The 72,089-nt window shown below is 40.4% G+C and overlaps 1 protein-coding gene across 1 annotated transcript; it reads left to right on the top strand.

Moving 5' to 3' along the window:
• The first annotated feature begins 23,991 nt into the window (after window positions 1-23,991).
• LOC116628816 (rho-related GTP-binding protein RhoD-like) lies at window positions 23,992-69,625 on the top strand. The gene is made up of 5 exons (XM_032399147.1): window positions 23,992-24,123; window positions 31,008-31,157; window positions 31,830-31,955; window positions 67,005-67,053; window positions 69,025-69,625. The coding sequence occupies exons 1-5, from the start codon at window positions 23,992-23,994 to the stop codon at window positions 69,525-69,527; spliced, it is 960 nt and encodes a 319-aa protein (XP_032255038.1). The 3' UTR covers window positions 69,528-69,625.
• Window positions 69,626-72,089: the final 2,464 nt, after the last annotated feature.

Raw genomic sequence — 72,089 nt, 5'->3', positions numbered from 1 at the left:
CTGGGAAAAGCATGATTTCCAGCAGTCTTTCTCTCTGAGTTCACAGTGCCCCTGAAGTGCACCTTTGGCTGTTGCATTCTCTCATAAAATCCACATTTTTTGGATTGCCCTGTGGCAATGAGAGAGGGCACATTGCTAGGGAGAGTCCTTATAAAGATCTGGAATTCTGAACTAAAAAACAGATTTCCTGGTGTCTGGGTGGCTCAGTCGGTTAAGCGCTGCCTTCTGCTTGGGTCCTGATCCTGGGGTTCTGGGATCGAGTCCCACATTGGGTTCCCTGCTCTACAGGGAGCCTGCTTCTCCCTCTGCCTCTGCCTCTCTCTCTCTTTCTCTGTCTGTCTCTCATGAATAAATAAATAAAGTCTTTAAAAAAATAAAGAAGGGGCGCCTGGGTGGCTCAGTCGTTAAGCATCTGCCTTCAGCTCAGGTCATGATCCCAGAGTCCTGGGATCGAGCCCCACATCGGGCTCCCTCCTCTGTGGGGAGCCTGCTTCTCCCTCACCCTCTGCTTGCCTCTCTGCCTACTTGTGCTCTCCCTCTCTCTCTCTTTGTCAAATAAATAAAGAAAATCTTTAAAAAAATAAAAATAAATAAAAATAAAAATAAAAATAAAAAAATAAAGATTTCCTCAACATGCAGAAACATTGATTTCTATTTCCTGTGCAAAACATTTCACTCTCTATTGCAGAATTAGCTCAGCTGTACTGAGGAAGGTAGCACCACGTTATCCTGGAGATCATAAAGGAATGGATCACGCTGCATTCCAATCGTGTGTTTCCTTATAGGATTACACCATCAGGCTTACAGCTCCTTAAAGGATACAGTGTCTTTGAATCCCCAGAACCCCTGGTATACATAGTAGGTGCTCTTGAATGCAGTTTGAAAGACAGCATAGCATGAATGTTCAAGGAATAGAATGTAGTTTACACAAAGGGATAATAAATTCTCTTTGATGTGGCTGCTTCAAAACTACATTTTTCCCCCTAAACTGTTTGGGTCTTGTTTTCGGTCCATAGCTTCCCACAGAAAGCTTACAGCAGCCTTGCCAAATAATAACTACACACATTCATTGGTCCAAGGGGATATTATTTCTGATTAAGAATTAATACACTTTGGCATGAAGCTGTCAATGTCAATCGGTTTAAATCAAACTGAAATGTCAAATCGCTTAGCATATGGCTCATCTATATCGAATGCTGAAAGCATGGGTGACATTCTCCTAAAGAGGAGACAATCCTGTCTACAGTGAGCTACAGGATCTTTGAAGGGCCAAACCCCATCTGAAAGCCTGTACCTAAAGTCTTCTAATACATGCCCTTTAAATTCTTCAATACATGTCCTTTCATAAGTATGTAAATGTAAATTATAAGGGGCCAGTCCTCCCTGTTCCATTCCCCGAGACTATAATAGTGCCAGGTACAAGGTGAGCACGCAGTAAATACTGGCTAAATGAAGAGATACGGGAGTGAGTTGCCAGAAAAAAACACATCAATTCTGCCCACCACCACAGATCCCATTAGCACTCATGTACTTGTGCTTATGTTTTTAAATGCAGTTAAGAGTACTTGAAGGACAAGACTTGAAATTTTGATAGCAAAGAAGGAGGAGATTTAAATGATAATTGGTGAGAAAATCATGAGTACTGCCTGTGCAGATGCGATCATCAGAACCACTACCGCTAACTTGCATGGTTCTCTTGTGAAGCCAAATTTCATACCAATGTATTCACATGAGCTCATGCACAGTGTCACTTTGGACTTACAAATAACCTCGGAAGAGCCTTGTAGAAACTGGACGCTCACAAGTAAAGGAGCTTCTCTGCCAGGACTTCAGATACAAAAAATTACAACATCTATTGAAAGTTCACATTATGCCAGACAATGTTTTCAGTTACCATTATCTATTCATACCCTTGTTATTCACAAGAAACCTATCAGGTTGGTACTCCCATTATCCCCATTTTACAGATGAGGAAGTGGAGGCTGGAAAAAGTTAAGCAACTTTACCCAAAGTCACACACCTTTGTGGTAGAAATGAGTGGTTGGTAGGGATCCGAAGGGGTACGTGCACCCCGAGGTTTATAGCAGCAATGTCCACAATAGCCAAACTGTGGAAAGAGCCAAGATGTCCATCGACAGATGAATGGATAAAGAAGATATGGTGTATATATATACAATGGAATATTATGCAGCCATCAAAAGGAATGAAATCTTGCCATTTGCAACGACGTGGATGGAACTGGAGGGTATTATGCTGAGCAAAATCAGTCAATCAGAGAAAGACGTGTATCATATGATCTCACTGATATGAGGAATTCTTAATCTCAGGAAACAAACCAAGGGTTGCTGGAGTGGTGGGGGGTGGGAGGGATGGGGCGGCTGGGTGATAGACATTGGGGAGGGTATGTGCTATGGTGAGCGCTGTGAATTGTGTAAGACTGATGAATCACAGACCTGTACCTCTGAAACAAATAATACATTATATGTAAAAAAAGAAGAGAGCAGGAAGGGAAAAATGAAGGGGGGGAAATTGGAGGGGGAGAGGAACCATGAGAGACGATGGACTCTGAGAAACAAACTGAGGGTTCTAGAGGGGAGGGGGGTGGGAGGTTGGGTTAGCCTGGTGATGGGTATTAAAGAGGGCACGTTCTGCATGGAGCACTGGGTATTACAAACAATGAAGCATGGAACACTACATCAAAAACTAATGATGTAATGTATGATGATTAACATAACATAATAAAAAAAAAGTTGGAAGAAAAAAAATGAGTGGTTGATTTGTGTACCCAAGCAAAATGCAGAAATGTTTTTAATACAATGTTATCACAGTGAAAAACAAGCTGATAAATCTCTGGGCAAGTTTAAAGGAAAATAGGTAAGTATGATGAGTCTGTTGCTGAGATGGTCTCTCTAAATTGGAGAATTGATTATTTATTAAGAACAGAACTAACCACAGGAGTGCATTGCTTGTGCTTGTCATTGTTTTAGGGGATAGGAATGCAGTAAACTTAAGTCAGAGAATGCCCTGCTCTCATGGAGCTTAAATTCTAACAGGAAAAGATACATAGTATGCATGAAAATATATAAAGGTATTATTTTCAGATTCTCGCAAGTGCTATGAAGAAAAGAGAGTAGGGTAATGTAATAGAAAGTGACTTCCAAGTTACTTTAAAGTTGGGGAGTTCAGAGATTTCTCAGAAATGGTGACATGTGCGCTGAGATCTGTGTTGACAGGAAGAAGCATCACCTGAAGAGCTAGGAAAAGAGAAATTCCACATAAGGAAGAGCAGGTGCAAACCTTCTGAGCCTGGGGAGAGCTTGGAGCTCAAAGAGCAGAAATTCTGCCACTGTGGGACGAAGGAAAGAAAAGGGAGGGAAAGGGAGGGGAGGGCGGGGTTGGGAAGGAGAGAGGAGGAAGCAATTCCATGGGGGGTTTTGCTGTAATTGCACCGAGTGTATAAAATCATTTGTGAATAATTAACTACACTTCAGTACTGTGTATTCCCAGGCATTAAAATGGAAAGCTTCTTATTTATTCCAGGCCCCTTTCATTTCCTTCAGTAAATTCTCATGGCTTGCTTTATATAGGTCTTATGCAATTCTTAAATTTATTACCATGCATCAAAATTTTTGTTATTATAAATGGGGTCTTTATTTTTTTTTAACCAATGCATATGTTCTAATTGTTTTTTCTCATATACATCAAAGAGGTTGTAACGACATGGCCAACCTGATGAAAAGTTCTTGTCCCCAAATGATAGATGCTTCTGTAGTGATTGAAATTCTCTTTTCTTCCTTAGAGCTGAATAAAAACTAACCCACTTTTGTTCTCTATTAAGCTCCAATTTGACCACCTGTCTTACAAATATTCTTCCCTCCTCTCTCGTTTCCTTCCTTCTTTCCATTTATCCAGCCATTTAATAAAGATTGATTTCAGAAACCTATTATATGCCAGACACCACACTTGAAACACAGAAATATAACCTTAAATTGCTTATGGCCCACTTAGGTCAGACAATTAATAAGCAGTTAAAGTGCATTATGGTGAGTTCTCATGTGGAAATAAGAGCAGAATGTTATGGGAGTCCAGGGGAGGTCCCTCACCCAGCCCCAGGTGGGCAGAAAACCCCTGCGAGAGACAAGGGGGCCTGGGCAGAGACTGTTGGAAGAGCCCAAGACAAATGGGTATTTCATCAGCCATGAAACAACTACCCAACTCGACTGATCTGTACAAAAATATATTTTCATTATATAAGTAACTCACAAATACATGTTTGATATTAAAGTCCAATCCAAAAATAGAAATACAGGGGCGCCTGGGTGGCTCAGTCGGTTAAGCGTCTGCCTTCGGCTCAGGTCATGATCCAGGGTCCTGGGATGGAGCCCCACATCGGGCTCCCTGCTCAGCGGGGAGCCTGCTTCTCCCTCTCTCTCTGCTGCTCCCCCTGCTTGTGCTCTATACCTCTCTCTCTCAAATAAATAATAAAATCTTAAAAATAAATAAATAAATAAATAAAAATAAAATAAAAATAGAAATACGGAAGAAAAAAATTTTCGTATACCTTTTCTCCACCTGAAAACCTTCCGGATAATAATTTTTAAATATATGGTTGTAATGCCTGTACATATAGAACTCCATTATTCTTTTTAATATGTACATGATTTTTTTTAAAAGATTTTATTTATTTATTTGACAGAGAGAGACACAGCAAGAGAGGGAACACAAGCAGAGGGAGTGGGAGAGGGAGAAGCAGGCTTCCTGCAGAGCAGGGAGCCCGATGCGGGGCTCGATCCCAGGATCCTGGGATCATGACCTGGGCCGAAGGCAGATGCTTAACGACTGAGCCATCCAGGCGCCCCAACATGATTTTTTTTATACAGAAGTGATATGCACTCAGGTGATCATAGTAAGAAAAACAGCATTAAACCTGAAAAGTGGAAATGGAAGTGGCCTAATCTTCCTACAGCTATCCATTCACATTCTCATTCCTCAGGCTCAATTCTTTTGGCTTTTTAAAGATTTATTTATTTATTTGAGAGAGAGGGAGAGAGAGAGAGAGAGAGAGAGAGAGCAGGGGGGAGGAGCAGAGGGAGAGGGAGAGAGAATCTGAAGCAGACTCTGGTGCTGTGCGCAGAGCCCAATGCGGGGCTCGATCTCATGACCCTGAGATCACGACCTGAACAGAAACCAAGAGTTGGTCGCTCAACCGACTGCGCCACCCAGGCGCCCCCAGGAGGCTCAACTCCTTTAAGTCTTAGTGTATTCTCCCAGAAATCATGTGTGTGAAGGAGAAGAGGGTGTTGTGTACATGTGTAAACGTTTTCTCTCCATTCTCTTAAAGCCCAGCTGCTCTCAGGCCCAGCAGGACACAGACACCCCGCTTCAGCAGTGCTGATCCTCCTCTCTGGGAGGAGCTGTGAGTGACATCTGCACAGGTGGGTTGGCGGTTCATCATACTAGACCCAAGGAAAGTTCTACTCAATGTAATGTGACCTCAGTAAATGCCAGTCAGAAAAGAATTGCATTTTCTGATGTGAAACATTCTTTTAAGGGAGGAATGGGCTAAAGGAAAATAGAACATGCTCTTATTACTAATGCTGGAAGGAGGAGGGAGACTTTTCTTCGTAAATTATTCACTCTCTTAATCCAAGTTATTCAGCAAACCCATTTGGATAGGGGCACTGGAAAGCCAACAGGATCCGCAGGTACAGAACCCATTCTAATTGCCACCTGCCACAAAGAAACTAATACTGTATTCTCCAGTTAAAGACATTCAATTTTATATGCTTCGGGGCTGTGGGTGATGCTGGCTTCTGGCTCCACGATAATTTATAGTAAATGAGGCATGAATTCGTAGGGATTATTTATTTACTTTGAAGTGATTCGGTGATCTGTGAATGACCCTATTGCTAGTTAGTAGGAGGAAAGAAGTACTTGTCACTGGAATAAAAGGCAAGGTATATAACACATTCCACATACAGTCTTCACAATTTCTCCCCAAAAGGCTCATGTCAATAACATTTGCAAGGAGATAAGCGCAAAAACTATTACCCACAAACGAGGGATAAGAAAATGGAGGCCCTCAAACCTAGACACCTGACTTGCCCAATTTTACCTAAAATGTTAGTGAGCAAGTTGAAACCAGGGGGACTTTTCACCACAAGGGCTCTTGAGGTTATATTCAAATATGTAATAATTAGGCAAGCTAAGATTAGCACTGCATTCCACATTTTATAATGCAATTTTACAAGAAACAATCCATACAATTAACTCAGTTCAAAGTATTTGGGGTACTGTTCACAGCACTTCTTCAGAACAAAATATGGACTCAGGAAATTAAAAAACTTGGTTCAGCTTATGCCCCTAAATAAAGTGACAGTGTTCAAGCCACAGTGTTTCCGCAGGCAAATTCCACTTTGCTCCCATACATTTTATTAGACCATCCCATCTAGAATCTCAAGGCATTTAAAGCCTGCATTACTCTATTTCCCTGACCCCATGTAAGAGTGAATTTTCACCTCTACTTCCCAGAGCAGGAACCTCAAAGTACCAGTGGTTTAAAACTACAATCATACTATTGGGAGAATTAGCAGCTAGCTCCAAAATCAAGTACACGCAGCCTCCCTACACAAGTTAATTAGCTGTTCTATCTAAACAATGACAGTAGCTCCTCCTAGGAAACCAACACAGCTGTAGAGTTGAGAGCTCAGGGCCTCCGTCCATGGATGGTAAGTTTTACCTGCGCTGAAGGATTTGGGAGAGATTTTCAAAATTTGACCACATGGGGGCAGTATTACCATGGCATTGAAATGCTTCCCCACTCCGCAGTTCAGGATGAGAGCGTGCCAATTAACTCGGGGGGGGGGGGGGGGGGGGGACCACCATCCTTTTGTGTCTTCTTTGACTTAGAGATATGCAAAAAAGATAGCAAGCTGTGCAGTGTGTGAATAGAGAGCCCTGCTTGTTCCATCCAGCTTCACTGGAGGGATGTGGGTGTAGGATGAGGAGCAACACAGCAGCCTAATGAGCCAATTATTCTGAGTGGCTCAAATACACCTAGGGACCTGGAGGAAGGTGCTTCCAGATGAAGAGGGAAGCAGAGGAGGACTATAATTTTAGGCAAATCACGGGCTTAAAACGTGTTCTTGGGCTTAAAATTTCTTCTCTTTTCTTTCTGACTTTCCGACAAAGAAACAGGAAGGAGATGTTTACATTGGCATTTTCCCTTTTTGTTGGTGACTTCTAATTTGTACAAGTCACATCTTCCTAGCAATAAATCTACAGTGCAACCAGCTTCCAAATCCACGCATTCAAAATACTGCATCCTGTTACTCTGGCATACGATTTATTATGGAGGAAAATCTCTCTCTCTCTCTCTCATGTATGTGTATGTGTGTGTCTAGGTATACGTGTGAGTATGTATATCACCACCCCCCTCTCCCGTACTGAAAGGATAATCTAATCCTCAGGGTGATTCTATAGCAAAGGTGCCAATATTTCCATTTTGCAGATAGGAAAAGCAAAGTCAGGAGAAAACAACTGGACCGACTCAAGTTCCCACCAATAGTAAATGAGCAGAACCTGATCTAGCTGTGCACAGACCCACAATTTTCCTCCTCAGCACACTTATTTCAGATTAAGATAATATCCTCTTCTCTTTTAATTAACCTTTGTGTGTGTGTTTTTTATTTTTGTTATTATCCAAATTTAAAGTTTTTAAATAGAAAAGTCTCGAAAAGGAAACATTCCAAATTCTTTGAATTTATAAGGCACAGCTTCTCAACAACAACAAAAGACTGAATATGGTCAAAGAGTGGAATTGATAAAATGAAAAGAAACATTCTTTTTACGGTTTAGAAAACTATTGTTGCCAGTCACCTTGAGGCTGCAGCAAGCAACACTGGCCAAAGACAGAGGCCACTGACATGCAGGTCAAATTATTCTGTCCCCCGGACCCCTGGGCATTGAAAACCTTTTTAATGAGAGACACTCTCTGTCAGGCATTTACATGAAATAAAATGATCCTCAAGCTTTGGGCCCATGGCCATAGGATTATCCACATACTTCTTTCCACCAGCAACTTTTCCCTTATTCTTCAATCATGTTTCTTCCAACCAAGCTATCTGCCACTCCTTAAGAATGAATAAATATATATATCTGTACCTAGGGCTGTTTCTCCCTTCACACCAAGCTGATGACGAGATGTGTGAAGCTCTGCCCAACGCAAGGATTTCCCTTCACTATTGTCCTTCAGTGCCACCCAAGTGGTGCTATAATAGGGCAGTGGTCCATTTTCAGCTAGCACCCACATATCATGCCAACCCATTTGGGAACCAGCCTGGGTCCTTTCCTCCTTTGTCAGTTGGTCATGGGAAATACCCCAACACAGATGTGTGTTGAGAGTCTAGGTAGCCATACATTATAAAATATGGGAACGAATCTAGGCTATCGAGTTATGTAATTTACATATGCCTTTTGGATCTGTCTGCGCCCATCCCAAATACAACATTTCCATACATTTCCATCATATAATGAATTGCTGCTTTGCCCATCCAACCTTATGTGACTTGGTGTATTTGCTAATACTCAGAGTATGATAGGCAATCTGGGAGTGTGATGGCATCAGTAGAGTGGACAGCATGAAGGTCTAGACCATGTCAAGTTGGCTGAGATCTCTCGTAGGCAGTGTTACAACAGAGTGTGGGAGAATTAACATAGCCTCCAGGGAATACAGCGAATGGTGGATGCTGTCCTGCCCTATGAAGGTGATCTCCTCACCCCCAACTAATGAGGTCAAAAAAGAATGTATTTACCAACCTAATATACATTCCAATGCTAGAAACTGCTTTGATCTCCTCCAAAAAATACCATATCCAGCCCAGCAGCTGTGGTATAATGCCATCTAGTTAAGCTTTAGGTAGCCCCTTGTAATTCTCTACTCTCTATTGGTGTTTGCAGAGCCCATGCTGGTGAAAGGTGCAATGAGAAAACCACCACCTCTGTATCCCTAAATCTTTGATAGTAGCAGTTTCATTTCTGATCAACTCTCTTGGCCACGGATGGGGGAGGTCAGTTTCAGGAGTTTCTAGTCTTAGAATTCTAAGTTAATAATCTTTATTCCACAGTCTGGAGATCCACTGTGAGCATCCCACCAGATGCTAAGTCTTTCTATCCCATTTGAGTCCTGGATAATCACCACAAAAATAAGGAATTGGGCCCAAAATCCACTTAGTCCTATGCTTCCATTGGCTCCCACCCCAGCTGGAGGACTCTCGTATTAGTACCAGCTCAAACCCTTTAACAGCTGAAATCTATCAAAAGCCTAAGGTTTCCTCCTTCCCCATGCAATTACCCCACTGAATGGCTGCAGGTCATTTTAGGGAAGGATCAGAGAGAGGTATGTTTACTATATAAAACTATTCTTTCAGAGATCATCAAGGAGATCCAGCATCTTGTTCTATTAGTAGGTTCTGGGTCTGTGAACTGATATATCTGGAGACTGAACGAGGGAGCATGATTTCCTATTGTGCCAATGGATGTCAGCCTTTGCCCACGAGCTCTCAATCTTTTTTTTTTTTTAAAGATTTTATTTATTTATTTGAGAGAGAGAATGAGAGAGAGAGAGCACATGAGGGGGGGGGTCAGAGGGAGAAGAAGACTCCCTGTTGAGCAGGGAGCCCGATGTGGGACTCGATCCCGGGACTCCAGGATCATGACCTGAGCTGAAGGCAGTCGCTTAACCAACTGAGCCACCCAGGTGCCCCACGAGCGCTCAATCTTCTTTGACATTACAACTTGAGAAAACACCTGAATTGACTTTCCATTTCTCTCTCTACCCCCTCCTCCCTCCCTCTCCCTTCTCCCCCAAGATATGTCATAATAGTTACCACTCATATTCCTGTTGGACAAAACACCCCAATTATCACTCTGGCCTCGATGCCAATTATGATCACAATTCCTATCTTGCATCTGGTGTTTAGATGCAGCCATGTGGCTTCTGCCATTCCTAAAATCCATCATTTATATGTGAAAGGGCTCAGTTTTATGGCAACATCTCCTACTGTCTAACCATAAAACAGCCACCACTGGGCTATTGAAAAATCCAGTACACCCCTCACCAACAAATTCCGTACTCTCTTAGTGAAGGGTGTATTCCCTGGGTTCTCCTGGGAAACACAGCCAGCTGGTGCACTCTCAAGGTTGGACACAGTAGGGCCATTCAAACATTTCCACCTACCGAGCCTTCTGAACCATGCCTTAAAACGCTTCCAAGGAGTTTCTGGCATCAGCACCCCGTTCACTGTAGTTCATCTTTATATTTAAGCTTCAAGGTGCCTTCCCAGAAGACCCAGATATCTTTTCCAGACCCCAAATCCAGAGTCATGAGTAAGTGCCCTGACATAAAAAATTCTCCCCTATCCAGCCTTATCATCACCTCCGCCTGCTCCAATACCTTCTAATTCCATTCTCACAAATGTTTCTCCAGTTCTTACCAGTATGCATGAGTCAATTACTGAAATTCCTTTGGGGTGTAAGCTATTCTCCCCTGGGGCCCATACAGTACTTCTCCACTCAGACAATGAGTGCTAGGATCCGACCCTGGATATTGTTCTAGAGGAAGTGAGGCATTATGGAGGCTGATCTTGAGGAGAACAAGGTAGCACTGTGAGGCCCTGTCTCAGGGCAGAGCCTCAGACAGTATCCAAGCAAGGAAAGAATGCTTTCCTCTAGCAAGAGGAAGGTAGCTGCTCCTTCCTATGTTGGACACGCAAGGGAGTTTGAAGGCTCAACATCCTCATGCTCATCCACCCAAATGTCCCTGGGCCAGTTCTCAGGCTCCCCCTCTTTGTCTATCAAGGTCCTAACTAAAGAAACAGGCCGTGGCTGTGCAACTGGTCTACTTTGCAGCTCTGCCCTCTGATTTTCTAGAGTCTGCTCCAGATCTAGAACAGGTATCATCACTCTTTGAAACAACCATGAAGCCCTTCTGGCTTTCATGGCACGCTTCAAGTTGGCAGGTTATTGCCCTGAGTCTATTGTTTTCTTTTGCCAAGAACTGCAATGTAGTTAATCCACTCCAGTAATCTCATCATTATCATTTTCCCCAAACTGTTTATTTAGCAAAGCCTCTGCATAAAATTATGTCTTGCCTACTCTTTTCATCCCATCCCAATTAATCACAGGTGCAAACATCAGTAATTCTAAGGCCACTGCATCCAGGGGTTGTCACCCAACTATTTCCCACCAGTATGGGTCCCATGTTGCCATCGGACCACGAGTCATCCAGCTCCAAAACAGATTCCTGGAGTCTGCTTTCTAGGACTTTTCCTGATTCCAATTGCCATAGCCTAGAGTTCCCCAAAGGCAGAGTCTGCACTATTATTGACAGGAAATAGATATGGGGGCAAGAGATAAGGTGGTATAAAAAGAGACATTTAAATAGATAATTACAAGATAACAACAAATTCTATAATAAAGATATGAACAATATCTACAACTCATCTGAGAAGGTAGTTAACTCAAAGAATCCGGAATACCTTTGTGGAGAACTAAGACAATGACATTTATTCAGCATTCACTCTGTGTCAGAATCTATGGAAAGTCCTTTATATTTAATACTTTTAAGAATCCTATGATGTAGGTAGTTCTGCTGGCTACAGTTTAGATATGAGAATACTAACTAAAGTTTAATGAATTCCCACAAATGCTAAGTGACAGAGCCAGAGGCCATGCTTTTAAACACTATGCTAAACGTTTTTTCTAGAAAACTTGATGTTGGCCTGATTTTTTTAAAAGATAAGGTGCTTTTTAATCAACTGTACAAGGAGGAAGGATACCCTAAGCAAAAAGGACAGGAGATGCATAGCAAAGAAATGTGAAAGGGACTATCATGCTTTAGGATAAGAAATTCAGTATAAACTGTGAGCCATTTGAAGGAGGTCTTAATCTATTTGAGCTGCTGAACAGAATATCACAGAATGGGTAGCCTATAAACAACAGAAATGTATTCCTCACAGTTCAGGAGGCTGGGAAATCCAAGATCAGGGTGCTGGCAGATTCACTGTCTGGGGAAGTCCCTCTCCCTGGTTCACAGATGCCTGTCTTCTTACTATGCCTGACATGGTAGAAGAGGCCAGGAAGCTTTCTGGGTCTCTTTTATGAGGGTACTATTCTCATTCATGAGGGCTCTACCCTCATGACTTAATCACCTCCCAGAAAAAGGCCTCTAATACTATCACCCCTCCTAAAACGATCGCACTAGAGAATAGGTTCAAACATAGGAATTTGGGGAGAACACAAACGGTCTATAGCAGAGGGTGAGCAAGATGGGGAAGAATGAATGCTACAGAATGGGTGAGTGAATTTACCATGAGGAGGTCATAAAACTGAAAATGATGTATGGCCCTGAAGATGGGCCAAGGGACCCAAAGAAGCTTGTACCCCTTCATTTCTGTTATGTTCCCCTCTCTCCTCCTTGGGTGTAAGTGCCAGATATCCACCTTGTCTCCATATCACTTTGGGCAAGTCTCTCAACCTCACTATCCTATTTCTCTATATAACCTGGAAATAAGAGCTGTTTCCTACCTACCTTTAAAGATGGTTATACAGGGGCGCCTGGGTGGCTCAGTCATTAAGTGTCTGCCTTCAGCTCAGGTCATGATCCCAGAGTTCTGGGATCGAGCCCCACATCAGGCTCCCTGCTCAGCGGGGAGTCCGCTTCTCCCTCTGCCCCTCACCCTGCTCATGTTCTCTCTCACTCTCTCTGTCTCTCTCTCAAATAAATAAAATTATAAAAATAAATAAAGATGGTTACACAGATGAAATGATTTCATGCAAATACAGTATCCAACACCCACATTTAACTTACATCGACTTAAGCATAAGCTCTTGTCCAGAGATAGAAATACAAAGAAAGCAAGAGAAGAAATAACGGTTCACCAGCATGTGAAATCCCACTTTCAATAACTGGTAGCTCTCCCTCGGTGAGAAGGCAGGTGTGAATCTGCCGTTCCCATATTAGTCCCAGTCCCCCTGCCTCTCAGGGTATGAGCATCTCACAGGCAAGAAGTCATTTGTACTTGAAGCTAGAGCTTAGCACAGTGAATGAAACAAAGTACAGATTCAATGAATGTTCAACAAATGTTTGTTTATATCTTTGTTATTATTTGTATTCTCCTCCACCCTCTCCACCTTGCTAGCAGGCTGCAATCTCTGACACCAACTGATTTGTCAAATTTGCTGTCTTGCAGAGACAGTTGTCCTGCACTGGGGACTTAGCCCACCTTGGCTTATAGAGGAGTTACTAATCTACCATTAGTTATTTCCTCTGTGACTACTTAGAAGCAGCTCCTTGATAAGTAGAAGTATCTGTTCCAACCAGAATCTGTCCCTGACTTCTTGCTTAATTCCCCCCACACATATCACCCAGAATCAATGTCCATCTCCATAAATTCAACTCTAGGTCGACCTGATCACCAAGCCCCCTTGAAAAGCCCCACAGAGAAAGAGAATAAAGAGTGCATTAATCCTTGGGGTGCCCGGGTGGCTCAGTCGTTAAGCATCTGCCTTCGCCTCAGGTCATGATCCCAGGGTCCTGGGATCGAGCCCCGCATCGGGCTCCCTGCTCTGCGGGAAGCCTGCTTCTCCCACTCCCCCTGCTTGTGTTCCCTCTCTCGCTGTGTCTCTCTCTGTCAAATAAATAAATAAATAAAAACCTTAAAAAAAAAAAAAAGAATGCATTAATCCCAACTTCTCTACCTCTTATTTAAGTCCCACCTCATATCCTCGTCTAGAACTACGCTCTTCCTACAACTATCAGCAGGGAAGCTATCCTTTCCCATCCCTGGAAATTCCATCCCCCCACAAGGTGTGATCCGATCCCAGAGTCCTGGCAATCAACATGATCTGACAGTCCATTCCTAAAATGCTCGTTTATTTAAGGTCAGTCAACTCTGGATGTCAGACATCAGTGGTTCTGCCAGGAATATATCGTGCGATCCCAAGCTGATCCCAACTCTTTTCCCAGTCTTTCCTTCAACACTGAGTGAGAAGAAAACCAAGCCAACACATCCCTCACATGTGATCTGCCCTCCACTCCCCATCTCCTGGGAGCAAATGCTTAGATGAGAAGACATGCAAACATTTCCAAACATTTCCGTAAAACAAAAAATGTTTAGACATAGAGAAATTTAGAACAAAATTTAGGGGAAAAAAATACCTTGCACAGTTTTCAGGGACACAAAATAGATGTCTAATGTAAACTGCTATACAAACGACTTAATATTGTCATCAGCAGCATCTACATCTGGGTATTTCCACTGTCAACTGAGTCCCTGCCAAGGACCCAATGTGGATTCTTGGGTTTGTCTTGGGATGTGGGTTTGTCTATGTCAATGAAATTAAAAGATCCACCAAAATCCTCTCCCAGAAAAGGAGACCTATGACCTAAAGACCAAAAGCAAGTCAAGTCTCCATGCTAAAAGGCAGATTCCATCAATACTGACTGGCACAATGCCTGGAACACAGTCCCAAGCCTTCAGCTGATGTTAGTTTTTTTATCATTGTAACTGTCCTCTTTTTATCACCTCGCTGCATGTCCAAGTCCAAAAAGAGATCCTTGTTCTCTTTTGACTTGCAGAGTCAGAGGAAACAAAATAGATCACCCTCTCCATCCCTAATCTGGGCAGGGATTTGAATCTGACATGCTCTGACTATGTCCCACTTTGCACGAAAGTTCAAGTTCCAGGGTCAAAGTGGTTTGCAAGCCAGTTCACTTTGCCAAGTGCCCTTCGTGGAAGAGTTAGCACTCTCATGGACTGGGCCAGTTCACACCCAATGCCCAGTGGAATGTAAAAGGATCTCTAGTGCAGAGAATTTGTGGATATTTGCATGAAAGAGAAAAACAATACTAAGAAAGCTAACTGAGCCCTGTTTCATGAGATTTAAACAGCAATGCTTCAACTGAAATCATGAGCTTATTCCAATGATCTTTTCATTTTAGCCTGCATGGCTCTCATTTTATAATCTCTGAAAAAGTGGGGACATGTGCTATGCACATTTAATATTTTGTTGGAAACCTAGAATCTCTGAATATTAGAGTTGGCGTGCGTGTGCGGGCGCACACACACACACACACACACACACACACACACACACACTAACAGATCATCTTCCCCACCATGTTCAGTTTAGGGCTTGGCAACTGGTGGGGAAACTAATTGTGTTGGGGAAGGTGAATGGATTTTGGACCCAGAATTGCCAAATACAAGTCAGCACCTCATCTTACTGGCTCTGGGATTCCGGTTGAGTTACTTCTCCTCTCTCAATTTTATTTTATCAGCCATAAAATGGAAATGATAATAACACCCACCTCATGGAAATATAGTGAGGCCTGAGGAAGACAGCATACATATGGAAAGCTCTTAACATTCTGTCAGGTGTTACACGATCACATGGAGTCACACTGATGTGACATGGGAGCCTGTGATTTAAATGCAGAGGACCTCAAGCTTCATCCTCCTTCTATCACCTGACCTTTACAAGTATCACAGTCTTCATCTATAAAATGGAATATGCACACCTCCTTCAACCAGTTTCTGTGATAACCCAGGAGGTGCCTATAAAGCAGTTAGCATCTGACACACAGAAGCACCTATCCTGAAACATTTGGTAATGAAACTGATTTCTTCAACAAGTTTTTAATGAGACCCAGCTATGTGCTGGGCACTCTATCTTGTGCTGGGCATGAAGGGGGCAATAAGTTATCTTCTGGCCCTGAAGGGACTCGCCATGTAGTGGGAGATATTTTACTTCCCATTCCCAAAAGTTATCAGAGGCTTCACATTGCCCAGAAAATAAAGTTAAGGTTCTTTGTTTGGCATTCTAAACATTCTACTACATGACTCCACCCCATCACTGAACCTCCTTATACAACCTATGTTTCAATCGTACTAAATTTCCGATGTTTGTCATTACTCATTGTATTAGTCAGGGTTCTCCAGAGAAACAGAAGCAAGAGATCTATCATAGGGACGGGCTCATGCAATTATGGAAACTAAGAAGTCTTATGATCTGCCATTTATAAGCTGGAAAACCAGGAAAACCACTGGCATAATTCAGTCTGAGTTCATAAGCCACCCAAAACAGGGGCAGTCATGTTGGAGGGCTGGAGGAGACAGATGTCCCAGCTGAAACAGACAGCAAATTCTCCCTTCCTCCAATCATGGATTGGATAAGGCCCCCACACACTGGTGAGGGCAATCTTCTTTATTCAGTCTACAGATTCAAATGTTAACCTCTTCCAGAAACACCCTCAGAGACTTATCCAGTAATAATGTTTTTACCAACTACTCAGGCATCTCTTAGACAAATCAAGTTGACAAATAAAATTAACTATCACATTCATCTTGACTTCTCCACCTGAAATATACCTCATCCCTTTCTCTCTCTGTCAGAAGCCCACCCTTCCTTCATAGCCCAGACAAAATGATCTCTCTTGTGCACATCCACTTCTCAGCTTCCACGTATGTCCCTTTAAGAAACAACTTCTTCTCTACACCTCTTCTGGTACAGCTGCAGATGCCACTCCTTGGCCACAAAATGGGTACAATATCACCTAGTTCAAGTCTCCCTCCCTTAAAGGATTAGTTGGGGGTAGGCATGTGACACAATCCAGGCTGATAAGAATGACACCTAGGATTCACGCAGAACTATCCAGAAAGAGAATTTCCTTTTACACGGGGGTCATTAAGGTAGCTGCTAAACCAGAAGGCTGTGGGTCGGCAGCAAAAAAAAACCATCTTACCTATAAGAACACCCAACTCAGAGGAAAGCAGAGCTGAGAGATGAAGAGAAACCAACTGCTGATGGCATCACTGACCACTTGGATGGATACCCCTTGACTTCCAGTTAGGGAAGCCAACCCATTTCCTATTATTATCATTATTATTATTTAGTTTCTATCACCTGCAATCAAGAATCTGCTGCTGACCAAGTCCACAGCTTTTTTTTTTTTTTTAAGGTTTTAGAGAGGTGGGGTGGGGAGGAGCAGAGGGAAAGAGAGAATCTCAAGCAGACTCCACACTGAGTGCAGAGCCCAACACGGGGCTCAATCTCATGACCCTGAGATTATGACCTGCGTCAAAATCAAGAGTCAGACACTTAACTGACTGAGCAACCCAGGCGCCCCAGACCATAGCGTATTTATATTTGTGGCTCTTATGAAACACTGGAATGAATTTTCGCCCACTGTTAAGTGCTCAGTAAATGTTAGGTTGGATTAATCTATAACTCATGGAATGAAATGTAATGGATTCCAAATGGCATTCAACATCACTAACATTTACCCTCGTTCATTAAGGCAGAAAAATACATCTGAGCCAAACAATCTATTTGTAAAGACCATTCAGCCATTCAGTTTCTCTAGAGCCCCAAATGAACCTGTACTTTGCATAATAATAACCTACCAAATAGAAAACTATATTTTTCCAAATGTTTTTAATCCTCATTTTATTTTTTTTATTTTAATTCCAGTATAGTTAACAGTGTTTAATCCCCATTTTAGAAATGAGAAGATTTGGAAAGATGAATTGATTTCCTACCGTGTCTCAGGAAGTGGGCAGAATCCTCCTCAATTCCAAACTTGATGATTCCAAAGGACTAGTGGTCTTTGTCTGGTTCTGTCTTCAGAGCTAGGGTAAAAGAAAGAACTTTGGGAGTCACCCAGCTGGAGCTGAAACCTCATCTCCACCAGCTATGAAACACTGCTTCAGGGTCTAATGCATACTAAGTGCCAAATAAACGCAAAAGTTTTTATTATTTCCATTAACACACATTTTGGTAATTTCTCAGTCCACTAGAAATTCTAAACTGACTCAGGAATCTTGGGGGAGCTTCATCTGACTATCTCTAAGTGTTACCTATGAGATTTCTCTATCTTGGGGAAGAACAAATTCCCCATCAGACGTCTTAATGGGAAAAATGTAAGGCATAAGTTACTGATGCTTGTGCTATGATTAATTTCCCACCCATTAGTCATAGAATTTCCTCATTCATAATAAAATGAAACATTCCTGTGCTCACTGAGGGGAGAATATTATTTGGTTACTGCTTTAGATTTGCTAAGTTTCATTAGTTTTAGAATCTAATTTAGTTTGAGGCTTTGTAAGTTACAGTAGGAACTTCTCAATAGATTAAGGGAATTTGATGACAGTGGATGAATAGGAAAATGGGCCACTAAATATAAAACTTAACCCTATAAACCTGAAATGGCTTCAGAAATTCTTGCCTCAGGTTGAAGCGGGATATTAAAGGACAATTGCCTCCTTCATGTAACTTTATGACTCATCATTGTCCTAACTAAATGTCAAAGGACAGACCCATATAAAAAGCACCAACCAAATAGACATGATTAAAAACAAGGTTTTCTGACCCACCAAAAAGGTTATTTTGAGCCATTGTAGACAAGGTTTTATTATGAAAGCTTAATTTAATTTCTTTTGGTTTAATCTATCTAGACCAAAAGTGATTAGTGTGTAAATGTTTTAAAAAAATAAACACAGCTGATGATTTAAAAAATTCTTAGAATGTGTGCACAAATTTAAAATATGACATTGAAATTGAAAGCATACCAACACAGGAAAAGAGAAGACACCCTTCTCCCTGAGGGAAGAAATATTTTATTGCTTTAATTGCTGACATGGTTTCTCAGCGACAAAGATCTCTCCCCAAATATTTAAATCAAAAACTGAAGAAGAAAAGGATATTAAGGGAGGGGAGTTAACATATGATGAGCGTCTACTTCATGCCAAGTATTGTGCAATGATGCTAAACACGCATGAGCGCCTATTGTTCTCCCCAAAACCCTTTAGATAGATTTCCTCACTCTCCACAAAGGGCCTTCAAGCCCCAGAGGAACCGAGTACTGTGCCTATATTCTTCTCACTAATAAATGGCAGTGGTGAGACCTATAAAAACAATCAGTGTTGTGATTAAAAAACAAAAACCTCCAGAGCTCAATGCTTTGCCTATTCATCAAAGTTCTCATAAGTCAGTCATTCAAGGGGTGCCTGGGTGGCTCAGTCGGTTAAGCATCTACCTTCAGCTCAGGTCATGATCCCAGGGTCCTGGGATCGAGCCCTACATCGGGCTCTCTGCTTCTCCCTCTCCTCCCCACTTATGCTCTCTCTCTTGCTATCTCTGTTGCTATCTCTCTCTCTCTCAAATTTTTAAAAAAATAAGTCATTCATTCATGTTTAACCTTAAGAAATTCATTATATTGATGTGGGCCAGAGATTAGATGTTTACCAAACCATTTCCCTCTTCTACACATGGAAGTTGCCAGCTTCCCTTGGATTTGTGCATCCATGTGACTGGAATCGGGCCACAGGAAAGTGGTGGGTGTGATAACCAACATCTCCAGGCCTGGTCCATTAAAACTACCTCCACGCTTTACCTGTTGCCACATCTCCCAGCCATATTCTGATAATCTAACCGAGGACTCTAAGGCTCAGTGGGTATTGGGGCAACTTGTTGGAAAAAGCCTGGGGCTTCCATGACTCCATGGAGCAGAGCTACGACGTCAAGGCACACTGGATTGTGACATGCATGGAAAACCTTTATTAAATTAAGTCTGTGAGACTCGTGGGTCATTTTTTACAGCTGCTGTTCTTCCCTGATACATGATAAACCATTTATACTAACACTTAATATTTATATATTTATATATATTACTTATACTTAATATTTTTATTTAAATGCGTCTACCTTTCTCTTAAGATTATTTATCGTGGCATTATTTACTTTATTTTACGTTATTTTACTTTACATTATTTACTCTATTGTAGATTTGATGTACTGGCCAATTCTTTTCTATTACATGAAAATAAAATCAAAACCATTTGTCCAAGTTTGCTGTATAAAAATCTTGTGTGCCACATATCGAGATAGAGTTCTACTCTAATCACTTCCCTGTGCTTGGCCAGGTAGTTGGCCCCTTCTTCAGCCAAGACCTTGAATATCCAAAGTGAATGTTTGGGCGGCCTGGGTGGCTCAGTCAGTTGAGCATCCAACTCTTGATTTCGGCTCAGGTCATGATCTCAGGGTCGTGAGATTGAGCCCCGCATCAGGCTCCATGCTGGGTGTGGAGCTGCTTAAGATTCTCTCCCTCCCTCTCCCTCGGCCCCTCCCCCCCACTCATGTGCACACATGCATGCACTTTCTTTCTCTCTCTAAAAAAAAAAAAAGTGAATGTTCATGTCAGGATATGCATACGGAGGCCCTGTGTCATCCCAATTTAACAACTGTCCTTTAAGTCCAGAGGGCCCAGCTAGAAAGGATGGAATTGAGCAGAAACTCCAGAGCTGCTCTGGTTTCAAAGGTAACAGAAGCCTCTTGGGGAGAGACCAAATAACTGTGGCCACAGGCCTCTCCTGATTGCTCTGACCTCAGCCCTATGGTTGCTGCGGTCCCCTAGCAACTACTGAGGACTGGATATGCAAATAGAGTGCCTTTTCCTACCTGCTCTGCCTTCGGACAACCAAGTCAGTTATGCTCACTCCCTCCTAGGTACCTATGGACTCAACCTACATGGCATTCAACCAGCATATTTAGGCATCTGCCCCAGAACCCCATCTCTCCGCCCCTCAAAGAAAACCTTCTAAGCCCAAGACTATTGTTCTGAAAACTAAGTCTTCCGAAAACAGAATAAGAACTTCCGGAAGACAAGGACCATATCCTCATTATCTCTGATTCCCCAGAAAATCGCAGAGCATTTTTAGAATAAGCGCTAAATGAGCATTTGCTAAGTTGAACACCAAAGGCTGGTCTGCTCAGAGGGAAGAAAGAAAGTTTTCATGTCACCTCATAGTGATTCACTCCAAAAGAGAGAATTACTTAAGAATTCCATGAAACTGGATTAGAAATGTTTAGTAGGCAAACAAGTGATAACCGAGTTTTCCTTCCTAGAAAGGAAACATAAAGCTATGTTTGAAACCCCATGGTAAAAATTAGATGACTCCTAAGTCTAATATAATTACGACAGAGTTGGTATTTACAAGGAGTGGGCTGCTACTAAAATTCAACTACATCTACACACACACACACACACACACACACACACACTGCTGCTTCATTAATTCAATTAAATCTGCCAGCGTTCGGTGGTGATGTTCGGAATTATCTAATGTTGAAAATCAGGCCACCAACCCAAATCAGAAGGAAAGAGGGAAAGAAAGAAAACAGAAAGAGAAACAGAGGAAGCTTTTAGTACAAAACATACGTAACATAAACCCTGGTGAGTCTCCAGCATGGCGAAGCGCTCAGTGTGTGCTCTGACCCCAGACATCTTTTCTATACAGGCTTCCTGTGCATTCCCACTCTGTTATTTATGGAAAGATGGTGGGGCGAAGCAGATGAACTCTTACCATGGCAACCCTTGCAGAACATATTACACCTAATACTATCTGTCAATGGTTAGATAGGAGTTCTCACCAGGGAAAAAAAAAATGCATTTGGCTTGATTATATGAGTATTTAACATCCATCAGGGAAAACATACAAAGCAATTAAAAGAGCACTCACTTTGTCCCCCTCAAGTGTCGAAACAAAGCTCTGAGGTTTCTCTTTCTTTTTAATAAAATCCTCATCTCTTTGTGGAAGAATTGACAAGTCTGTGTAATTGACCTGCACTGTCTTCACGTGCTGACCAGGTTGTAATGTATTAAGACTGAAGATCATGACTAAGTTTAAGATTTCTTTCCAGTGCTTTCCATCCAAAATGAAAAGGTTCCTTCATCGGTTACTGTTTCCTTCAGATGTTTACCCCCAGGTCACCATGGATTTACTTCTGATTCATTAGGTCACTGCTGTCACTGGGCCAGTCTCCTTTCAGCTTCTCTCTCTCCCTGCCCGCCCCCCCCCCCCCCCCCCCTGTGCCCTTGTGGTCTTCCAGAGACAAGCAAACACCTCTGTTCTCTCTCAGTTTTGATTTTATTTATTTATATTTCAAAATATTTTTATTTATCTTTTTATTATGTTATGTTAGTCACCATACAGTACAGTACATCATTAGTTTTTGATGTAGTGTTGGGAGAAGGAAGGGAAAATTGAAGGGGGGAAAATCAGAGGGGGAGACGAACCATGAGAGACTATGGACCCCGGGAAACAAACTGAGGGTTTCAGAGCGGAGGGGTGGGGGGAGGGGTTAGCCCGGTGATGGGTATTAAGGAGGGCACGTGTTGCTTGGTTTTGCTTTTAGTTACCCTCTCTGGGCTCTGGCTTCCTCTGTTTTTGAGAAGCCTCACAGAATTGCCTGTGAAATGTAAATACTGTCACACCCCAGGAACAGAAACCCCAAGGAAAACCTGCTGGTGGGGTAGCGCTGCTTCAATGTTGTGTGTGAGGCAGGTGAGAAGCCAGGTTTTCATTTTCTGGTCATCAATCCACAATTGGAATACACTGAGGTTTTTTTTTTCCCAAAAAGTCCTAGCCTCTAGGGGTTGCCCAAACAAAATACCACATTTTCAAGGGTTAAATTAATCAGAAACCCTTTGCAGATGTCCTCAGGAACACACCTCTGTTCTGATTGTTGATAGTGTTCATTGATTCATTCAGAAAGCATTTTTGAACGACCATGTGCTAGGAACTGTGCTGGAACACAATAGTTCTTATTCATTTTTGCAATCTCAGTTTAGACTTTAATTCCTCTAGAAAGCATTCTCTAACTTCTACGACTGGGTAGGTATCCTCTGCGTTTCCCTGGCACCCCGAGTTTAATCTTAAGGTAGCACCAATTATTTTGTAATTAACTTCTTTTTGTAACAGTCACAATAAGCTAAGTTAAGCTTCAGGTGTGGATAAACTCCCAAATTTCCATAGCTTAACAAAGCCCTATTTCTCACTTAAAATCACCATCCAGTGTGAACTGTGTGGCCCTACAGCAATGCTCTTTTTTTTTTTTAAGATTTTATTTATTTATTTGACAGAGAGAGAGCACAAGCAGGGGGGAGCCGCAGGAAGAGGGAGGCAGAGGGAGAAGGAGAAGCAGGCTCCCCGCTAAGCAAGGAGCCCGATGTGGGACTCGATCCCAGGACCCTGGGATCATGACCTGAGCTGAAGGCAGACGCTTAACCGACTGAGCCACCCAGGCGCCCCTACAGCAGTGCTCTTATCTAAGAATCTGGGCTGCTTCTATCCTCAACTCTTTTATTCAGAATCCTTTGCTTCCAGCTAAATGCATAGGAGAAACAGAGGGGGGACGTTAGGGTTTGGGGGATCAGGACCAGAGAGAAGCCACACCCGTTTATAACTGCCTCAAAAGAGTTAAGAATTGGCTACAATTAGTGATATTGACACCATCCAAATTGAGGATGGGAAATGTGGAGGAACATATGGATATTTAGTGAGAAATATCACACTCTGCCCCTATATGCAAAATTAAATTGTAAACTCTTTGAGGAGAGAGACTGGTTATGTGAGAATGTTTTAGCATGACAGCATGTTTGTACCTGGTAGGAATTAACTAACAGGCACAGAAAAATCTAAGAAGATTGATGTGCAATCTCATTATTAATAAAAGAGTTCAGAATTTTTCCCTAACACAAGAATAACATTAAAAATCACTTTTATTTCTAATATACCAGCAAGAAACAAATACAAGATGTAAGTTTTTAAAAAGACGAGTATACACAAAGGAAGAAAAACTGTAAGGGTGTGGGAGTATAAAATCGTTCCTTCACTTTGGAGAACTGGATGGCAATTTCTTACAAAGTTATACATCTACGTATTACTTAGCAATTCCATCCCAAGTATTTACCCCAGAGAAAGAAAGGCATCCCCCAACAAAAGAACTGCGCAATTCTCTTAGGAATTCTTAAGAGATTTGTTCATAATGGGCAAAAACTGGAAACAACCCAACCATCTCTAAATGCACTGTAATATCATCATAGAATACTACACACCATAAAATCAAATGAAATGTTGCTCATACAACAACATGAAAGAACCCCCAACACATCATGTTGAAGATGAGCCAGACACAAAAGAGTACAGACTGAATAACCCAATTACACAAAGTCCACAAACAGGCAAAACTCACAATAGAAGTCCGAAAGTACTTATCTTGGTGGTAAGTGAAAATCCTATACTAAAGGTCATTTAAAAAACTGTCTAGGGTAGTTAAAGTGATCTATATCTTGTCTGGGATATGTGTACACAGGTTTGTACAACCATCAAAATTTCTCAAATTGAACACTTAAGATGTATGAATCATTTCAAAGTTGACGTTTATTTCATGCAAAGTTCAAAGCCGATGCCCATGGTCTGGTGGTTCTCCTGGGATACTCTCCTTCTAGCTGTACTATAGAAATCCCAGACCTCTTCCATCTGATGGCTCTGCAATTTCTAGGGCTTCGGGGCCTCAACAGGAAGTGAGATAATGTGATTACCTGTGGTTACATTGCACTGGACAGAGCCCAGTACGTGGTCAAGGTAGCTGAAAGGGATCCTGGGAAATGCAGAAGAACCCACAGTACAGAACGTCTGCCACAAAGGCCTTCCCACTGGTGTGCTTATCTCTCTACATCTATTCTCAACATAGCAGCCAGAACAATCCTCTTAAACATAAACTAGATTATGTCACTTCTCCATTTATAATCTTAGAGTATAGGCCCTTTTACTCAGACTTAAAGCCAAAGATCCTAACAGTTGCCCAAGGATCACAGTTCAGGAAACCCCCATTAGCTCTCTCATCCCACTTTCTACTTCTCGCTGTGGCTTCCCACTAGTCCAGGCACACTGGATTCATATTGTTCCTCAGATATGCCAGGCATGTTCCTAGCTAAGGGCTTTGGTCTATCTGGGCCTTTTGCCTGGGAGACTCCTCCCAGATTCTGCATGGATAGCCCCTAATCTTTTTCAAGTCTTTGCTCATACACCCTCATGTTAATGAGGCCAACTCTGAACACTCTATCTATTGCTGCTACAATATGCCCACCCCCTTCCTGGAACCCCCAACTCTCATCCCTTTTCTGGCATCCCCAACTCCTAGTCTCCTCCCTGGCTGGCACTCCTAATCTTCTTCCCCTTCCTAAAATGTGTGTGTGTATGTTTTCTCTCTCACTCTACCAAAACATGACCACCTAGACAGTGATTATTTTTGGCATACTGATAACACTTACAATGGTGGCTGGATTATAATAGAAGCTCAGTCAATACATTTTTTTTTAAATGAACAAGTCAATTCTCACTACCACCTAACTTAATAGGTACAATTATTATCACCCCCTTTTACAGGAGAGAAACTGAGGCACAGAGAAATTTAACCATGTGCAAAGTTGTTTTGCTAGCAAACATATGAAGTAGTGGGGCTGACCTTCAGATCCTGGTAGTCTGGCTTGAGAGTCCATGTGTACAACCACTAAATTCATCTGCCTTTCCATTCAATATCCCTGGAGCTATTCTAATCCATACTGTAATCTCCTGAATTGGGTACTATTAGTAAATATGTTTATCTGACAGATGAGGAAACTGAGGAAAAGTTAGACTAACTTTCCCAATGTCACACAGTGAGAGATAGAGCCAGGTTTGACTGAGACATTTTGTCCCTAAAACTTTGCTCCTAAGTACTACATATATTATTCTAAGAATTCTATTGCATGACATCACCTCTAGATAGAAATAATATATCTCTTCTTTATTGTTATAAAAAAAAATCACAAGGTTTGCTTCAGGGCTGATTTTTTAAAGTGCTGCAAGTATAATTTTACTGAGTGAATGCCCAACCACATCATATTGTACTGCCTACCCCCCAACCATTTAATTACTTCAAGCTCATAAAGCCTAAACTGCTGACCCAAATCCTGTGGTCTCTCCTCTCCATGTGGTAAGCTCTCAATCAATTAGATGTTATCAGTTTAATTCAATGTTTTTACTGACTTGAACTATTTCCCAACTGAGCTCACCCAAGTACCACTGAGGACTGCCATCTGAACAGGTTTATATGGATTTAAGTCCAGATTTCAATCAGCTTAGTTTCTATGTGTGTGGTCCTTACAGTAAAATCATTTGGTATCTACAGTGTGAGAACAATGACTTGAGTCTATCTATGGATCCCAGGGTCCATCTACCAACAGTGGCACTCAAGGACTTGTCAAGAAAAATGGGAAAACTGGCTATACTCCTAAATGCTGCTTCTCAAAATGATATCCTGACCAGTACCTTCTCCTTAGAGTTGCTATTAAAGGTATCTAGACATTGAAGCATAGACACAAACATTTAAACTTCTTACAGATTTGTGGTTGGACCCGGTATACATGTGCCCTTGGGTTAATGATGGGTCTTCTATTATCATTTACTTGCTTTGAGTGGAAAGACATCTAAATTGTTTCAGCCCTGAAAGAGAGCCTGTGTCGACAGATCATCCAGGTAGTTGCTCAGGGATTCTGCGGGTGGCCAGGCCAAGAATGACTGTTTGTATGAAACCTTAAGAGTACACTACTTGTCCACCTGACCCCTAGTACTGGTCATCTGTTGCTCTATGCGTGTGGCTGTTTCTCTGCTTGAGAAATACCTTTGTCTAATTTTATGTGATTCCATAACATGCTGCCCAAAGCGGGGCATGTAACACATAGTGCTGGTCAGAAGGGCTGGACATAAGGGCTAATATATAAGGATGCACAAAGGGGGGCATGTAACACATAGTGCTGGTCAGAAGGGCTGGACATAAGGGCTAATATATAAGGATGAACCTGCAACGTAAGCATCATTGGAAGAGGAAAAAACAGGTGAGCAGTAGAAAGGCATTTTACTTACATTACTTTTCCATTGCTGCATAACACATTACTCCAAAACTTAGCAGCATAAACAACACACATCTCAGAGTTGCTGTATGTCAGAGCTTTGGGCATGCCTTAGTTGGGTCACCCAGCTCAGGGTCTCTTAAAAGACTGGAATCAAGTGTCTGCCAGGGACTCATTCACCTCAAGTCTCACTTAAAGAATATACACTTCTGAGGTCTCTCATTGGTTGTTGACAGGGTTTAGTTCTCAGGGACTTCTGGACTAGGAACTCAGTTGCACACTGGCTATTGGTCAGAGACCACCTTCAGTTTCTTGCCACTTTGACCTCTTTGTATGGAAGCTGGCATCCCCAGACTGAGCAAGTAAGAAGTCAAGAAAGATTGTACCAACCATAAAGAGAGTGCTGGCAAGACAAAAGTCATAGCCTTTTGTAACTGAGTCTAGGAAGTAATAGCCCATTGTCTTTGGCATACTCAATTCATTGAAAGCAAGTCACTAGGTCCAGCCCACGTTCAAGGGGAGGGGGTTATACAAGGGCATGATGACCAGGAGATGGCTATTACCTGGATTCATTTTGGAAGGCTGGCTACCACAACAATGTGTCTATATATTTGTACCCTAAGCTGATACTAATTCACTTTGGGCAAACAAAGGAGAGAAAGTAACCCCCCTCACACAGGTCAGATGCAACCCAGATGCACCCATGTCAAGAAAAGAAAGCACCCCTTCCTAAGAGAATGCATCCTTCAGCCAGGGTACATGGCTTGGCCTATAGAGACCATCTTTGAGCGGTGCACATACTATAAAACTGAAAGTAGCAAGTCTGTGTACACTATTGCCTCATTTTCTGTCCAAGTCAATTCTATGTCAAATAATGCTACCTTGGAAGTGAGGACTAACCTGTCCTGTTTGAGAAGACTGAAGCTTTTGGAAAAGAATACAGTCAATGTAATATCATTCATTAAATGAGATACTGCAAGTAACATCTCTGAAACTGAGTTGCTAGCTTTAAAGTACTAAGCAAATTTAAGGAAATATCTAACCAACATATCCCACCCAATAGCAGCACTCCATTTGGAATACCCAATAAATGACCTCAGACTCCCATACCCCTTTTATTCAGCAAAGTTTTATTGAGCACCATTTTTGTATCAGGTGCTTTCTGGCATATGAAGTCATGATGCCAAATAAAAGTAATAGTGTTAGTCTTTCACAAAGGTGGTATATAATTGGACACCTACATGGACTCAAATGTTCCTACATTTCTCTTACTCCAAACCATCTCCCTGGAACCCCCAACGGAGGAGAGCTAACTCAGTGCCTGTAATGTGCCATATTGCTATGCTATGTAGTTCATCTACCCTTGTTGAGCTAAGGAATAAGAAAATATAGATAAACTAATGGGCCAACTTTCTGGGACAACTGTCTTCCATGTAGTGGTGAGTGTCCAAGATGCTTTCATCTTGTAGCCCCATCTCAACGCAAGGCCTCTTTTGGGCTGCTTATAGGAAAAAGAGATTGTAGAATTGTGCCATGGCATTTCACTGCCTTAGGTTGGAAGTGATCTGTGTCACTTAGGCTTACAACCCATTGTCCAAAATTATTCATATGACTTGACCAAACTCCAAAAGGGCTGAGAGGTATGGTCCTCCGTGGCCCAGAAGAATATGGTAAGCTCTAATAACATCCACTACCACATTCAGGTTATTTCTCTACAAATGATGCTGCTAGGTTTCAGAAGGTGTAGGCTTTTTTTTTTTTTTTAAGATTTTATTTATTTATTCATAAGAGACAGAGAGAGAGAGAGAAGCAGAGGGAGAAGCAGGCTCCCCGCTGAGCAGGGAGCCTGATGCGGGAATTGATCCCAGGACCCTGGGATCATGACCTGAGCCAAAGGCAGACGCTTCACCATCTCAGCCACCGAGGCGCCCTACAAATGATGCTGCTAGGTCTCAGAAGGTGTAGGCTTCCAAGACTATCCAGCAAAGCCTGGATTAGAATCACTGTCAGTCTGGCTCCAAAACACATGCTTTGTTCTGTTTTGCTTTCCACCACAGCATCCTACCACTTGGTGGAACCATTCCTTTGGGAATTACCTTACTAAGATACTAATTTCCAAATGACATGCATTAAACAGGGCACTCTTAATGCCTCACCTCAACCCTATCCTAAGGGAATGAGCTCTCTCTTTTATCTGAACATCTCTCACCTAGACTTTACCTCTCTTGTGTCCTTTCACATCCTCCACCCACCCACAGACCATCTGAAAATGCTGTTTGTAGCTCTAAAGCTCTATACACACACAGCTCTTACTTAAGAGAGCTATTTTTTTTTCTCTCCTCCCTTTAAACAGTACCTACTTTCAGAGGAGACTTCAATGTCCATCCTGTGTCATTAAGAGTCATGGAAAGAAAGCTGATTTCATCTTCCCTTCATCCCTGCACTCCTCCATCAGACACCTCTAAGTAGCACCTAGAGGAGGAAGACGCCATCTGAGAAGGGAGGAACCTGGCTGGGGCAGTATCTACTGTCTTCCCTGAAAAGCCACGACACTGCAGATCTGTCTTCCTTTTTGTCTCTCTACCAACCTGGTATACCTGACTTAAGAAACAAACAAACAAAATCTTAGTGCAAAAATATAGGAGCCTAATTCAGCAAGAGAAAGACTGAGTTGTCAGAGTACAGGTTTGCTAACATGTTGTGCTAGCCACAAAGATGTTTTAGCAATGCCTATGGTCACAAAAGTTTCAGTCTCCTAGAGGAGGTAAACCATGAAAAATTATACCTAAAAAAAGAAGCTGTGTCATAAGATAAGCCCAAGCAAATACTTTTACATGTGCAGAGAAGAAAGAGACCATGTCCTGTTGAGATCATCAGTGAGGGCCTCATGAGGGAAGCGGCATTTGATAATAACAATAATAATGGTAATAATATAATAAAATCAAGTTAACATTAATTGAACACTTATCTCATACAGGCATTTCCTAAGCACTCTATATATATTAACTCATTTAAACATTAGAACAGTTCTAGGAGATATTCATTCATTCACCAAATATTATATTGAGCCCCTACTCTACGGTAGGCAGAGGTCTATTAGCTGAGGTTAGAGCAAAGAGCAAGACAGAAAGCATCACTGCTCCCTTGAAGGTTACTTTCCATTGAGAGCTACCACTATCATCTCCATTTTCCAGGAAACTGAGGTCCAAGGGAGTTAAATATCCTGCCCAAGGTCATATGCATTTTTAGTATCCAAGTCAGGATTTGATTGCAGTCTGTAAAGCACAGAACATGCTTAACCACTATGCTCTTCCAACATGAGTGACAGGGTGATAATAATTAAAAGAGCAATAATGTCAATGGACATTTAGCATTTCACATTTATTTGGGCGTTTAGCATATGACAAGTGCTATGCAACTTTATATGGGTTATTTCATTTATTCCTCAAAACAATCGTATGAGTGCAATAACTGGAATAAGACTATGACTTGGTAAGATCCTGTGCTCTATCTTCAGACCACCATATTTTAAATTCTAGCACTTCCTAGCATTTAACCAGCCGTGTTGCCTCTTTTTCGATTTCTTCATCTGCAATGGGATGACACAACTAGCCAGCACCAAAGAGAACTGAGGGTGTGGCACCAGTGTTTTTATTTGCCTCTGCCTCCTATATTTATAAGTGTCTTGGAGTGAGGGGCGTGTCTCAGTACTCACTGTGTCCCGCTGCCTGACACACTGGAACTTCTCAGTAAATATTAATGAATGAGTTAAAGATGGGTAGAATAACGGACTTGACCTTGTGGAATAATTTTCATGAATCAAAGCATCTGTATGATTTCAAGAACTTCAGCATTCCAGAAACCATTCCAGAAACCACCACATACTGGAAAGATCATCCTTCATCAATACAGGAAACTCACCGTGAGCCAAGGTAAGCACCTGTGGCTGCATGGAAGGCTCTGGATACCCAAAGGAGACAGTTGTGTAGTGCAGGCCAAAGAGAGACAACTTTTTCTCTTTCCCTGTTAACCTTGAGTCTGGGCCCAGTTACAAAGAAATTGGATCAGAAGGTAACTTCAAGCTCTACAAGTTTTCCTAGCACAAGAAAGAGCACCCTACAGCAGAACTCCAACCAAAAGCTGCATTTATGAGTGACAATACAAGCCATATCCTGGTGTTCTAAACACATTATTAAGTCCTCTGTAATTACAGGAATCCACTGTTAAGAGTTGCAGCGAGGCCATTTTCAAAGTTGGCATGAAACCGAGAAATGAAGAACTCAAGTTCCATCCATTTTCTGTTTCTACTAATGAATACTCCTTTTGTTCCAAAGTCTCCCGAGTGACTCCCTTGACAATACAGGTAATTAATGGACCATTCTTCTTGATTCAGAGACTGTTGAAAATGTACGGGGACTTGATAATTGAATCTGCATCCAAACTTTCCCATTATCTAAGTGACTAATAAATGTACATTAAATTAATAACAATTTTTTTCTAGGAACTTCTTCACAGCTAACTGATAATGCTCATTCAACAAAAGAGAAAATGGAGGCAGAGAAGTCTTGCCAAATAAGACGGGAGCAGAAATTTCCCTTGATTCTTTTTAAAATGAGATTTGAAATTGGACTTCATTAAAGTCAGCAAGGCTTAGGTCTGTCATTAGGCTCTCAAAAAGTCAGAATTAAATAATTAAGTAGCACAAGTTGATTCAGAAGATTGCTTTTGAATTTTTTTAATAACTTAAGCATAAGTTTTGTTTTTTAACTTTGAGATAAAGACTTAGGATAGGGTAACTTTCAGAGTCAGTAATAATACTATTTAATGCTTCTGATATTGAATTTAAAAAAGATCTTCAATATCAACCATCTCTAGGACAACTCAACAACAGAGATTAAAATATGTTAGGCTCTGATTTTGTAGCTACTATAAATGAGAGTCTAGAAGTCACAAATGTTTGAACCATATAGAAACTTAACCTTTTCTGGAACTAGTCTTATTGAATGTTAGATAGTTTCCTCTCCCTCTCCCAAAGGAACTTATACAAGCTCCAAATGCACGTGGCAGAATAATACCTGATTTAGAAGATGCTACAGATGAAAAATTCCTCAAATATAAAGTTCTTGTTCCTGAGAAATCAGTGGCATCTTACTGCATTCAAGTGAATGTGCAATATTCAGAAAGATTACCATAGATTTGGCAATTGTTCACACTAAAATATACCAAATATTGCATTAATTATTTGAGAAGGAGACACAAGATGAACAAGAAATTATTGTTCAGAAACAAAATGGCAGTTGCTATTTCATGTTTTCTCACAGTAGTGCAGACAACATATGGGTCAAACAAAGAAGTAGCTGAGAAAAATCTTTCTGAGAGTGTTTTAGCAAGAATCACAGAAGATGTACCTCAGGTCTGTTTCCCAGGAGAAAGGAAAGAGAATTAAAGAGACTAGAAAAAAAAGAGAGAGAGAGAGATGGTGTTTTGGGAGAACAGCAAGTTGATTGGTGGTTCAAAATGTCAATATTCAAGGATTCAGAGATTGTGGCAAAATAAGAAAGAAGTGTTCTGAATACCTTGATAAGGAATGAGTACAGCCAACACAGAGTATGACCAACTATGTATTGGCTAATTGAATTTAAATTAAAAAAAAATAAAGGAATGAGTAGAGCAACTTTTCTTAAACACTAGTGGATTGGAGTGGGGTGAGACTAGAGGCAGAGAGACCACAGCATTAAATGTGATTAGAATTGGTAAGACATGAGTTAGATGGCCACCTAGAGTGGTAAAAGGAAAAAACAGTAGTAACCCTGATGCTTCCACCAAGTATTACTGGTGATGACTTTATGATAGAAAATAGAAGGAGCCAGTTAAGAGAGAAGATGCATTGTTTAGCTTTGGAAATGTGTGGTTTCTGTGGCACATTTCTGGGGAGATGTCTAGGAAGCAGTTCAGGATGTACAGGAAGGGCTCAGAAGAGCATCTGGGATATGGTGTTAGGAGTCATCAATATTTCATTGATTTGTGAAGCAATGCAAATGTTAAACTTTTAAAGCAACATATTACATTAAAGCTAATTTTTAGTATGGATTCCAATCTACTGCAACCTAAAACTTGCAGAGTCTATTATTAACTTGTAAAAGAATGATAATGCTAAGTAGCAAATGAAGACAAGTCAGAAAACTTGGGTTTCAGTTCCCCCTGAGAATCCAAGATTGACAAAGCAGACCGTGGTAGATGACTTAGCTCCCCTGTGGCTCTGTCTACAATGTGCCAAGGCAACCAGCTGATCATCGAAAATATTCAGTCTAGCCAGTTGTTAGGCATCATTTAAATAAAAAACAAAAGGGACAAGAGTGAATCTCAACTTGTAAAATTTCTAAACCAAATCATTTTTTTATTAGAAATCATTACCTTTGCCCAGGTCCCTCCACCTGAAATTCCCCACAACTTGTCTCCCAGACAAAACTAGACTCTCTTTAAGTTCCAGGGGCACCTGGGTGGCTCAGCTGGTTAAGCGTCCGACTCAGTTTCAGCTCAGGTCATGATCTCAGGGTCGTGAGATTGAGCCCTGCCTTGGGCTCTGCACTGCGCGAGGAGCCTGCTTAAGATCCATCCGCTCTCCCTCTCCCTTTCCCTTTGCCCTTCCCCCACTCTCTCTCTAAAAAATAAATAAATAATCTTTAATTCCAGATAAAGGTCCATGCCCTCCATAAAGCTTTTCCAGCTGTCTTCACCAGCACTCAAGTTAAAATAAACCACTCTTTTCCAGAGCTGTAATGCTTCAAAACTATCTCTGCTAGGGAATGTAATACACCACACTATTACTATGGGCTCATGTCTTCTCCAATTACATTGTGTCCCCCTCGAAGGTAAATCTTATTTATTTCTAATTCCCCCACTTTATCTTTTTTCCTTGGTAACTCGTAAAGTGCCATTCAATTTCTGTTGAATGCATAACAATTATCTTGTGAACAAACAGGTAAATAAATGCATTATGAACTGTCTGAAGGCAAGAATGAAAGAACAATGCATGCATGAATGAATAAATAAATGAAGACCTACACTGGCCATCTATATGAGGACACTTAAGTTGGTTCACCTGGTTTGTTGAAATTTGCTCTTTGGGAACACTGAGCAGTCAGGATTCTGAAGTATTTTACATGGGATTTTAGGCAAGTAGGAACAGTTGGGGCTCACATTTGGGGCAGGGAAGCTCCACCTATTTCACTGGATCCACATCGAGACAGCCATCGAATTTCTGGTTAGAAAACTGATGGGCAAGTCATCTTACACAAGTTTTAGATGAAGAAATGGGGAAAAATTGTTTACATGGTAATAATTTTTGTTCAGAACACCACATTGAAAGTAGAAAGGCCAAAACCAGGGGAAAATGTCAGACGCTGGCAAAAAATATTATGAAGGCTGATTATGTAAACCTTGTCTTGTTTGAAGCATAAAGACTGTAATCCACATATCAAGTTCAAATTTCCTGTTTAAATATTGTTAGTTTGAATGTTAATCTGAGCTCCATGTTTGATTGCAGGGATCAGGGCTGCAAATATTGATTACCATGAAATGAAAGCAGAAATTCATTTCTGAAAAGGAAGCTGAGGAGTGCATTTATATGAACCCAAGTAATAAATAATACCTTGGGATTCTGACTCATTCCCAAACCAGAGTGTAATTATTTCCTCTTTCACTGAGCTTCCTCAGCCTCCTTTCAGTGGACTGAATGCACATCCCATATCTGGGCACATTTACAAAAGCTAAAACAAACAATCCAAGTAGCCAAACACCATGGCAACAGAACCAAACTTAACACCACTAACTCACAACAATCCATCTCCATAGATTTCAGAGCCACTATCAGATCCCCTGCTTTGTCCTCCCATCGCAAAGCCCCACTCTCTCAATAAACTACAGGGAGTCACCGCATCATGCCATGACTCCTAATAATTGCCAAACCCAAGCTGTGATGGACAACAAGGGGAAAAGCTCACAGCAGAGAATCCCCAGCTGAGCAAAACCCGCCTCCCTGGACACAGTTTGCTTTTGAGAACAATCAGAAAGATCGGGTTTTAGTTGGGAGACACAATCTTGCAGAAAGTTAGTAAGCTAAACACTTCACGGTGTGACAGATGCCAGGAGATGCCATGGTGTGAGAGTTGCTGACCCTAACATTATTCTTCCTTCGACAAACCTCCAGGCATTGAGTACGTGGATTCACTATGTATTTCTACATGATCTGGTGGTGTCATTGATATTTTTACATAGACTTTTCCATATGTGATTGATGCACCAAACTTGAGAGGAGGGGGAGAACGGAGGCAGAAATCGTGATGTGGGTCAATGGACAAATAATTTCATGTGAACACAAAACAGAATCCAGGTCAGATGTGTAGTGAAACTTGCCCTGAAGCAGTCAAGTGCCTTAAATTCTCCTCTGCTTTGTCTGTATACAAAGAGCCCGAATATTTCATAGATACAACAGAAGGGAGCAAATGAGCTTAACATTATCCACTTCAATGGGTCCCAAACACCAGTAAGTAGATGGGTAAAGGCTATGACAAAGTCCTCACCACACCAAGGAAAAGAAATAGACAATAAAGAGGATAGAGTGAGGTTTTCAGAAACTAAACAACTCATCTTAATTCTGAAATTATGCCCTCTCTATTTTACTAGTGTTAAAATATCCTCTCCTTTATAGCATGATGGTAGGGGCAAAAATATTACAGTTTTGTTTGGTTTTCTTTTTGTTTTTGTTTTTTTTACCTGGCAAAATTAAAAAGAAAATAGCAACTTTCTAACAAATATAATTAAAAACATATATCATTTTATGAAATAACAATGGAGAATAAGGTAATAAATGCTTGTTTCCTCAAACCTTTAATTAATGATCAACAAGGTATCATTTGGTAGAGTTCTGTGTTTTTACATAATTAAGCAGCTCAGATAAAGCCAGAGTCCCCCTGACCTCCCATCTCAGTGGCCTACAATTCTAGGTAGTAGGAGCAGGACTAGATGTCTGTGTCCCGGTTCCCTTCCACTATTTGTAATCAGAGAAGCCCTTGGACAAGGGGTAAATAATGCTCCAAAGAAATATCTCATGTGTGGATGTTTGGAGGGAATGCGAAGGGCCTGAACAAGAAGTGAGAATAAGATACAAAATTGAGCATTTACATCATAAATTGTAGTCTCTATTCCACTAGGGTCTTACAGTTCACAAATCTTTGACAGAGCAGCTAAAGCTCCAAATTTTCACATTCCTTTGACACTGTAAATGTCATACATAAATCCCATTGTTATTGGAACAAAGTACAACACAGTTAAAACAATTTTGGAATCTGGTCACTTCTACTCAATAGCATACATGACATTGGGTAAATTCATCACCATTTTTAAGCCTCCATTTCCTCTTTAAAATGAGAATTATAATACCTACCAAAAAATTAAATTTATTGTTGAAGGACTAAATGAAATCATGTAAGTAAAGCATTTAGCACTGGGCTAACGATTATTACCAATTATTGCTGTTACTATGGGCTTTTCTTCTACAGAGGCTACACGCTAATCCCAAAGGTTCTGAGTCTATTGCATCCTTCAACTGCTGGGTTCTTCTCCCCAGCCGCCATCAAGCCTTCCTAACACACACCAGTTGCCAGGAATCTTTCCTAAACCCTCAACCCAGAGTGTTTATTTTCTTATGTGTAAATCCTATAACCCAAATAGATGTAATCTGCATATATGGTGGATGACTCTCTGGACTGAGATCGATTTGGGAGGTTAAGGCATAAGCAATTTAATGTATCATGCAAGAGATAAATATATGAATATCCAATATGCAAGAGGCCATATACAAAAGAAACAGAAAATCTCTGAAAGCATTTCATGATACGGGTCAAATAAATGGTATGAGAAATGTACTTTGGTTTCAACAGATATTAAGAGTCCAGAAGGATTGTGAAAAATTTTGTAGTGAGGAGTCCAATGCTTGGCCATTAGGGATGGGTAGAATTTGGTTTGGCTGAGATGAAGAGGGTTACATGAGTAAAGTCAATGAATAAAGGACTTGGAGTAACCCAGAGAAACTGGAGTAGTACAAAGTGATTACAAATAAATCTAGATTTTATGTAGTTAGATTGAGGCCAGGAAGCGGAAATATCAAAGTTCCCAACCACCCAGTACTTCTGGGAAGGTGCCATTTGGCAGAAATTTCCTCAGCTCTGTGAAATATTTCACGCCCACCTCTATTAGTTCCCCTTAGGGCATTTGTAGTATTCTTTTTCAACTTTTTAACTTGAGGATTTATTGGGTTTTCTTTTCTTCCCCCTCAAACTTGGCTTCTCATGATTTTTTGCTTTTCTCTTTCCTGCTAGTCTCTGACCTGCCTACCACCCTCTCCTAATGTAACACTTCCTTGGAACATTTGAACTATGCCTAGTATGAGACCTCTTCCTCTTTCTCTAGATGCGGACAAGACAAAAACTCTGTCTCTGACACTATCAAACCTGTTCCCAGGCCTGTGTGAGAATCTGTGCCTGCCCAGCCACAAAATGGAGGTGTTAACCTCCAAGTAGAAGGGAGCCATTGAAGGTTGTGGAGGGGGAGGGGGAAATTATGTCAGAAAACAGTTGTTGATCTTTTCGTGTCAGTGGGATTTCAGACACCAGAACCTGGTGTCCATCCTAGAAAAGTTAAGGGATTGCAAACATCACGAACCAGGTCAATAAAAATTTAGCTCAGTCACTGTGATGCTTAAACAATCATTATGTATCTTTCTCTGTGTGTACCATTCACTAAGTCACCAGCCAGCTCTCTGCCTTTAAAAAAAAAAAAAAAAAGTTTTCTGCATTCATCAGTGTTTCATATTCTTGTAAGGTGAGGGTCTCACACAAATGTTAACTTGGAGCCCGTTTAACGTTATGCCTCTCACCTGTAGCAGCTGCCTACTGTGCAGCCCACTCAGCTACATTCCCTACTTGACACAGAGAGAGAGCCCTATAATAAACTGAAAAACAAACAAGCACTGTGAAAATCTGTGTGAAGTACCATTCAAAGTCGGCAGCTCACCTGTGAAGGTTTGAGGCCCATTTGCATACCATGACATTCCAGTGGTAAGGCACCAGTATGGAATCTAAAAAGTAACCTCATACTTGGGACGTGAACTCCTCGAAAGCACAGTACCAATAATTACTCATCCAGCCTCGGGTTAAATATTTCTGGGTAGTTTCTCAGAAATCACATCTGAGACACTCAATTTGTAAAAAGTTGTTTTTTTTTTTTTCTTGTGTTGATTCAAAGTCTGCTGTTATCCACTGGTCCTAATCTTATTTTTCAGAATTAACAGAATAAATCATACTCAGATGCAGACATCGAGTAAGGACTTTTGTGCCAGCGATTTATTATAGAGGTGCTCCCCGGAGAACTTGTCAGGGAGTGGGGGACAGAGGACAGAAAAAGGTAAGATACCAGTAAAGTTGCAATGACAAAGTCCCTTGGAGGGTAGCTTCAGCCTCACTCTGCAAGGGAGATCTCTAGAGTATAAATTACACCTCCCAACTCTGTCCCTACTTGGGAAAAGGAAGCTGTGCTTTCTTGCACCAATGTGAATTAGTCACTGACGAATGACATTGACTCTGAGGACCTAAACGTTCTTCACTTCTGTCCTTCTGTGTCTGTGAGCAAAGCAGCTCAGCAGCCTGAGAACGGTCCTCGGAAAGATTTCAGGTGCGAGCCTTTGAAAAACAAAGAACATGGAAGCCAGGAGCAGAGATCACAAAAATGGTAAAGGGATCTAAGCACATCACAATGGAGACCAAGAGTCCACGACACCCTTCTTCCTTCATGCCGCTGTAGGCAGCCCTCCAAGCCTCCTTGTCTTTCCACTAAACCTCCCTAGTTCTTTTAACCCCAAGTTACCCAAACCTTGTGAGAATTGAGTAATCCTGAGTTGTTACTGGTCTATCATCTCTCGAGGAAAGTGGAGCTCTAGGAAGGTTTACCTGGCTGGGGAAAGACACTGCGGTGAGCCTCTCCGACAGCAACGGTTAACTAATGATGTAATGTACGGTGATTAACATAATTTAAAAAAAAAAAAATTCACTAAAAAAAAAAGGGTTGGATATTAATTTCTGTAATTCTCCCTATGTCAACTGCCAACAGAAACGATGGTGGCAAAGGATTTTCTGAGAGGCCCACCAGCCAGTCCATGTCCCCTCCAGGGAAGCAACCAAACCCCACACTGGTTTCATTTGAAAACCCGAAGTTTCAGCTACAACGGTTTCCGACTTAGCCATGTTTATAAAAACAGCAACTTGGAGCTTGAGGAGATTTTGACACCAAAAATTGTTTGAATTTTAGAGGCTGAAAAGTGCATTTCTAGCCTTTGGAAAGGTCACCCTTCCTGTTTTCAGGTTTATGAGCCGCAATGTTTATGGTGGCTCAGTTTCAACTCTGTTTCTTTCGCCTGCAGGGCATTTCTGTGTAAATGTCACTTTCTCCAGCCAGCACCCTGCAAGGTTGGCTTAAGGAGGGTTTATGTGTAGCTATCAGAGGCTCTGTTCCCAAGGGCAAGGGTTGGTTTGGCTTTTTTTTTCCCCTGTATTTTAATTGATCTTCTTGTTCATTTAGCACTGTTTGCAGAAGGATCTATAGTCATAAAAAAAGAGGATCTCTAAAACATCAACAAAACCAGAACAAACAAGCCAACAAATATAAAATAGTATCACAACACTATGCCTACACTAGGTTTGAAGGTTGATAATTAACCATATTCCCCAAACTGGAGTTTGAAGTTTGGTAATTAATCATGTTCTTCCCTCCTCACGTTTAGAAACAATTAGAAATAGAACTAGGAGTCACAGGCAGAGAACCAAGTATTTGCTTTTGCAGAAGAGGATGAGATTAGCATGGCTTGAACCCATAGACAGTGGGTTGCCTGATTCCTCTTCCCCTGTTGTACTCAACAGAGCAACAGGGCTGTGTCTGGTCTCTTCCGCAGGGATAGCCCAGTCACCAAAGCAGAACAGTTTGGGGGGTGGGGTGGGCAGGGGAAGAGAAAGAAACAAAAACAGGAGCCAGGACACTCTGGTTTGGGCGCTGCAGGTCTGTTACCTTAAATAAACTGGTTTTTCTCAGCCTTGGGCTCCTCACTCATAAATGGAGTGCTGAGAATTAAATGAGATGATGTGTATAAGGTATTTTGCACAGTTCCTGGCACATAATGAGTATTCCATAATGAGTATCTCCTGTTACTAAGAATATTATTTTATTCCTACCTTCAACCCAAAGATTCTTAGGATTTAGGAGCTTCTTCCTGCCTATTCTTCTCCTGCTGTAAATGCTGACACAGCCACAAATTTTCCTTGGCATACGAAGCCCCACAGAGAGGATCAGATACAATTCCAGGGCTGCTCCAGAGAAATCTTTTCGACATCACCTGGTCCATGCAACATTTAATGAATACCTGTGTCCTACTAAGTACAGAACTGGGCACAGAGAAGAGCTGGAATTTGGAAGGAGACTTTCCACAGAAACAGGACTGGGGAGGGAAGCAGGGAGGTCGTGGTTTCTCGATCTCATTTGCTAACATTATTTATGTGGCAAAGTATCAAGTTCCCAACAGCCAATAAGCAAATAAAACTTTAAGACCTGAGAGCATCCTATGTTCACAGAATATGCCAACACAAACCAGATTATACATTTCAACATGCTATTCAATATAATACAGTGGTTTACTTCTTTGTATCCATATTATAATAGAAGTTTCAAAATCTCTAGGTCATGAAAGTAGTTCCCAAGCCTTACCAAGCCCTCAGGAAGGAAATAAACACTTCTTTAATCTTTCCTAAAGTTAGTAAAGCAGACAGAGGGGCACCACACAAAATGACCCCCATACACTACTCCTTAACAAGTTACTTGTGAATGATTAATGGTTGGTCAGCAACAAAATCTTCAAGACAAAGAACATGAAATACGAAGGCTCTCTACTCAGAAAAGTCATTACACTTTGCAAAGATCATATTTAAATACATTTTTTTAACAGTTAGCTCCTACTTAACAGTCATGGATACCCTTTCCATCATGGCAAATGTAAATGCATTAAATTATAGCCTCTTCTTTTCTATTATGGTTTATGTAATTAACCAGAGCAGAGGTAATGTGGAAATACTGGGACTGCAGTAATTGAGAGACTAACAATTAGCACTGATAAAATTTATAGTGCATCATATCTTTATAAACTCCAAAAGAACTGTATTTCATGAGAGTACATCTACATATCAAGTTTATACCTTTAGTAGTAAAATCAATATGGTCACCCTCTACAGGGGTTTACTTTAACACACTGGGCCTATGGGGTAACTTAATCACAAGTCAGACTTGTGGAAATGCTAGTAATTATTTATTTATTTACTCATTAATTACAGAAGAATTTATTGAGCACCTACAATGTGCCAGTTGTGTGAGAAACAGATGTGATTAACACAGAGAGGATCTCCTCCTTCTTATAGTTTACAATCTAGCCGTAAGCATAGCTTTGACTCCAACTGTGAATCTCACAATTCTTATAAACAGAAGACCTGCCACTTTATTGCGTGTGATAGCAATTCAATCTGCATACAGATACGATTAATTTGTATTTTACCAACATCCATAATAAAAGCAATTATCTTGCTTCCTAACTCTCAGTACATTTTAGACAGACAATGAGAAATTCCCACCATTGTTCAAAAATATAAAACCAATAACACTACTTGCTACCATCCATTAAACACTTCCTTCCTGCCAAGCAATGCTTGACTTATTTTAATACATTTAACCTTCACAATCATAGGAGGTAGTTGCCATTTTTATCCCCATTTTTAGATGAGAAAACTATGACCCAGAGAGGATTCAGTAACTTGCTAGGATCACTCTCCTGGTAAGAAGCAGAGAAGGGACTGGAATACACAGTCTCTCGAGTCAGAAGTCATGGTTTTGAACACAGCAAGGCACCAACTCTCCAGCAGAGGATGCTCTCTTGGCATACTATTGTCTTCCTATTTTAGCAATCCTTGAAAGATGCATTGGGGGGGCTGTATGAAAGTATAATTTGGTGATAATTATTGTGTCCAGTTTTCCATGAAATGGGAAATGTTTTGAGTCCCATACACAAAGGCCAAGTGGAGTAAAGATATTGCTTAATGTTATGTGGTAACCTTTCTTTGTCCTGATAGCAAACTCAGTTTTTAATAAAAATAACTGATGTAGGAGAAGAACCAGGGATAAATTTTAGGCCAGACTTTCCTCAAAACTATCATTTGGTGAGAAAAACAGCCATTTCCATCATACTCATCAATAGCAATTACTCATTAAGACAGAACTAAGAGAAATAAAATGGTTTGGAATGTCTCTATTCCAAGAAAACTTTATTAAGAGAAAAAGAGCGTGGCTATTCAAGCTTCTGTCTGCAGACCCGGGTCATGTGAATCATTGATGTTTGTGTGAGGCCACATGGAAACATTCTGAACTCAGCTGGAAAAACTAGGTAACAGATTTGGCACCACAACTTAACTTTCTGACCTTGAGAAAACCAGTCACTTAATTGTCATGAGCCTCAGTTTATCTGTAAATTGGGATACTCTCTACACAAACAACCACACAGAAGGATTTTTGAAAAAGTAAAAAGACAATGGATGTGAAAATGCCTTATGCACTCTACACAGACTTAGTTTAATTCAATGCACAAACATTTGTTGAGTACTTTCTATGGGACAGGGATTGTGGTGAGCCCTGAGGTTACAGGATCAATGGGATCTACTCCAAAACTTTAAAGTTATCATTATCATTACCACTAGCATATTAGTTTTAAGTCATGCTTATGGCACAAAAGAGTTGCATTTTGTGTGTAATATATACAATTTATAGTACATTTGGACCCCTTGTTTCATAAATATTTACTGTTAGTGTATGTTCCTTTTTTAGGACATAAGGCATAATTTTACACTTTTAAATTATTGTTGTGGCTTTGTGTTTTTATGACATACGAATCACCATTTCTGTGATTTATTTGTTGACAAATCCTTGGTTGAAAATATAAGTGTCAATTATAATATTGTTTCCATAAGAAGCACATTCCACTTCATAACATGTGTTTTAGGAATACATTATACCCTAACTTGGAGGCTATATTTTAAGTTCATTTTTCAAATCAACACAGTAAGAGCCTAAAACAATGGATATTTTCTCAAATAAACCAAAGTATGATATCTAAAGCAAATACAGAAAAGCACTAAATATTCTTCTTAATTCTACAGGTCTTGGCTCTGAGGTTTATTTATGATGATCAAATATGCATTTTCCCCTTTTCTCCAAGTGAGAAATTCTCCACTAGTTATTCACTTATTTACCATTCATTTAATAAGCTTTTATTGCATAGTCACTGTGCTATGAGGATAAGAACAATGAAAAAAATACCAAAGGAATGAATGATATGGCCCTCACCCTTGAAGATCTCCCAGACATAAGGTCAGGATGCAGTAGCAAGGATAACACATCTGAAAAACAGAAAAAGCCTCCTCTTTGGCAGAGACACCATATCAGCCCTGGAATGCCAACCCCCAGACAACACATTTAAGTAGAAAAATAAAAATCCTAATTGGCTTGAGTCACTTTCTGGAAAGTTCCTGTTATTCATAGCTGGATGTAATTCCCAACACATAAAGATCTCTGACTCATGTGGAGACCAAAAAAGGGAGGTTTTTTTTCCCCCTTCTGGGCAGAAGCAGAGGTAGAAAGGGGCTCAGGTGAACGGATGATAAGAAGCTGGGGAACACCACACAGAGCACTGGAGACTTTGCAGAGAAATGTCTAAGGAGGCTTAAGATCTGCCTAAAAGCACACATGGAGAAAAACATCTCAGGCAGAAGTAATGGCAGAAGCAAAGGCGTGGAAGTTAGGAGAGAACAAGGCATACTCAGGAGCAGCAAGTGTCTCTGGTGTGACCGGGATGTAGGGAGTTAGGGAAGTAACCTGGAGTGCAGAAGACACAGCAGACTTATGAATCGCCGGAAATGCCCTGCCAAGGGCTTGGGACTCCACCCACCAGGCACAGACAGACCTCAAGCGGTTCGATGCAGTTCGCTAAACCACAATATGTCCTTCTGATTGGCACGGACGGCTCATTTGGATGTTTCTCCAGGATTAGAGAGAACCAAACACTGTGGAAAAGGGAAAGCTTGGGACTGTGGCTACTGGAAAAGCTTATTAGGGAATGGCACAGGTCCCACCACATAAACTAACCGCAGAGCGGCACCTGCCATTAGCCAGCCTTTCCAGAGGCTGTCCGTGATGTTGCACTTCAATGTCTCTAGGTAAGCAATTCGTTCCTTTTCCGAATGTGATATCAGTCAAATGCACATGGTCATTCCCTAGGGGGCAATTTATGCACACAAGTCTGCTCTGCTGGGAGGCCAGCATTATTGTCTATGGGAAATGGAGTCCTTGAATTTTTGTTATTTTATGTTGCTTTCCCTGTGTTGACTTTTGTTTTAGGATTTCGGTCAATCTCCTTCAAATAAAATGAAATTTAGCAAACATTTCTTGAGCACCTACTGTGTGCCAAGCACTATGCTAGAAACACAGAGAATTTCAACTGTATGGTGATGAAAGTGGACATAATGTTTACGTTAGTACAATATAGTTGGGGATGAGGCACGGTAAATAGGGTTGCCAAATTTAACAAACCAAAGCTCAGGATGCCCAGCGAACTTTTAATTTCAGATAAACCATGTACTGTTTTTATTATAAGTATTTTATATAAGTTTTATTGTAAGTATTATAAGTTTTTATTGTAAGTCCCAAAGGGATGTTGTAATAGTAACTTCTATTATTGAGTACTTATTCAGTGAGAATACCCAGGTACAACTAAACTGATTGCTCACATCCTGCACCCACTTTGATTTGGGGGGGTGCTCATACTACAATTGTTAAACATTTTGAGTATCATTCACTGTTTACCCTTTGCATACATCGTCTAATTCACCACAGGGATGCCCTCAAAGGAAAACAGCTGTACTTACCATTATACCTTTTAATAATGTAAAAAAAGCTGATGATACCCAAATTACAAACTGAACTGGCCCTTCCCATGCTTCGCTATTTGGTTTTAGGTGTGTTTAGATGAAACCCAGTGAATCCTCTGGACAAGGCCTGTGCCAGGCAGAGAACTAGAACTACTATGAGTTATAAGGGATGTGGCAAATGTGGATGGAACGAGGTCACATCAGGCTAGGAAGATAAATGGGTTGCAGACCAGATGGGCAACAGCGGGGCACAGTCCAGACAAGTAGTCAATGAGCAGAAAGACAGGCATGCAAGAGAAGGAGGGAGGGCAAAGCCAGGCAGGGAAGCCAGGCAGGGGCTGCTCAGGGTCCAAAGTGAAGAGCTGGGACTGTCAGCTGATGGAGGCCCAGGTCCAAGACTGAGTGTGAGGAGTACACTCCAGTTCCTGGAAAGGATCAAACAGGCAAAGGGGAGGTTTCAGGTTTGGAGGGTCCTGGCTTCCTATGCACATGGAAAAAGTTTTAGTCAGAAACCAAAGTGTTTTTGCTTGTTATTTTTATAGGTATGATATAAAATGGGAATTTATATGGAATTGAAGATTTTTTTAATTGGAATTCATCTATTAATTACCAAATAGTGGTTGAGTGTATCTATGTGTCAGGCCATGTCCAGCGACAGACAACAGGGATATAATCATCATTATTATCATCATCTACAAATAACAGCCAATATTTTTGAATGCTTACAATATGCCTAGTTATCTTCCATGTTCTTTGCATATATGAATTTATTTTATTCTCACAGCAATCCTATGAGGCAATTTCTATCATTACCCCCAATTTACCTATGAAGAAACTGAGGCCAGGAGAGGCACACTGTGACTTGCTTGTGGTTACACATGGTTTGCAATTAGCAAATTAGAATTTAAATCCAGAAAATCAGGCTGCAGAACTCATGTTCCAATCCACTGTACTGTGTACCTCTTAAATGATCACTAGTCTCCACCTCTGCCCTTACTGAGCTCCCAGAACAGAGATGACATACTTGTAAACAGCTAAGCACAGCACCCTAACATCACACAGGCTATCAGACAGCAAACATAAAAAGTTTTGGTAATCCAGAGAGGAAGGCCAATTGAGGTCTATGGATGTTTCTCAAAAGAGACAACATTTTTAGCTGTATCTGAAATGATGTGTGGGATTTTGCCCTTCGGATAGGAGCTTTCTGGACAGAAGGAATGAAATGATAAAGACTCCTGGAAGGGGTGTTTGGGAAGGTTAAGTTATTCCAAGGGGCTGGAACACTGGGCACACTGAGGAAAGTGGCAGGTGTCAAGGATGGGCAGGTAGAGTTAGGTTCACTTCTGCGTACCCCTATAAAGTGTGGACCCCGTAAGAGAAACTCTAGGGAACCATCCTGGGTTGTAACAGGGAAGTGACACCATAAAATCCAGGAACAGTGTGGAAATGGATCTAGTGATGGAAAAGAGAGACAGGTTCTGGGTGAAACCAGAATGAGCCCCAACATGTAAATGAAGTACTAAAACACATCCAGTCTCAGGACAGGCAGCCCAAGGCAGCCCCAGCTCTCCGAGAAGCAGAAATACAGAGAGAGGCTGGAAATCAGGCTGGGCTGATACGTAATATTGATACTAATAAAAAACCCATTCTTTTTTGGCTTTTACCAAGTGTCAGGTGGTACTCTAAGTGTTTCACACCTATGAATTCTTTAAATCTGCACAATATCCCCATTTTGGAAATGAGGAAACAGAGAAGTTAAGTAATTTGCCCAGCGTCATACGGGTAATTGGTTGGGGAACTTAGCTTCAAACCCAAGCAGCATGATACCACAGTCCATGTTTTTAGTATACTCCACTGCCCACAGCCTATGTTGCCTCTAATATATACAATGGAAAATAGCTAATTATAACTATAAAACTTTCAGGACCCAGAAAAGTTATTATGCTTCCAGTATGGTATAATAAAGGAACTGGGTTAAATCAGCAGCTGGAGTGTTGAGATATGAAGGAAGAAATAAAACTTCTTCCTCTGATCCCCTTGGTGGAAATGAGGTAACCTTCTAACTGTGGCTTCTCAATTAGGATGCAGACGCTGACCATAGAGTCTTATCTCAGCACCAATAAAGGATTGGGTTCAATTTTACCTCCACTATTGTAAAACTGTGGGCTAATTTTTTTTTCTGGCTTTTAATTTGGGCCTTCGTTTTCTCTTCTGTAAAATGTGAGCGATAATAACTACCTTGTAAAGTTGTTGAAAGGATTAAAGAGGTCATATGTGGAGAGCACTCAGCCTATGGTGAGTTCTCAATAAACATTATGGGTGATCATAATGATGGTGAAGATGTGATGAGTTCCCTGTCTCAGGAAACAAATGGGCCATTTCAAGAGACATGGAGTTGTCCTTTCCAACTCTTGGATTTAAGATTCATTCCAAGATAAGGCCAAAGCCATGCAGGGGAATTTTTGTGATACCATCCCACGCACCTGATGTGTGATGATCTTTACTCAGGTTCAGTGCAACAACAGTTGAAAGAGCAGCCAGAAAAAAAATTGCTGGAGCTCCATACGACAATGTGGAAACTTCAGGGAACAAAGAGAAATTATTGTGAAGACTTCCAACAATGAACTGCTAATGAATAACATCCCTAGACTCTAAGTTCCCAATGCCTCCACTTATTCCTTATCAAATATTAGCAGATATGTCTCCTGGGGAAGGTTTCCTCCATAGGAACAGATCTCTGATACTATCCCATTGGACAATTAGAAAACCAGGACCAGTGTTATAGGTGTTGCTTTATCCACATTAGGAATGAATCCGTTTTGGCATCCTAAAACATGGCGCTGTTTGTATTTATTGGAGCTAAGCTAGAAATCCAAGCTAGATCAGGTGAATTAAGCCTTAAGTAAACTTACAAAACTTATATGTATAGATATTTTCTTTTAATTTTTTGTTCAAGTTTTGCTTTTTGCTCGTTGTCCCCTGCATTTAAAAATATAATAAATAGGAGCGCCTGGGTGGCTCAGTTGGTTAAGCGACTGCCTTCGGCTCACGTCATGATCCTGGAGTCACAGGATCGAGTCCCGCATCGGGCTCCCTGCTCGGCAGGGAGTCTGCTTCTCCCTCTGACCCTCCCCCCTCTCATGCTCTCTCTCTCTCATTCTCTCTTTCAAATAAATAAATAAAATCTTTAAAATATATATATATATATATATATATATATATAATATAATCACTTGTAGTGACATCCTGAAGATCCACAAAGACTTATAATTAAAGCCCTTGAAATAATTATCACTGACCTAAAGGAAAAGTTTTAAAAAATTGGTTGAAAGCAATTATGCAATGCAGATAAATGCCTCTTGCCACATTATAACACTTGAAGTCCATCCCAGAGCCTGAGGGCAAGCCTGAAATGTTCCAAAGTAGAGATACTGGAAGTCCCTTCTACTTGCAAAAGATGCAAAATGGAATGAGGAGACCAGGATTTGAGTCCTAGTTTTGGTATTCATTTGTTTTAGGACCTGGGTAAGTCACTTACTGCCCTGGGCTTCACTTTCGTCAGTTTTAAGATGGAGTAGTGGTATTGTATGGTTTCTCAGGGCTTGCAGGCTTACTGAATACAGAAAGAGACATACACTCTACCTACATCAAGAGGTCATGTCTTGAGTAGTGGTCAAGAGCAGGAACTATGGCACTACACTGCCGAGTTCCCATCCCGGTGTTGCAGTGGGACCTCAGGCTAATCACTTAGACTTTTGGTGTCTCATTCCCCTCCCCCTTTGTAAAACTGGGACAATGATGATAATGCCCTCCTCATACGGTTGTTGGAAAAACTGAATGAATTAACACTTTAGCACAAAACAGTTTTTAACACCGTGGCTATGCTCATCTTAAAAGCTCTATATAAGAATTCCCTGATGCCAGCCACTGGGTTCAATCCTTTATTTAAATTTTATCATCCAAACCACACAGCCCTCCTGTAAAACTGATATTCTTATCCCTTAGGGTTCAGTACCCTGCCAAGAACTATACAACTGGTAAGGGCCAAGGTGGCATTTGAACCACGCAATGAAGAAACCCCTTCAACACACTCCACTCTCAGAGCTCTGCCCTTGTCATCTTGTTCCGCCTCATCACCTGCCTCTCCCCCTTGCCTGTGATGTTTCAGGCCTCTTCACATTGTTTAAGCTTCTCAAACATGCTCAGGTGGTTTCACCACAGCACCTTTGCATATTCTGTTCTGGTGGCCTTGTCTGTCCTTACTTCTTGCTCTTTGGGTAGCTGGATCCTTCTGATTCTTCAGACCCTGGCTTAAAATATATTAAAAAGATCTTCCCTGAACACACTATGTTCGTGGCTTCCCTACCAGCCTTCTAAATCCCACATACTCTGATTTTCAGTCACCAAACCTTATTCATTGCTTGCAATGCATGTATTATCTGAAATTATATATTCACTTGTTTGTTTATATGGTTACTGTCTCTCTCCTTTTGTAAATTATACTTCATTAGGGCAGGGACAATAACTGTTTTCATGCAGTTCCCATAACATTTCTGGGGAAAACTGACCAAGCAATTCTCAGATTTATAGAAAACAATAAACAGATAATAGTGGCAACGATAATTTATTTTATAAGTAAGGTGAAATAAAAAGGGAACTAACCATGCTTGCCACATATTAAGAAATATTACACAGCTATAATCATTAAGGTATTTAAATAGAATAAGCCTGAAACAATTGCTAGTAAAGGTAGTATTAATATATGATAAAACAAGTATCACATTCAATAGATAAATGGATACTCAACAAATACTATTAAAGAATTTTTCATCATAAGGAAAAAAAAATTTTTGGTGTTTTACTACATACCATAAAATAGAACAAAGTCCAGATTAATTTATCTGCCAAATGCTAAATAAAGAAATAAATCTAGTGGGTAATACTTCAAAGATCTTAAAGATCTTATGATAAAGAAAAACTTTCTAAACTTAAATGTAGTGAATGAAAAAAGACATCTCTACATAAAACACAATCCTGTAAAACTTTAAATGAAAATTACTTACCAAGAAAACTAATTATAAGAAACATGCTGATAAGACAATATTCTTAATCTATACAGAATGTTTACAAATCAATTTAAGAAAAATCACTCAAATCCCAAAACAAAAGTAGGCAAAGGAAATTAGCAAATAATTCACATAAGCAAAATAACAAATATGGACATATGGAAAAAATGATAAGCCTCCCTAATAATCAAGCAAGTGTGAATTTAATGGCCAATATTTTTTAAGTATTAAAGTAGCAAAGAGTTTTTTCAAAGATAATCTGAATGTTGGCAAAGATGCATTATAGGCACCCATAATGATAAGGAAGGCTAAATTGGCATACCACATATATTTTGAAATGGAATTCCTAAATTCTCCTAAAAATTGCCCACACCAACATTCTCCTATAATTTAGGCTTCATCTATCAAAACACCATGAGTGCAGACCAATAACAGCAACATCCCTGCACCACATAACATGAAAATTCTAGACCCCCACACCTCATGTTTGCCTTGGTTCCTTAGCACCCACCGTATCCCACTATCTTCACCCACTGGTTTTCTTTTTCCTCCTCAGATACACATTTTTCCTTGAGACATAGCAACAGATTTGGCTTCCTTAACTGTAACCATCAGAACTGTCTTGACATGGCTTTATCCCTGCCTTCTGAAGCCTATCCTTGCTTTTGCCCTCGGTGGCCACTTGAGCTGACTCATCAGCCTGCCATAGATTTATAAGGCAAGTACAACTGCTAGGTGGCCCTACCCCTCTTATGTTGGTTAATTCTGTCAACTTCGCTGGGCTAAGGGATGCCCAGGATAGCTGGTAAAACATCATTTCTGAGTGTGTCTGTGAGGGTGTTTCTACAACAGATTAGAATTTGGTTCAGTAGACTGAGGAAAGAAGATCCATCCACCCCAAGGTGGGAGGGATCATCCAATCGCTAAAGGCATGAATGGAACAGAAAGTAGAGAAAGGGAGAATCTGCTCTCTGCTTGAGCTGGGACATCCGTCTTCTCCCACCCCCTAACATCAGCATTCTTTGATGGTTTTGGACTCGGACTGGGACTTATACCATCAGCTCCCCTGGTCCACAAGCCTTCCGGTTTGGACGAGAACTGCATCATGGGCTTTCCTGGGCCTCCATCTTGCAGATGGCAGATGGTGGAGCTTCTGAGTCTACATAATCAGGTGAGTCAACTCCCCATAATAAGTCTCTTTCTATATATCCGTATCTACATCTGCATCTATATCTACATGTACATCTATATCCAATTTGTTCTGTTTCTCTGGAAAACCCTGACAAATACACCCCTTATCAGAGGATGGAACAACTATGTATTCAAAGGGCATTTCTTTAAAGCTCTGGAGTCCAGAAGCCTGAGAATTTGGATACCGTAAGTGGCAATACCAACTCAACTATAATGAGAAGCAAATAATCCCATTGTCAGCTAGTATTCTGGTTACACAAAAGCCAACTGGTATCTGTGAGTGCTTATGCTCAGCACTCACAGCATTATCTAGGTGTTTGGTGTTTGGTGAATAGGTTCCAGCTCTGCCACTAAATGATACAAACAAGTGGTAAAACTTTCTGAGCTTTGTATTTCTCATCAGGAAAATGAAAAGCTCAGATAAAAGCAGAGAAGTGTGAAGGTCGCTGGTACAGAATAAGATCATAGGTTGGAGTCAAAAACAACTAAATTTGAATGTTAACTTTGTCCCTTACTCCCTATGTGACATTGAGCAATTTTATATAGCTTTTCTGACCTTCTGTTACCAGTACAGTTCTCAAATGTACTCCAAACATACACCATACAAATATCAAACATATACCATGCCATAAGCCATGAACGGCAGATACCAATGAATCCCAGAACCTCAGAACAATAAGGGGCTTAATCCTGGGTGGTAAAATATATTGAAATTCAGAAATATGTGTGGGGCGCCTGGGTGGCTCAGTCGGTTAAGCGGCTGCCTTCGGCTCAGGTCATGATCCTGGGGTGCTGGGATCGAGCCCCACGTCCGGCTCCCTGCTCAGTGGGGAGCCTGCTTCTCCCTCTCCCTCTGCCTGCCACTCTGCCTACTTGTGCTCTCTCTCTATCTCTCTCTAAAATAAATAAATAAAGTCTTAAAAAAAAAAAAGAAATATGATTGTGACTATACATGTATGCATTCCTGTGGTATAAAGGCAGTGATACTATAGGCGATAACCCCCAAAACTAAAAAGTCATATACTAAAATTTGATAAACTAGAAAAACTCTTATACTAAAATTATAGTGATCTGGGTTATTTCTTTCCAGATGTTATCGCTAACTAGACTTGTGTGTTTTCACTAAGTCATTTCTAGACATGAGTTTTCTCTTCTGTAGAGTGACAGATGAATTAGTCTATACACTTTTCAATTTTTAAGTAACAAAAACACAACTTGAACTAATTTAAGCATTAAAGAGAATGAACTGAACAGAAAAGACCAGGTTTAGTGTTAGTTTAGGTGTGACAAGGATAAAGGACTCAAATGATGTTAACTGGGGCTCCATTTTTTTCAGGTACACTCTCTCCCTGTATGAGTAAGATGGAAGCTTACAGTCCAGGACTCACTGAAAAAGTCCATTTCCCCATAGCGCTGGAGAAAAGAGAAAGATCTCAGAGAAAATTCTGATTCTGTTCTTAAATCATGTGCCTATTGCTGAACCAATAACCCTGATGAGGGTATCGGGTGGTTGTCTGGACCTGAGTCATGTGCTCAATGCTATGGGTGGTAAAGAGGATGAAAGGGCCCACCACCAACAGAGCCACGTGGAATTGGGTCCCTGGCAAAATTGGCAGGTTCTTTATCTGAAGGAAGAATCCATCTGAAGCTGGCAAAGATGGGCAGTAGTTTATATGATCTCAAGGTTTTTCACAGCTTGTTTTTTTCTATTTTCTATTATTCTAGACCTCATTACAAATCAGTACCTGAGAAGCTAGGTAAAATCTGAAGCAAGGATCATTTAACATGACAAAAGAGCAGAAATATGATGTTTTAGGATAAATGTAAATTTTGTACCAACAGATGCTTTGACAAATCACTAAGCATGTTGCTCTGTGCCTAGCATTCCACTAGGCTCTCATGGGAAGACATACGGTACTTATGCTGGAGATGGGTGAAATAAGGCAAGTATGCATAAACCACATGAAACATTCAGTAAGGGCAGCGAACATGTTTGAAGTAAAAAACCTTACCACTTAGGTACATAACTTCATGTAAGTCCTGACACCCTCTGACTCGGACCTGTAAAATGGGTGCATGAACATCAATACCTTCTCCAAAGAATGGCAAAGACCAAATGAGGTAAATGTAAAAGCATTTCAAAAATACAGTGTGGTACAGACATAATTATTTTTATAGAACAGGTTTTAAACAGGTGCTAGATTTTGTGGCACCATTTATAAACACTACAGAAATTCAGATAAAACAGAGGGCAGTGGGTAATGGTCTGGTGATAAAGGGGGTGGGACTGGCATGGGGACTGAAAGGATGGATGTGGTTTGGACCCAGAGAAGAAAGACAAGTCTGTTGTGACAGATGAAGTCTTGGGATTTCACTGAATTGACTTTTAGGAAATTCCAGCTTCCTAGTTTTCTACCTTGTACTAGTTCGCAGGCAGGTTTACAGTTTTCCTTTTACTGTTCACTGTTTCTATTTTGCTTTGAAAGCATGGACAAATTCCACAAATCTCGGTTGATGAAGAAAGCACGGTATTGGAAAATGTATGCCAGAGAGAAAAGCTCTCCAACGCTTATAGAAAAGAACGGAGATTTGCCAAATAGTCTGAAAACAATTTGGAGTCTGGTATCAATAAGGTCCTGGCAAAAGTCTGCCAAGAACCAAATACTGAACCTCATCCTTGGCATTTCAAGTGATGAGTGTTACATAAAGAAATTGGAACTGTTGGGCAGTGGACCCTGCGTTAGCTTCTTTAAGAAATAAAGTATTAAGCAGTTTTTCTTTTCTCTAGGCTCTGATATCATTCCTACTGTTCTACGATTATTTATTATGCTCTCCTCTATGCCAGGAATTTGCTAGGTTCAAGGAAGACAAAGATGACAAGTCATTGTGCCTGACTTCAAGGTTCTTGTGTGTAGTGATTTAGGCTGGAATGACAATTCAAAGAAGGTGACATAAAAGAAAGTGAATTTTCAGATAGCCCATGAAGAGGCTCGTATAGAGACTCTGCACAATTCCAGCGTGAAATAGAGCAGGATTAGACAGGAACGAACCAAGATTAACCTTCAAATCTGAATCAATGAAATTATTTTTAGTGAATGGTGACTCCAAGGGGATTAAGAGGCACAAAAAAATTTTTTGATATTTATTATTTAAGTTGCACCCATTTTATAGATGAGGATCCACAGAGCAACAAGGATCTGTGTAGAGTAACACAATTCAGAGGTGAGTTTTCTGACTTTAAATGTTGTGTCCTTTCCCTATACTTCCCTGCACTGTTCTATGTTGTTTACATATGTTTGCCTTTTCCTCTCTTATCATTTTGAATTTGTGAGGCAACATTGTGAATTAATTGGTCAAGGAATAATTGAACAGATTTTACTAACAAGGTACTATGCCAGACACTGGAGATACCAAGATGAAAACAACATGGTTCTTGTCGTCAATTGTGGATAACAGGTAAACAAGTTCCTATTACATTGTAGTATGGTATCTAAGAGCCTAGACTCTAGAAGGGTAACAGACTAAAGAAATATTCAGGAAGTAAGGATTAATAAAACTTGCTAATTGACTGGAGCTTTAATCAATTTTCTCTATTTTTCTGGTTTTTATTTCATTTTCCACACGTTTTTATTATTTCCCTCCATATAATGATTGACTTTACTTTGCTCTTTCTTACTTAACATAACTGATTATAAACCTTTCTTATTTCTAATCTGAGAATTTAAAAACTCAAAAATGAGCGAAAGACTTGAATAGACATTTCTCCAAAGAAGACATGCAACTGGCCAATATACACACGAAATGATGCTCAACAATTACAGAAATGCAAATCAAAACCCCAAGGACACCCATTAGGGTGGCTATTATCAAATAGATAAGACCACAAGGATGTTAACAGGGATGTGGAGAAAATGGGACCTTTGTGCATTACTGGTGGGAATGTAAAATGGTGCAGTCACTATGGAAAACAGTATGGAATTTCTTAAAAAATTAAACATTGAATGTATGATCCAAAAATTCCACTTCTGGAATTCCACTTCTGGAAATCAGAGACTCAAACACATATTTGTACATAAGTGTCCATTAACAGTATTAGTCACAATAGCCAAAAAGTGGACATAACCCAAATGTCCACCAATAGATCAACAGATAAACAAAATGTGCTATGTACATACAATGGAATATTATTTAACCTTAAAAAAATGGAATTTTGCCATAATATGGATGAACTTTAAAGACATTATGCTGTGAAAAAGCCAAACACAGTAGAACAAATATCACGTAATTCCAATTTATATGAGGTACAAATAAGTTAAATTCTTAGAGACAAAGTAAAACAGTGCTTACCAGGGAGAGATGGAGAGTTGTTATTTAATGAGCACAGAGTTCTAGTATGGGAGAATGAAAAAGTTCTCTCAAGAGTTTTTTGTTTTTCGTTTTTGTATTTGTGGGGTTTTGGGGTTTTGTTTTTTGGTCTTTTGTGGGGGAAACTGAACAATATTTTGGCTGCATGTTATAGACTGAATGTTTGTGTACCCCCAAATTCATATACTGAAGCCCTAACCCTTAACATGATGATATTTGGAGATAAGACTTTTGGAAGATGATTAGAGTTGGATGAGGTCATGAGGATAGGGCCCTCATGACAGGATCAGTGGCTTTGTAACAAAAGGAAGAGAAGATCTCTTTCTCTTCTTTCATGCACGTACTACAGAAAGGCCATGTGAGGACACAGCCGGAAGTGGCCTTCTAGAAGCCAGGAAGAAAGTTCTCACCAGGAACCAAACCAGCTGGTTGATTCTGATCTTGGACTTCCCAGCTCCCAGAACTGTGAGAAATAAATCTCTGTTGTGTAAGTCACCCAGTCTATGTTATTTTGTTACAGCAGCTGAGCAGACCAAAATACTCCATCCTATAATTTTTATGTTTTTATTTTATTTCAGTTAAATATTTTTAATTTCTCTTGTGATTTCTTCTTTGACCCATGAGTTACTTAGAAGCACTGTGTTTAATTTCCAGATGTGTGGGAATTTTCCAGATACTTTTCTGTTGATTTCCAAGTCAAGTCCGCTGTGGGTCAGAGAACTGAGACACTTGTTTTATAACACAAGATATAGTCTATATTGATAAATAAGAGAATGTGTATTCTTCAGCTGATGGGTGGAGAGTTCTATAAATGTTAATTAGGTCAAGTTGGTTGGTAGTTGCTTCTATATCCCCATTGATTTTTCTGACTACTATTATATCAGTGAGAGAGGAGTGTTGAAGTTTCTAACTACATTTGTGAGTGTCTCTATTTCTCCCTTTAGTTCTGCTAATTTTTGCTTCATGTCTTTTGAATATCTGCTATGAGACTTATACCCATTTATACTGGCTATGCCTTTATAATGAATCCATCTTTTTACCATTATAAAATGCCACTCTTTATCTCTGGCAATAGTCAGTGCCCAGAAATTTACTGAGTTTGATATTAATATAGCCCACCCTAACTTCCCTATGATTAGTGGTATCACAGAATATCTTATTCTATCCTTTAACTATTTTTTAAATAGACTTTATTTTTTATAATAGTTTTAGATTTACAGAAAATTTTAGATTCTGGGACTTCAGTCACAGAATATGTGTGTTAGCTTGATTTTATTCACAAATTACTTAAGCTTTGCTTTTGTTTTTATTTTTCCCTCTCTCTGTTCTTCATTCTGGATAGCTTTTGTTGCAATGTTTCAAGTTCACTGATCTTTCCTTCTGAAGGGTCTAACATGTTTTAAGAACATTCAGGGAAAATTTATTTCAGATATCTTATTTTCCAGTCTCGAGTCTCTGTTAGTTTTGGACACATTTTTCCAATGTCTTTCCTCTTTAGGTTCATGTTTCTTTAAAAGCTTGAGCATATTTATAAAAGCTCTTTTACAATCTCTGTCTGCTAATTGTTTCATTTCCATTATTTATGGACCTATTTCTGTCGTCTTATTTTTTCTCCTGGGTATGGGTCACAATGTCTTGCTTCTTCACATGTCTCATGCTTTCTGATTGTATGCCAGATATTGTGAATTTTACATGGCTGAGTGCTAAATTTTGGTATAGTCTGTGAGAGATTTTTAGACTCGTACAGCAAGCAATTGCTTTATTTGCTCAACAGTTTGCTCCTTTTGAGCATTATTTTCAAACTATCTTAGGGGTAATCTATAGCAGACTTACCTACTGGTAAAATGTAGCACCACTACTAAGACTGGACTCTTCTAGGATTTGTAATAATTGTCCCATATATTTAACAAGTTCTCTCCATTCTGGGTGTGAAAGTCAAATGATTTCCAGTCCTGTGGGAGTCTGGAAATTATTCAACTTACAGCTCTCAGGAAATTTTTCTTCTCCCAGAAGTTGTTTTATGTCCATACTTGTGGAATTTCATCCAGTACATTCACAGACTGGTATTCAATCAAAGACTCAAGAGGACTCCTCTGCAGATGTTTGAAACTCGTTGCTAAGTTTACTTCTCTCAAAAATTCCACCCTGAAAACTATTCACCTAGATCTCCCTAAACTCCAGACATTGGTTTGGGTTCTCCCTGCCTCACTACATATTGAAAATTCCCTCTAGGCAGAAAGTTGGGGCACGTCAAAGTTCATCTTTTATGCGTTTCTTCTCTCCGAGATCCCGGTCCTATGGTGCCTGTTGTCCAATGTCTAAAAACAGTTATGCTATGTGTTTAACCAGTTTTTCTAGTCCAAGTTTGGACCATTACTCTCACGGCCGGAGAGAGAAAGAGAGAGGACAGAATTCCCTCCCCTCTGAAAATGGTTTGTCATTAAAGCCACCAGAAATCATATGACCAGAAGCTAAGCACACTTTGGTCATCTCAGCAAATGCAAGCACGAGGCGCCATGACAGCCAAGAACAAACATGACCATACACCCTAGCAGATGCCAGCTCTGCACTGAAGCCAATACAGATCAGTCTCCTTTTCCTACACTCCTTCAGTGTCATGATTTTACAAAAGGTCCTTCTTACTTGTACCAACTAAGGAAAAGGAGGAAGAGGGAAAAACCTAAAATGACAGAGATAGGTCCCAAGTAACTGAGAAAATGTAGGCTACCTGGAAAATATCTGTTTCTGCCATTGGATGAAAGAAATTAGGTTCAGCTGTATAAACAGAAAATTACCTGCCCTCCCCCCAGCAGCTTCGTTAGGATGACAGTGCAGCATGGCTAAGAATTACCCACTCTCCTCTGTTATCCATTGTTCGCTGATTGCTTTAGGTGTGCTCACCTTGCATCCTCAAGTACACTAGAAGTTTCTCAAAGACAGTATTTTTTTATATTCTTTTTAATATCCCACCACACGGACCACAGGGCTGAGACCATAGGAGGAGATGTTTAATAGGTACATGGAAGTTTACCCATAAATCACCTGCCTGTGTCTCTTTGTAATTCTTCCATGAAGTTGTTCCAGGGCTTATGATCATCTCTTTCTTCTCTAGTTACATGAGAACAACTTACTCATGATATTTTCCTAGACCATACGCATTGCCAACATTTTCTCCCATTGCCACACAGTGTATGAGACAATTTGTCCCAATATTTTGCTCAGAAAAAATATAATCATGTGTTTTAAATCATTATGAGAACAAGAAATTTTCAAGTTGTTAGCCCTCTTTTTCAACTTACAACTTTGAGTGCAATTACTCCAGGAATCTCCCACTAGACAACCATTTTTTTTTTATTTGTCAAGTAAAAAGAGAGAAAAGACAGTTTAAAAATATTTTCCCATTTCCTTTTCCCAAAAAAAAAAAAAATTGAAAGCAAAAATACGCTCAGTTGTGTTATGCAGCATTGATACTACACAAAATATTCTGACTGTTGGGACAAAGATATGGCAAGCCTTATGGAGAATATGATTTTATTTGAAATACATCACTGTATTTTATTTCTTCAATTGTGTACAAAACCCAGGCCAGGAGGGTGGCTCCAGGAGAAAATCCAGTAAAAAAAAAAAATCTATTGGCAGGGGAGGTAGGTGCTTGAGGGAAAAGTACAGCTCAAAGCTGCTTGATTTAGATTGGCAACAATCAGCAGGGGTTGCATAAATAATTACACTTTAAAAAAAATAGTGGCTGATCATTGGTAAGTGGACTTTGCTTTAAAACACAACTTTAAAAAGCATCTATTTTGCTGGCTTTCAGATGCATGGTCAAAGGAGGAGCTACGCTGTCTTTGGGAGTCCGTGGTTGCCATAGAAACATTTACAAGTTGATCTTTCTATCCTAGAGGTGCTTTGCATACAGGCCATCTAAGGTGAGGCAAATCCCCAAGAGACAGACTCTAGCAATGCCAATTAATTAGAACAGTGTGGAAGAATCCTAAGAATAGGAATGGGGGGGAGGGCAGAAAAATGGCTATTGCATTATGGAAAAGTTAGTGTCAGATATTTACAAAACATGTTGGCTAAAGACTCAGATTCTACTGTTTTCACTGCGTGGAATGATGGTTTGCCAATCTGGGGGTCCTACAGAACATTTTATTGGATGTTTGCCCTGAATAATAGATCTAATCTCTCTGAGCTTTAATTTCCTCACCCATAAAATGGGGATACTAATGCCAGTTCTGCATGTTATGAGGAGATTTAAAAGGGAAAATATATGTAAAATGCCTAGCATATTTGCCAGAGTATTGCAGGAGTTCAAAAGATTTTAGTTTCTTTCCATATCTCACTGGAATCCTGTAAGACTTAGCTTACTCCTAGAGGAAAGGATATATGGTCAGTCTCTATACTCCATTCTTTTTTGTAAATGTCCACTAAATACTCATAAAACTATTGAAATCATTTGATTTCTCTGTGGCCTACTCACCTACTCAGATGATTTAAATCCACATAAAGAGATAATGATAGTTGGGAAACAGGAGGCCCTACTTAATAAAATATTCTGTGTACAGAGGAACAACTTTCCAAATAATTTTATACAACCAACATATCAATCACTAAAATATAGGTTGAGTATAATTGAATCTCTTTGATGATTCAGAGGTTACTTAGTTTCTTTCAGGGCTGAGGTTCGGGAATATCCATTTCACAGAAGAGTTGAAGTGCCAATTAACTAGATTAGTTTGATGAGCAGGATGGGGGAGGTGACCTTATAAATAGCTTTGGAGAATTTGTGCTCCATAAATGGGTTGCTGTCTCCTCTATCAGGCAACATGCGAAACGTGGATAGGAAAACAAATCAAGCTAGTCTGAGTCCAGGATGAGCTCATTAGAGTGGGGATGAGGGAAACACAAAATAGACATTAGCAGAGGAATGTTTTAGGCACAATTGTAGCCAGAAGTACAGAGGGAAATGGAATCACAGAAAAGGGATTATCTTAACCTAGCTAACAGGCAGGATCAGAAAAGCCAGATTAATCTACCTCACGCACAGTTTGATAAACAAGATGACAACTCTGCTCAAAATTTTTCAGTGACTCCCCACAATCTAAGAATGAAGATGATACTCTTTAGCCTGTCATGGGAAGTCTATCCCTTCACAATCAAGATATCAGCAACTCTTTCAGCTTTCTCAACTCTTTTAAGGAATTCTCCATGAAGGCTTGCTAAGCACACCTGATATTCCTCTGAGGAAGCATAGGCTCCCCTACCATCCAGAATTTCTATGATACCAATTCCCACTGTTACTAAAGGCATAAATATGATGGTGCTTAGATGAGCCATAGTTGACCAGTGGGCAAGAACCAGTAGTGGGAACCAGTCAAGACTGTCAAGTGTCTCTGTCACTGCTCCAACCGACATATGGATCCTCAACTTTTAGGTGATGATTACGTTAAGCTGTGTATTTATGGATATGACACTGAGACTCCCCAGCTCATTTTCTTTCTCACAATAACTTGCTCCTCAATCAATCCTTGCTGATAATCAGGATTCCCATATGGATGTCCCTAGATTTTTTTTTTAAGATTTTATTTATTATTTATTTTAGAGAGAGAGAAAGAGCGTGAGCGGGGGGGGGGGGCAGAGGGAGAGGGAGAGAGAGGATCCCAAGCGGACTCCATGCAGAGCACAGAGCCTGATGCAGGGCTTGATCCCAGGACCCTGAGATCATGACCTGAGCTGAAACCAAGAGTTGGACGCTTAACCAACTGAGCCACCCAGGTGCCCCAGATGTCCCTAGATATTATTATGGCAGAGATAATGTTATGCATTTAAACACCATTTTCTCTTTCTGATCACAAGGGAAGTCTACATTTTCATCCCGTGGAGTTAGACTGGGGTGATATGAGTTCTGGCCAGTGGGGTGTGGCAGAGATGACATAAGCAGACCTGGCTATTTACACATCCCCTCATATCCTCCAATACTCTCTTCACCGCATGTGCAACTTTGGAGGCCACGTTCCAGATGGTGTAGCTGCCAGATGGAGGGGGGCTACCTAACTTACGCCAGACTTAGTATGAGTGAAAAACAAACACAGTGAAGCCACCATTATCAGCTAATGTTAAGTACACTGACTAGCACAGCAAGTAAATATATCCCCTAGCCTTTAAATTTTTCTGCTTTGGCTCTCTTCTGCTTACTGATATGCTGAATCTTCCCTGTTCTTCAAGAATTAGCTCAATTTTCACCAATTTACTAAGCCTTCTGGACTTTAGCATTCATTTTCCCATTGCCTTTAGTATATGTGTCATTCGTTTGACATATAGGATTGTTACATCTAAAAAGAAAGTGCGGGGCACCTGGGTGGCTCAGTCGGTTAAGTGTCCAACTCTTGATTACGGCTCAGGTCATGATCTCAAGGCCATGAGATCAAGCCCCACATCAGGCTCCAAGTTTAGCGGGGAGTCTGTTTGAGATTCTCTCTCTCCTTCTGCCCCTTCCACTCCCCCAACCATGCACACACTCTCTCTCTCTCTCTCTCAAATAAATAAATAAATAAATCTTTTAAAAAATAAAAATAATAAAAATAAAAAGAAAGTGAGACTTCCACCTTTCTGACCCAAATCTCAAGCTTTCAGAGCATGTTCCATGCCCAATCAGCTTCACAGGTGAAGAACACAGGCCTGCCGTTTGCACTCTGCCACATTTAGGACAGAAAAGACTGGTTTAGAAGGCAAGCTACAGGAATTTATCTGGCAACAGACTGGACTAAACAGGACAGGAATCTGATGGAGAGGAATCTGCTGCTCTTGGAGAGACGAAGTGAAAGAGCAGGAAAGAAGGACAGTATGCTTTCTGCAACTCAGTGGGGGAAGCCAAAGGGAAGTGTGAGGCTTGGCTCTGGCTTTAGAGTCATATCAACAGCACCCACTAAGGGAGATAGTCCCAATGAGGGTCAGGCTGTGACTGAAGGAATTGGCTGTTCCACTTCTCTTGGGGGAAAAAAAAAGTAAAGCAGAAGTGTTCTGTTCAATGCTCCTCTATGAGGAAAGGAAGTAGATGCACCATCCTCTATGGGCCAAGGACCAGATGTATAGATTGGGGAGGAGAGAATCCACCTCCAACACCAAGGAACTGACTCAGATGAGGCTTTCTCACCCCAACTTCCTCACTTTCCAAAATATAATGCTAGTAAGTGTAGACACGGTATGGGCAATAAAAGACAGATGAATCCAAGATGAGAAGGCGGCTTCAAGAGCGAGTTCATGGTGGATTTTTTTTAGACTGACTTTTAGATGTTTCGATCTGCATTGACTCACCAAGGGATGATAAGATAGCTGATATAAGGAAGCAAATAAATGTGAAAGAAAAGCTTTTATTTAGATTCCACTTTAACTTATCTTTTCTCTCTTGGACAAAATAAAAATTAGCATATAAGACCAAACAAGGAATTAAGCTTTTCAAATAGTACACTGAATACAGAAAAAATAAAATTCTTGGAAACACCACCATCCCCCTTGAAAGGTGACATGCCATTTTAGAGTAAGCTTGCTTTGTTTAAGCTAGATTTGCATCTTAGTAGAAGCTTACAAGCATGTAACCTGTGAGGGGATGGTTGCTATGACAACATTAATGAGCCTGTCCTATGACCAGAGATATTGTAAAAAGAGAATATGTTTGTGTTCCCACTTATTATTATATTGGTCTCTGCTTTCTGGACAGGAAGAGCTGAAAACTCATTCTAATAGAGGGAAATATTTATTAATGGTCTCGTCATGAGCCATTCAAACTTCGAATAAGTAAGAGGATAATTTTGCAACATTAAAAAAAAAAGAGTAAATGTCAGCTAAAAACCACTTAGATAAGAAGTGTGTTGCGTTTATAATGGGCTACTGCTATGAAACTGGAGGCTGTTTTCTAACAAATAATGTGTTGAATTTATCATTAGTCTAGTTTGGCCTGTATGCTTGTACAATCGTTCTTACTGAAGGATTTCAAAGCCTTTTTCATTTAATAATTAAATCAGTAACCCTTCCTATGCCTCTTTAATTAAACAGTAAGTATTCATCAAGCACTATGTATTTACCAATTATTATATTCCTGTACTATACTGGCTCTTTAAATATAACACAGCTTCTCAGCCTCAAAACAAAATTCAACAGGGATTATCCATATTTAAGTTGAGAAAAATGAGGCTCAGAGAAGTTGGATGGGTGTCTTGGGGCCACACAATCAGTAACTAGTGCTATGAACTGCATCTGGGTACAAAGGCAGTGGTTTCTGTCCTGTTACCCCTTCCCCACCAACACCACTCCCCACCCCCACCCCCACCCAGGTTCAGTAATGTGCTGAGTTCTCCAAAGATACATATTGTGAAAACGGCAAGAGCAAGTCCCTACACTCAAGGAGTTTTTGGTCCAGTCAGATAAGATTTGTAATTTATTTAGGAAAAAAATGTAATTGAATTATGAGTCTTGAGACCAGGATTCATGACCCAGATCTGACACTCGCTGGATATTCGTAGGCAAGACATATATTATTGTTGTGCTTTAGTTTCCAAAAACTACTATCTAATAAAATCTAAGTCACTAGTCAAACTAGAGCTCTCTGGAAATAGACTGGGCTAACACAAAAAGTAGTGAGTGCCCTGTCATAAAAAGAAATTTGACAGCTGAATGACCACGTAACAAATAATTCTCTGCTAAAAACTGGATTTAAACAAAGTAGAATGTGGATTTTTGTTTGTATCTTTAAATCAATTATTGAGAAATGTGTGTTAACATCCCAATTATAACTGGGAACTTCTCTTTTAGTTGTATTAATTTTTGCTTCACATATTTTAAGGTTATATTATGGATATATATACACAGATTTATGATACAGATATCATACTGCTGGATAGACTCCCTTTTCATTTTGAAATATTCTTTTGTATTTCTACTATTCTAAATATTCTCTAATAGTGCTTCTTACCTATAGTTTATTTTAATATTTTTATATTTAGATCAGCTTTTCCTTGCTGTTCTATTTTAATCATTTTATTTTCAATCTTTCTGTATCTACATAAATAAATGTATTTTTTAACCTTTCTTATAATTCCCTCTCTTTCTCTCTCTCTCCCCGTCCCCCCTCCCTCTCCCTCTCTTTCTCTCTCAACCCTACCCCCACCCCAGCTCTCTAGCTCTGAAACACTGTATTAGAAATAATTCTGCTCTCTTGAGGTTTTAATTTCCCTCACCAAGCAGCTCCTAAGGGGGAGACCAGTTACGTTTTGGGGCCAGGATCACTCATAAGTACCACAATATTGCGGAAAATTTCATTCTGCTTTTACTAGCTTTTGATCTTGCTTCATGGGCCATTCCCCTAGCATCCACATGGTCTCATAACTCAGTATATGTCCCAAGCCCCAGTTCATCACTCCTGCCCCGCACAGCCCTAGAAGCTTCATTAGCTTCTCCTTCCCCCACAGAGGCCCTACGTCTGGTCAGCCTGCTCCTCCTTACAACCAGAACTGGCAAATGCTCCAAGGGAAAAATGGGTCTTTTCACCTTGGAATAATTAAACCCTTCTGGAATTTTGGTTCACTTATTTCTCAATTTTTCCTCTAATCTCTGATGTCTTCGAAGGTTTTTTAATTAAAAATTTGGTAGGTTTTCTCCAGTTGTACTGGGGCTATTAAGCTGCCACTAGCACCCACATCCTCCAGAGGACTGGAAATATACACCCAGGCAAAACGAGCCCCATGTTAAAGTGTCCCACTTGAATCTATGGACGCTTAGGTCAGTGTCTCTCAAGGGTAGCTCTCTGACCACTTGGAATGCTTGTTAAAAATGGTGTTTCCTATGCCTCTCCCCACCCCTGTTACATCTGCATTTTCAAGAGGATAACATCTGTATTTTTCTGGAACTTCTCAGGTGATTCTCATGCTCTACGATACCCACAAGATTTCAGTTACAAACATAGCACTCGACTAACTGAACTCAGGGGACAGACTTTTTGTTTGGTCTCTATGTTCACAGTATTTTTCACAGTTCTAGATGCTCAAAAAATATTTCTAATGTCTGTTTAATTAACGATAGTTACACTTACTGCTGGATTACTATGTGCCAGGCACTTTTCTAAGCTCGTCATAGGAATTAACTTACTTGAGATTCTTAACAACCCTATGAGATAAATTCTACTATTATTCCCAATTTCTAGGTAAGAAAACTGAGGAGCAGAAAGAGTAAGTAACTTGCACAAAGCTCAGTTATTCAGTGTGAGGAGATGGACACGAATCTGGGATATCGAGTCACATTGGGCATCATCTGAACCACTTCAATAGATTGTCTCCTGGAATAAATAATGAATGAATCTAATTCTGTGGCTTCATCTAGCTTTACACTAGATATACTAGATATAAAAACTCTTCTCTCTACCTCTAATACTTACTTAACATTCTTACCATAACTTTATTTTTTAAAGATTTTATTTATTTATTTGAGAGAGAGAGAGAGAGCATGAACAGGGGGAGGAGCAGAAGGGAGAGGAACAAGCAGACTCCATGCTGAGCGCAGAGCCCGATGCGGAGCTTGATCCCACGATCCTGAGATCATGACCCAAGCAGAAGTCTAGAGTCAGATGACCAACTGACTGAGTCACCCAGGCACCCCACATTTTTACCGTAATTTTAAAATGATGACATTATAGAACCTGGATTAGTCAGGATTAGGCCTGACTGAATTAAAGTTAGTGATACTGTACAGCTTTCTTAAAAGCTACCGTTTAATTGATACATCAGATTAAACAATGATACTCCTCATTTCCTCCATAAATTGTGTGAGCCCTTGCCTGTGGCACCATCACTCTCATATACCCATACGCTAGTTGATAATGCTCCCAACATTTGAATGGCTTGCTTATCAGAGGTCATTTATAGTTGTCCCAATTTACAGTTGTATCTGTAACTGTATTCTTGTATTATGTATTGTCTTATGTATACATAATTTACTCAAATATTTATATAAATTGATAAAATATGGATACGAAAAAATACAAGTTAATAAAAAGTTTGTCACTGAAACAACTATAAAAGATTGGGAAGAAATGGGCAAAATCCAGAAGATTATGATTTCAAATTGCTTAGATCAGTATCTTTAGGTTCTTGGACCACTTGAAAAAAAATTAAATGGAAAATCTTAGATGATCCATGATTAGTGTCCCATCTGAAGGCACATGTAGTCAAAAAGGGCTTGGTTCTTTATCCAATGTTTAGTAAATAGATATAGTTTATGCATTATACAGTTAAGAAAAACGTGTTTAAAATATTAAGTTTATTTGTTTAAAAAATTCTGCTTTAAGCAAATTCAATTGCCTGCTCAACTGTCACCTTATCAGTAAGGATTTTTCCTGACTACCCCAAAAAAATGGGAACCCTGGCACTCCCTATTGCTTTTAGCCTTCTTTACTTTAGTCCCTAACCTTTATCAAGAACTCACACCACATACTCGCTTTTACTTGTTTTGTTTACAGTGTGTATTCCGTTGCAGGTAGAACAATGCTCCACCAAAAAGGTCCACGTCCTCATCCCTGGAACCTGTGATTACATAAAAAGGGGGACTTTGCAGATGTGATTAAGGTAAAACACCCTGAGATGGAGACAGTATCCTACAGTATCCGGAGGGGCCTAACTTAATCACATGAGTCCTTAAAAGAACGGAGGTAAAGCGTCAGAAAGAGATGTGCCAAGAAGATGGGAGAATGGTCAGAAAGCTGTAACCTTGCTGGCTTTGAAGACAGAAGTGGGCCATGAGCCAAGGAATGGCAACAGCCTCTAACAGATAAAAAAGACATGGAACTGGATTCTTCCCTAGAGCTACTAGAAAGTAATGTAGCCCTGCTGATATCTTGATTTTAGCCCAGTGATACCCATGTTAGACCTCTGACTTACAGCTGGTGAGCTAATAAACTTGCACTATTTTAAGCCACTAAGATTGTGGTAATTTGTTACAGCAACCACTGAAAATTCATACATGTCCCTTTGCAGAGCATGAGCTCAGTAAAGACCAGAACATTGTTACATTTTCTGTTTTACCACTATAACTTGTAACAATGTCTGGCACACAGGAAATATTTAATAAATATATGTTGAATGGATGAATAATGAATGAATATGCCAATAAACCAATAAGCCATCTCTTTCTTGTCATGATCTCATAGCACAAGAGGGATTCTACTACAGTAATAGTAATGGTGATACTATCTATTGAGTGCCTTTATTAGTCAGGCATTTCTGTATATTCATTTTCTCATTTACTCATCACAGTGAATGCTGGGTACACTCTCTCCATTTTCTACAGGAGCAATCTGGGACTCAAAAGGCACTAAGTAACTTGACCAGGTCTAATTAACTAAAAAAAGTCTTCCATTAGGACACTACTTATAAGAATAAGCAAATTTATTTTTTAAATTTATGGTCAGTAAAATAAAAGTTAATTAAAAGCCAATCAAACCCAACATATATAAATGGTGACCTTGAAATGTAAGGAGGGTTATTAATTTAATCAGTATGTAACAAAGGCCTCAGAGTTTGTGTACGTGTGTGTGAGAGAAATAACACTTTCAATACTCTGGTGATTTGAGTATCTGAAAGCACAGCAATTAGGCACCCTGCCTAATTGGATTCCCCATTAGAACTCCACATGTAAATTAATGGACCATACACGCCCCTCATCTAGAAGGTCAGCTTACAAACACCGTAAGCATAATCTTTCAGACTTCTTCACATACCAAATAGGTACGACAGGTTGAACTCCCCCTGCTCTCTGCTCTACCCGGGACAAAATGAGTAGCTCAGCCTTTTTTCACACTCCTGCGTTTGCTGAGGCTCAACAAGGAAAATCAGCCTGGCCTCAGAAGGTAGGGCCAACCCAGGTAGCTTCGGTGTTGAAAATAGTATTTAAAATTATACTGAAAAGGAATTTAGGGGCACCTGGGTGGCTCAGTCGGTTAAGCGCCTGCCTTCTGCTCAGCTCATGATCCCAGGATCTGGGATCAAGTCCCACACCTGACTCCTTGCTCAGCAGGGAGCCTGCTTCTCCCTCTCCCTCTGCCTGCCGCTCCCCCTGCTTGTGCTCTCTCTCTCTCTCTGACAAATAAATAAAAAATCTTATTAAAAAAAAAGAAAAGGAATTTATGCCAGAGTGAGGTAGACGGACAATCATTTTCTGTTCACCCATCTGACAATGCAGGTGTGACTGAAACAACAGATTTTCTAGGCACACTTGCACTGAGAGATCAGTTTAGCTATTAGCCAACTGTATGGCTTTTGGTAAATTCCTTAACTCCTCTGAGCCTCAGTTTTCTCATCTGTCAAATAGGCAGGCATTTCAATAGTTACTGCACTGGATAAAATGAATAAACAGGGAAAGAACATTGCCCTCAAGGTTCCACAGAGTTAAGCTACAGCTTTAAGAATTAAAGTAACTTTGAGCTCGCTCGCTCGCGCTACCCGCCCACCGCCCACCGTTCTTCCTCAGTTCTCTCATTAGTCTGCTGCCCTCTCCTCAGCCACGGCTGCCATCCAGAAGAAACTGGTGATTGTTGGTGATGGGGCCTGTGGCAAGACTTGTTTGCTCATCGTCTTTAGCAAGGACCAGTTCCCAGAGGTGTATGTACCCACAGTGTTTGAGAACTATGTGGCAGATATTGAAGTTGATGGAAAGCAGGTAGAGTTGGCTTTGTGGGATACAGCTGGGCAGGAAGATTATGATCGCTTGAGGCCTCTCTCCTATCCGGACACTGATGATATACTGATGTGTTTCTCCACTGACAGCCCTGATAGTTTAGAAAACATCCCAGAAAAATGGACCCCGGAAGTCAAGCACTTCTGTCCCAACATGCCCATCATCCTGGTCGGGAACAAGAAGGATCTTCGGAATGATGAGCACACAAGGCAGGAGCTAGCCAAGATGAAGCAGGAGCCGGTGAAACGGGAAGAAGGCAGAGATAGGCAAATAGGATTGGCGCTTTCGGTTACATGGAGTGTTCAGCAAAGACCAAAGATGGAGTGAGGGAGGTTTTTGAAATGGCCATGAGAGCTGCTCTGCAAGCCAGACGTGGGAAGAAAAAATCTGGGTGCCTTGTCTTATGAAACCCTGCTGCAAGCACAGCCCTCATGGGTTAATTTTGAAGTGCTGTTTATTAATCTTAGTGTATGATTACTGGCCTTTTTTTCATTTATCTATAATTTACCTAAGATTACAAATCAGAAGTCATCTTGCTACCAGTATTTAGAAGCCAACCGTGATTATTAATGATGTCCAACCCACCCGACCACCGGGGTCGTCCTGACACTGCTCTAACAGCCCTCCTCTGCACTCCCACCTGACACACCAGATGCTAATTCAAGGAATTTCTTAACTTCTTGCTTCTTTCTAGAAAGAGAAACAGTTGGTAACTTTTGTGAATTAGGCTGTAACTACTTTACAACTAACATGTCCTGCCTGCCATCTGTCAGCTGCAAGGCACTCTGGTGAGTCCCTACTTCAGAGCTTTACTCCTTAACAGATTTTATTGGCATAGCTCTGTGATGGGCACCCAGTGTTTTGAAAATGCTCATCCAGAAAGGCCCAAGTCCACGCAGCTGTGACAGTTACAGTTCTGTGGTTTCATGTTAGTTACCTCATAGTTACTGTGTAATTAGTGCCACTTAATGTATGTTACCAAAAAATAAATATATCTGCCCCAGACTAGATGTAGTATTTTTTGTATAATTGGTTTTCCTAATACTGATATTTGTCATCCCTGCAGAAAGTGTATTGGTTTTTTAAAAAAGAAAGTATATTTGAAAATAAAGTCAGATGGAAAATTCATTTTTAAAATTCCTGTTTTGTCAGCTTCTCTGATAAAAAAGATGGCCCATATCACCTGTTTTTGGCCCCACATATCCCAGTACCCGCTCCACAGAGCTGGGCTAAATAAATAGGAATTTGGTTTCATGCCTGAGGCACTTTGACGCTTCAGAAGGTGGCATGACCTGTCTCACCTGGACTGCAGGGTCTGGCTCTAGTTCACAGTGCTCTTTTTCCTCACTGTATCCAGGTTCCCTCCCACAGGAACCAGTTCTCTTGGGTGGCACTCTTTATTCTCTCCAGCTGACTGAACTTTTTTTCTGTACCAGTTAATTTTTCCAACTACTAATAGAATAAAGGCAGTTTTCTTAAAAAAAAAAAAAAAAGAAAGTAACTATGAAATTTGGAAACAATCAAAATATTCTAAAATGGGGAATTGACTGGATAATTTCTGGCAAATCACTACAGTGGATCAAGAGCAACAACAGGAATAGAACATGATCCCTTTTGGGTTTCTTATTATGCCTTGCAAAGAAGTACTCAAACTACATCACAGGAGTATCTGAGAACCCAAGGAGAGAACGTACTCTTTTATTCATTCACTCAATGACTATTAAGTCCCCGCTATGTATCTGGTTTATTGTAGGTATAAACTGAAGTGTCAAAAATGTCCGCCATCTTGATGCTAATACTCCAGGCTGGGAGACAGACCACGAACATAATAAGTACATTGTAAAGTACATTATAAGGTAGTAAGTGATATGGAAAAATAAAGAAGGGGGAAAGGAGTGGCGAGAGAAGACAGAGATGGGAGTTGGAATTTTCAAAGAGAGTCCAGAAGAGAACTCACTAAGGTGACATTAACAAAGTCTTGAAGGAGGTGGAGAGGTTACTATTGTGAATATCTATGGAAAGAACATTCCAGGCAGAGGAAATATATATCTGAAAGTGCTAAAATTAAAAGGTTCTATACGAATATACACAGAAATGGAGCACCAGAAGTATCATCTAAACCTACATATGTCAGTCAGTCCATAAACATGAAGCCCAGAGTGATTCAATGACCCGTATGTTCCAAATTACACAGCTAGCTTCATGGCAGAGACCCAGTCTTACATGACTCCTGACTTTTGATCAAGCTCTTTCCACCAAAATGCAATTATTACACTCTCTCCGCATTTATTATGTAAAACTCATTCTCCTTCTTTGATGGATATCTGGGCATTATAAGCCCATATCTGTAAGAGGGAAAATAGTGTATTCAAATAAATAACAACTTATTTGGCTTGAAACATCTGTCCAAGAACTCAAAAGGCAACTTTGGTGTTTAGTGCAATTCACTGGAAGCTAAGGAGTAAGACAGAGATACCCACCTCTTGCTGCCTTGACCTCACTAAATGCTGACATCTCCTAAGATTAAAGCATCACTAAGGTCTCAGAATCCCCATATCCCTGATGAGTAACTATTCCTATTTTCTAGCAGTTGAGATGTGCCAGCAAAAATATAATCTTCCATTTCAAAGACAAATGCCTCTATACAAAACAGTGTGAGCCCTCAATTTTGTCTGGCAAAAACACATTTCAGTAGAATTGTGAGTATTTAAGAGTCTCACTAAATTACCTAAAAAATTATTTTCTTCCTAGTTGAAGGCATATTCCAAGCAGAGAAAAAGAAGATAGAAGGAAACATTCACTGAGGGCCCTACAGTCAGGTATGGCCTTCAATTCCTCACAACAATCCTACGATAATGGCCTTGTCTGCCTGTCCCATTTCACAGGTAA

This window comes from Phoca vitulina, unplaced genomic scaffold (assembly GCF_004348235.1).
Source record: "Phoca vitulina isolate PV1807 unplaced genomic scaffold, GSC_HSeal_1.0 scaffold3, whole genome shotgun sequence".
In the NCBI taxonomy this organism is placed as follows: domain Eukaryota; kingdom Metazoa; phylum Chordata; class Mammalia; order Carnivora; family Phocidae; genus Phoca; species Phoca vitulina.
The sequence above is the reverse complement of the archived record's forward strand: the minus strand, read 5'-3'. Positions and strand labels throughout refer to the sequence as shown.

Coding starts and splice junctions, on each gene's coding strand:
- LOC116628816 (XM_032399147.1), top strand. CDS start 23,992: ATGAAAGAACCCCCAACACATCATGTTGAAGATGAGCCAGACACAAAA. Junction 31,158..31,829: donor TGACTCCCTTGACAATACAG/GTAATTAATGGA, acceptor CCTCTCCCAAAG/GAACTTATACAAGCTCCAAA. Junction 31,956..67,004: donor TGGCATCTTACTGCATTCAA/GTGAATGTGCAA, acceptor ATTCCGTTGCAG/GTAGAACAATGCTCCACCAA.